This window comes from Setaria italica, chromosome VII, assembly GCF_000263155.2.
Source record: "Setaria italica strain Yugu1 chromosome VII, Setaria_italica_v2.0, whole genome shotgun sequence".
NCBI classification, from domain to species: Eukaryota; Viridiplantae; Streptophyta; class Magnoliopsida; order Poales; family Poaceae; genus Setaria; species Setaria italica.
The window spans coordinates 32,489,697-32,543,615 of record NC_028456.1 but is presented as its reverse complement, the minus strand read 5'-3'; the positions used below and the strand labels follow the sequence as shown (position 1 = coordinate 32,543,615).

Below are 53,919 nucleotides of genomic sequence, written 5' to 3'. Positions count from 1 at the left end.
AGATTAGTAGTCCATCCAAACAACCCTGTACTAAACTTTAGGACTAGCAATTTGAGGCTTCTAAAAATTCGGAGTATGCGCCAAGTCCGAGCAGTTGAGGATCCCTGTAAAATTCTTAATCTGACTTCCCTTTTTTTCCCTAGAAGTACTCTCACCCACTTTATCATTGTAGTTGTCATGCATATGTACACGAGTAATATCTGGGAAAGTTGTTGGGTACTCTTATCTTTATTGAAGCAACCATTGATAGAAAAGCCTAAAGATGGTTGGTAAACGACAAACCGACTATAGCTAGAGGATATTATAAAGCAAAGATGCTTGAAATGCATCAAGTGTGAACTGATGCTTGAATGTGCTGCCACACTGAATTATTTGCTTGAAAAATATATGGGATGGATGGTTCAACAATGTGAGGCCTAAACCCTTTTTGAGAAGACGGTGGAAAAGGCGCATATATAGCTAAAAATAATAGCAAAAAGCCATAAGAAATCAATCAGCAAGCAACAACCTCAACAAAATCTGACCTCTTGGGTCCCTTTAAAAACCCCTCCATCGTACAGTATATTCCCATCCTCATCGATCACCATTTGTGTTTTAAGAGTTCTAGCTATTTAGTTCTTCCAGAGTTCTACTCAGTTAAGGTACAACCTCTATCTTACTTCTCTCACAACTAGTTTGTGTAGAAAATTGGTTTCAGTATCTTATATCATCTACTTCAAGAATAAATGTTGTCTTGCAAAGTTGTCTCATGTTCCATGTATCAAGAGTAAGCAGTAACTCTAGTGTGTCCCATACATTTAGGTACAAAAGAAATGGATCATGCTATTGACATTCATGCATCCTCAAAGAAGCCCGCGCTAGAGTCTAAGCAACAGATGATACGTGAGTTTTGGAGAAAGAAACAAGAAGAAATTGAGGCAATCGAGGACTTCAGCAAGCATGCAATCCCCATGAGACGTCTCAAGAAAGTTATTAGTGCTAACAAGGGTAAAATTATGATGAGATTTGACACTCCATCCTTCCTAACAAAGGTGTGTGAGATCTTTGTGCAAGAACTTTCATTCCGTGCTTGGATGTGTGCCCATTCCCAAGACCGTGGCGTCATACTGGACTCTGATATTGCTGATGCTGTTGCCTCCATTGAGCCCTATGATTTTTTTAATAATGTTCTACCCACTGATCTAGAGGAGTACAACTCTTCTCTTCGTTCAAAGCCTATTAAGAAGCACCATCATTTGTTGATAGATAAACCATCAACACCCACCCACCTTCCTTCCGATCAGTACCAAATGCCACAATTTATTCCTCAATCTGTAGGACATTCCACCTGTGTTCACATTTCTCCTCCTTTGTCACCAAAAACAGGTTGTCGTGTGCCTTTATCCTTGACATGTGTACCACAGGAACCATATCCCTTGATGCCAACAACAATCACACCTGCACCCATTGTGAGTGGAAGAATGGTGTTCCTTAGGAATAACATCAGCAACAATGTTGATATTTTAGGTGTGACGACCCCTCTACCAGTACCTCCAAGTGCACAGCCAAATATTCCAAATAACCGCTACATAAGCACAATTGCTTCTACTTCTTCAGATTGTGTTGGTTATGCTAACACTAGCAATGTTGTTACTCAAGATGGAGGTTCATCTGCTTTGCAATGCTCATCCCCTTCACCAATTGCTAATAACAGTGGCCCCATTGCTACTTGTTTAAATCATATGAAACCAGAGGTTGCACAGATAAAAAATGACATACATGCTCATGGTACTGATGGCATTGACCCTGAAGCTACAACTGGTGTCAATGATGGTCAAAATCAACATGGAAGCTTAGATGCGGAAGTTTCTACTATAGCTAATGTAAGTGGGTATAGCAGCAATATCAACTGGGATGAAGTTGACATGGCCGATGACTCCTTGCTGATTGAGTTTTGGGAGGATATCTTTATGAACAAAGACCCAGCACCTTCTCCTACCGCTACTTCTACTACAGATCATGTTCCATTTCCTTGTGATATGCCGAAACTTGAGGGATTTGGTCATGAGTTGTATCTTCTTGATGACATCGTCTCTAGTGCAAGCACCAGCAGAAGGCTTAGCTAGATGGGATCAAGGGCGGGAGAAGGAAGAACAAATATTTAGTAACTAGTTTCTCTCTCTCTCTCTCTCTGTGTGTGTGTATGATGTGGTGTACCATGCTTGGTTCCATATATGTAAAAACGAAATGCTATACTAATGCAATGCAAAAGAGGCCTCCTATCATGGCTTACCTAGCAAGCTAGCACACACAAAAAATCAGTGGGCTGCCCTGCAGCCGGACAGCAGCTGCTACAGTAAAACGCACAGCTGCTGCTAGATGCCCAGACTGAATGGGGAAAGAAAGATGCTTGGCTGCAGCCGATCGACTGGCATGTACCAGCTGCTGCAGCCGCAGCTGTCCAAATAGCAGAAGCGAGGAGTGCTCAAGTACCAATGCGTCATAGGAACCTCCCTAGATAGCATGAGTGCTTGACGGCATGGAATTGAAGCCTAATAAGGCACCCATAGTTGGGCAAAGGAAGATGGAAAGGCCAAACACAGGACCAGATTGCATTACTCAAGGCCAGGCTTGGGCTCAGGTCCCAAGCCTAACCCCCAGGCAACCCATACCTGATCCTGGAAACATCATTCTCAAAGAGGGAAAAAGGGTGGTAGCCGCGGTACAAATCTGTGGGCAAACGAAATGCAAGAACTCATGATCTTATTTCTCAGGTAGCAATACATCTTAACATCAATTTCTGCAACATGCTAAAAATGAGAGGGTGAGGGAGGGAGGGAGAATCCTCCCTGCAAAGTACTTTCAGCATGTTGCACATATTGGCTTATTTATTAAAAACCAATGGGCGATATATGTGTTTGACCTTAAAATCAACACATATGCACTTCTCTTATTAGGTGATATATGTTTGATTTTAAAATCGATCCTGCATTAATTAGGAGGCTATCACTTCCATAATGTAGTTCTCAATCAACTTCTTATAGTCGACGAAAGACCAGACAAGCTGCATAATTACAGCAGTATCAATCCACTATGTTCTAGTGTTCTTGGGTGAGTTCCTGGTGTGTACCTCCCTGAGGTGAAGCTGACAAGTATGAACTCGAGCACTTATTTCTCAGTAAAATTACATCACATCATTTTCTCCGTACAAATATCAGCATCAATTTGTGCAACATGCCACACATGAAAAGGGCAGAAAGAGAGCACTAAATACAAAATGATTTTCAACGCCTCGGCCCGCAGAAGTTCATGACAAAAAAAACACATTATATGACAAGCAAGTGCCATTGAAGCATTCAAGTGAAACAACTCAACCTTGATAAGAGCATTTAAACTACTTGATAGTTAGCAGTGAGCAAACGAGCCCGCTGTGAAAACTTCGGAGGGTTGCCTTCCTTTAAAGGAAGGATTCCAGCAACCTGAAAAGTTTCAAGGGAAGACAATTAACAAGGTACGAAAAGGGAGATACCAAACTTGAGTGGGCTCAATCGATCAGTATGTGGGAACTGGGAACCGACCTTCAAATCACTGAAAGTACTTGATGCAGAAAACCCAACAGAGATGGGGAAAAATGATGATGGGTCAGCTGGGGGAACAACAAATTCCATGGAACCACTGCAAACGGTACAGAAAGCAATAGTTAAGACGCAAGAAGCTACAAAATAGAATTATAACCATGATCGTCAATATTCAAATATTTCAGACCTGCGGTTTGACTGATCGATAAGGAGAATAGACCATTCCAACACAGAGTTCCTAGAATCAAATCTGCTTGCACAAGGAAAAGTGAAACAATAAAAAAGTTGCTGAGACAACAAACACATGCTCAGTTCTATAAAACAAAGAAAGGTGCATAATGTAATGCCATGCCAAAATGGAATGATGCAGTAAACATCATAGTTTTATATAGACTTAAATAGTGTCCAACCATCTAGGATGCAAAACTTGAGCTATATACATAAAAGAAAAAAGTCCAAATTACTCCCTCCAACTATGACAAAAGTCCACATAACCCCCTAAACTGTAAAACCGTTTACTTAACCCCCTGATTTCTCAAAACCAGTTTATTTTTCACCCTTGCTATTCAACTAAAACCAGTTTTGACCAAGCGGATAGTGGACTGCTTGTTTTGATGACCGAGATGTCCACATCATCAACCATTATCCACGTCAGCTGTCAGCTGTCTCCCCTACATGGTTGTCGTCGCCACCCCTCTCTCGTGCTCTCTTCTTCATGGACTCTGGCACCTTGGCTAACGCCACTACCCTCTGTTATTTCTTCTCCATGACCAAAGCAGCAGCAGGGGCTCCACATCTCCAACGAGCAAGCACCAGGAGCTCTGTTCCCTCTGTTCCTTCTCTACGCTAGCAAGCACGAGCTCAAATGCCAAGCAATAGGAGCAGAGTAGCAGACACATCTGCATCTCCCTCTTCTGATTCCCTCCAACGAGCAAGCAAAATCCATGGAGCTCAAGCACACCAGCACCTTACTCCCATCCGCCACACAACTGCTCTACATCCAGGTCCAAATCCAGCAGCCACTTGGAATATGGTGGGCCATCAGCAGCTGCTTGGATTGTGAGGGAGTGCATGATGACCAGGATCTGCAGGATTGAAGGCTTTGGAGGTGTGGAGCCGTGGAGGGCAGTGGTTGCTGCGTTGAAGGCACTGGAACAGCGACACAAGGACGCACAGGAGCAGCGACACAGAAAGATAATATGCCTCAATCAGATGTGGATTTTTGAGGATGTGGCCAAAACTGGCTTGACTTAGATGCCAAGGTGAAAAATGAGCTTGTTTTGTAAACACAAGGGGTTAAATAAACGGTTTCATAGTTTAGGGGGTTACATGGACTTGGACCATAGTTGGAGGTAGTAATTTGGACTTTTTCCTACATAAAAAGTCCATTGTAACAGCTTGATATATCAGTTATAACAGCGAAACAGCAGGTGTTATCACAGTTGAACTTAAGATTAGCAATAAAAGGCCTCACAAAAAAAGACCAAACCAAGCGGCGTATGGTCATGCACTAGTCACAAAGAATTTATGCAATATACTATAGTAAAGCATAACATATGACTATGCTGAAAAGGAAAGGAAACATTACTTCCACTCTCCATCTATCTGTTTAACACTTGGAGCCTCCCGAAGTGCTGGCAGAGGTATAGATATGACAACATTGTGCAGATCAAACATCTCAGAAGCTTCATATTCAATATTGACATAGGTTTCATTTCCAGATACTGACGGCCAGCAGTTGACTACATCGAGCAAAAACATGTTACTGAAAGTTCAAATCAGCAAAAAAATCTCACACAAGAAAACAAAGTGATTTTGCACCTGACAGAGGTAAAGATGACTCATCCATCCCCTGGATTCTCCATTTCACCAGAGGAGTTTCGTTCTGACCACTCGGGAAGGGCCTATTGGGATCTTTTGCTCCCAAAATTTGCTGACTGTTAAACAACTCCTTGTTGATATTTGGGTGTGTTTTAAAGCTAAGTCCGGGAATATCTTGGCTTTCAATCTACAACACACCATATATTAGAAAATTCAGTTCATAAACTAATTCATATGATTATACACTGCTGTGCAATAAAGTTGCTTACGCCAATAAAAAAAGACAACAAAAGACACATAAATGAAGGTGAAAGTTACAGTATAGAATGGTGTTGTCTTTGGGGGAGCAGTACAGGAAAGACCACAACAGTGAATAGAATACAATATCAATGTAGGTTCACATAACAAGGGAAATATAAAGTTATATTCTATTTTGTACTATTTCACAGTTATAGCTTTCCATACACACATAAGCAAAAAGGGTAAAAAGAACAAGTAAAATGCTGGAATTTAAGAAAGGCATTACCTGCAATTGGATGAAACCATCAGCATCATTAAGAACCTGAAGAGCAAGGGTTCCTTGAACATCAAAGTTATTAATACCGCCATCTCTTTTAGCAACAACATTGAGCTTCTCTTCTATAGTCACCATGACAGGGTCAGTTGGTGGAAGAGAAGGTGATCTTGTAGGAACCGAACTTGTCTGTACATCCTCCAAAATGACTTCTCCTTCAGCTTTCAATGACTCAAGGATCTGATTTGTCTTCTGTGTCTTGCCTAATTTCATACCAAGACCTTTGCCAGGTGCAGTAGCAGTTGTAGATGGACGACCTGTAGAATTGCTGCTTGCAGTTAGATCAAATACAGGTCGTGTGCTAGCCTGTACTGTCTCTAGCATTTTGACTGGGAATCAGGTATTGTACTCATGAAAACCTGTTTCCCTAATACTGAGTCATGAAAAATCTGATAAAACTTAAGTAGAGGATGAACAAAAGAAACCCAAGATTTGTTTTGCTATACGACAGCCAGTTTCTATTTAACTTGAATCCAACCATTGTATGATTAAGTTAGATAGATTAACGCAATAAGACTAGAAATGCATCATGAAAGTGAGACAGAATACAGTGGTATGTAAGATTCTTCATTTCTTATTAAAACAGTATTGACAACCAAGCTACATTCGGTAGGTAAGAGGCTCCAGGTGTGAGGCTCCCTGCCCATATTGAAACCCAGGCGCTTGCAGATAGGGCATGCGACCATCTCCTGTGAGCTGCACTGGTTACGCATCACTGCAGACCCCAGGTTCAGTGGTTCCCTACCTTAGGGACCACATCAGGGGACATCTCTCCCCCTCATTTTCCTTTTCTTTATTAAAACCATATTGCTATTGAATGATCTTTAACTTGTTTTGCAAAAATATAATACAGATTGCAAAGTTTTTTTTTGAAAGCTATACAGCGGGGGAGACCCCCCTGTGAGGGATTGATAAGCCTCAGAAGCTAGGAGTATATGCATGCACCCTAGATATGACACCAGCACAAAATGTTGTTGCAGGGTCATAACAAAATGAAGAGGGAAGAGCATGTACTACATGGTTCAAACTTCATGTATACAAGAACTCCTGGGAACAATAAAAATATATTAATACATTGACATGATACAAGAAAAAAAACCATGGTATACTACACGCAAACTATGGTAAATATACGTCCTAGATATGTGGAGATTATCAGAATGGATGGAACTGCAAACACATAAACAACAACGAAAAAAACTATCAACGTGAAATGATGCAATAAGCTTGGCTGTTACCTCTTAAAAAAACATTTACCGAGAAATGCAAGACAAGACTTACCGCCTTTGGGTTTGCTAGCAAATGAGTCCATGTCAGTGCTCAGTCCACCAAATCCAGAACCACTGATGCTCATGTCACTGAAAGTTTTTTCAATCACACGTGGACCAGATATTGATGAGTATCCGCCTTTGTCAAGTTTACCTCTTTCCATCTGCAGTGAACACCACCCACAAAATATAACCACTTATACATTAACAAATAATACCCAAAAATACCATTATAGTACAATACTAACTAGTAAAATGCATATAGCTTGACATGATATTTCAATTTAGAAATCTTGGTGATGGAACCCAACAACTTTTTAATTAGATAGTTTGGGTTCCAATCTCCTTTGGTAAAACTATCATTCCATAAATCCTATCCAAAAAAATTTTGGAAAAAGATTCAATGATGCATCGTTTATGTTCACGTATAAGTCACACTTGACAAGTTATTTTATGGGAAACTAAAGTTGCCATAATATCTTCTAAATGGAACCTTTAACTTAATTAGTCGCAGTGCACGAAGTTATGCCAAATGAAACAGAGATAAATAAGACTAAATTCACAGACAAATACACACATAACCCAAAACACTTAAAATGAATGACAATGTATTTTAAATCTGGTGAAGTGCAGACCCTCATTTTGTCAAGCTCATTAGCCTTCTTCTTCATGATATCCTTGGTTTCATTGATTTTGGCTTGCATCATCAGTTTGTGTGCCTTCTCTTCATGGCTCTCCATCTCACAATATTGTTTGACTTGTTGCACTGTTACATTTTCCTTATTTCCAAGAGAGATGGCTTCATCGAAAGCAAATATAAGCTCAAATGCTGTTTTGCAGATGCCCTCCTCATTGAGGGAAGGGGAGTATTCAGGCACCTTTCCATAAGTTAAGGAGACCACAGTATTTGACTATTGCTGTGAAAGCACACACCACATAATAGCAGCATAAAAAGAGTAGATATATGCACAGCTCTCAAAACGAGATTCATATTGGTAAAAGTTCTGCATAGATACCCAAGTAACTAGTGCTTGCTGCTTTTCAGGTTTTTCCCTCAGTAACACGTAAAACCCCAATTAGCTTGGATGCAACGTAAACTTATAGCTTCCATTCTCTCCACAAGAATATCCAGTATGGTTACCTTGTATGTATCATTATGAACCCCCCTCCCACACACACACACCCACCCAAAAAAAACAAGGTTCAATTTAAAGTCATAGATTAAATAGGATCATATAAATAAGGTAAAACCAAAAAAAAACAGAAGATTAATATAGTTGAAATTAGGATACGAGCTTGGAGAGCAGCCTCAAAGTGTCCAAATCTTCAAGAATATTGCTCTGCTTATTTGTGATGAGCAGAAGATATAAACCTTCAATAGGTTGGTAAACGTAACGCACGTTTTCAGTTTCAACATAAGTGTGTTGTTTCCCAGTTCCAACCAGTTTCGGGAATGCAGCCAGTAATCCTTCAATTCTTATGCGAGACATGTCAACAAACTGCCTTGAAACAAGTGCTGCAATTGCAAACAGGAAAAAGGAACAGCTTCAACAATGTCCCACTTATTTTAATGAATAACTAATGACTAAGGGGAAAGGTACACATAGTAGTTTCATATTATGTGAACCCATACATAGACTTAAATAAGTAATGGACCAACTAGTTCGCAATATGATAACTAGTGAACCAAATTTGTGATAGGATGCTATCATTCCCATGTGGAGCATGGTGACTGGAGAATTAACAGAATAGATAAATACGAAGGTACAAAATCAATTCTTTGGGAATTGGCAATAACAAGGGATCTGATTAACTGAAGCACCACACCTTTTCCCGACTTTGAAACGATGGAAGCTGCGAGAACCACCTGGGGGTACAAATTATTAAAAAAAACTATCAGCCCTTCCAGAAACAAGGTACAATAACTCAATAGTAGCAAAGGAAAAATGTCAGAATGTTCCTTGATATCAGAAGATTAAATCAGTTTATTAGTACTAATTAATGTGAGCATTTACACTAAAAAGGACAATGAAACCAACTATCCTTACCATTTTTAATCGCCTTGGTTGATCACTGGAATTGTAAAAAAACAAGCCCACAAATTATGCACCTGCCACAGGAAAACAATTACCCAATCAGAAAAGTAACCACAAAAGAATATAAAATGTGATGAGAAAAAAATAAGAAGGGGCAATTGCAGCCGTTTAAAACTATTTATTTTGATCCTGTGATGCAATCTCAGTCAAATATGCCACTTATACTATAATATGTTTCGCAAAAAACATCAACAACAAACAGGGTGTGGATCAAAGGTCTCACATGATATACAGAGTAAAATATATAGAGGACCATAAGGATTTTAAGTTTTGACGCCTAACAACATGGACAAACAAACAAACAACAGAGGTGCTCAGCCAACCATTCTTTGCAGGCTATTCGGCTCAAATGCATTATTAAAACATAATCACAGGCTTATTTATTACCACTGTACGCAATAGGCATACCGATACCAGTATAGAATAGACATCACATCGTTCAAGATCAGGTAGAGAGAAAAAAAGAGCAAAAAAGGGACTAGAGTCACCCGAACCAACAATAGCCTGAGATAGCATTCACGGTAGCACATTGCAAATAGGCCGGAACATCAAGTGGAAGCATCGCATCCGAGCCTACGAGAAAATTGCCAGAGGCAGCCCGGATCTAGAAGAGTACACGGAGAAATGGCAGAGGCAGCCCGGATCTAGAAGAGTACACGGAGAAAATTGGCAGAGGCAGCCCGGATCTAGAAGAGTACACGGAGAAAATTGGCAGAGGAGCCCGGATCTAGAAGATTGCAACTACTCATGACGCGCGGGCGGTCGCCAGCAACGAAAGAGAACAAAAGGAAAAGAGGATTTTTCATGGCCGAAGGACGCCTGGATCTGGCCTGGTTTGGGGTGATCGGTTTCGCACAGCAGGAAGGAAAGGGAAGGGAAGGGAAAGGCATACCCGTTGGATGCTGCTCGTCGAAGAAGGGCTCCACGGAGACTCGGCGTCGGCGAAGGGCGGACGGAACTTGGGGAAGGGCGGCGCCGCTGGCAGGGAAGAGGGGGCGCGCCGGGAGACCGAGTGAGCGAGAGGGAGGAGCAGAGCTGGTGTGTTTCGTTTGTAAAACACGTTATAGCGGTTGGGTCACAATGTCACGTCTCACAACGTCCGGTTTTACTTTGCGAGATGAGCATAAACCACACGAGATCCGAGATTAAAGGGTGATCATATTTTTATTCGAGATCTATCGCAGACATTATATTAAGATTTTTCTGATTTATTTATAAAATAATATAAATATATTTTTGTTGGAATTTGCATGCATCTTCGGGTTGTGGATATGGGATAGTCTGACTTTTTTTCACGACGTTCGTTTCAATTTAATTTGATTGATTTTCATGATATTTTGGTCCAGTAGCCTTCTATTCTATTGTATTCCGACGTCGATTTCTTCGTAAGGGTTACAGATTTGACAAATTATGCTTTTTGCCTCTATTGTGCTCGAGGTGTTTTTAGGTGTTGGCTGCACTCCAATTCGATTGAGTTTGTTTGCTGTCTTTTCATATTTTAAAATGGATTGTTCTGCATAGCATCTTTGTGTTTTGATGTCAATTTAATGTTCGAAAGGTTTTTATTAGCTGGTGATCTAAATGATATACTCAGCGGTAATAACCATATCTTCTTAAAGCAGTTTTCAGTGCAAATACTAATAAAAGGGATGGATAGATGGATGTACAGCGGGAGAAAGAAGCTGGAATAAAAACAAATTGTTTGCTTTTCTATATGTGCGTGTGAAATATAGTTTTGTGACGTCCTTGTTTCCATATATATGAGAAAGATGTATGTAATATTGCGTTTTTATTTGAAATAAGTACGTACACTTTCTCAAAATTGAGCGATCATGTTCTTATTTTTTTTAAAAACCGAAGCATATTTGTTTATGTGAAGCAAGTAAAAGTTGAATTTTTTTGTTGCTGGGCGTTAATATCTGATCCCATCCGCTCTATCCAAATCAACCTCCTTCCCTCCATAAACCTCCACGCCCCGGCGACGCCATCCATGGCGTCCTCCGCCGCCGCCTCCTCCTCGTCCATTCGCCACCCCCATTTTCTCCCTGCCAAGCCCGTCTCCCCTCCCAAACCACCCACTCATCCACTCCCCCCGCGGCGGCCACCCCGCGCACAGCTGGTCGGTGCCGCCTCCACTCCCCGCACGTCGCAGGCAGAGCTCCGTCCTGACTCCAAGAACGCCTCCGCGCTGTCCGCCGAGCTCCGCCGCCTCGCGCGCGCGGGGCGGCTGCCGTCAGCGCTCTCCCTCCTCGACCACCTCTCCCACCGTGGCGTGCCCGCCACCGCCTCCGCCTTCGCCGCGCTCCTCTCGGCCTGCCACTCCCTCCCGCACGCGCGCCAGGTCCATGCGCACCTCCGCGTCCACGGTCTGGACACCAACGAGTTCCTACTCGCCAGGCTCGTCGAGCTGTACCTCGCGCTCGGCGCCGCCGACGATGCGCGCGGGGTGCTCGACACGATGCCGCAGCGTGGGGCGACCGCCTACTCTTGGAACGCGCTCCTGCACGGGCACGTTCGCCGTGGCCGCGGCGAGGCAGCGGGCCCTGTCGCGGAAGCGTTCGCGGAGATGCGCGCCGCGGGGGCCGACGCCAACGAGTACACCTACGGCTGTATGCTCAAGTCCATCTCCGGGAGCGCCAGGCCGTCAATGGCCATGGCCACCGCCACGCACGCGATGCTCATCAAGAACGCGTTCGCGGGCGCGCCGGGGATGCTGATGACTGGGCTCATGGACGTCTACTTCAAGTGCGGGAAGGTGAAGCTCGCTGTTAGGGTGCTCGAGGAAATGCCCGAAAGGGATGTCGTCGCGTGGGGCGCCGCCATTGCTGGATTTGCGCACAAGGGGATGAAGAGAGAGGCGCTAGAGCATTTCCGGTGGATGGTGGAGGATGGGGTCAAGGTTAACTGCGTGGTGCTCACGTCAATTGTGCCGGTCATCGGAGAGCTGCGGGCACGCAACTTGGGTAGAGAAATTCATGGATTTGTGGTGAAGAAGTTTGGAGATCGTAAAGATGTTGCAAAGGTCCAAGCAGGGTTGGTTGACATGTACTGCAAGTGTGGCGATATGATCTCAGGTAGGCGAGTGTTCTATAGCAGCAAGAAGAGGAATGCTGTGTCGTGGACAGCTTTGATGTCTGGGTATGCATCCAATGGCAGGCCAGACCAGGCGCTGCGGTGCATAGCTTGGATGCAGCAAGAAGGAATCAGGCCAGACCTCATTGCAGTGGGTACTGTCCTTCCAGTTTGCACAAAGTTGAAAGCATTGAGGGAGGGGAAGCAGCTCCATGCATACGCTTTAAGGAGGTGGTTCCTGCCCAATGTCTCCTTGTGCACATCACTGATCACTATGTACGGTTCATGTGATTGCTTGGAATACTCTCACCGGGTGTTCCATGATATGGACAAGAAGACTGTACAAGCTTGGACTGCATTGGTTGATGCCTATCTCAAGAATGGAGACCCATTGACTGCTGTTGATTTGTTCAGATCAATGCTGCTGACAAACCGTAGGCCGGATGCTGTTGCCATCACCAGGATGCTGAGTGCCTGCCATGATATTGGGGCGTTGAAACTCGGCAAGGAAGTGCATGGTCAGGTGCTAAAGTTGCGGATGGAACCTCTCCCTTTAGTGGCAGCGGAACTAGTAAACATGTACGGAACATGTGGAGATCTCAAAGCAGCACAGATGGTGTTTAATCGAACTGAGTCCAAGGGATCCCTGACTTGCACCTCAATAATAGAAGCTTATGCAATCAATCAGAAGCATAAGGAGGCACTGGATCTCTTTGCTTGGATGCTGTCAAACAAATTTGTTCCTACCAAGGCCACTTTCGACGTGGTTCTGAGAATCTGCGATGCTGCAGGATTGCATGATGAAGCCCTTGAAATTTTTAGCTTCATGGTGCAAGAATACAAACTAGAAGCATCTCAAGAGAATTTTGACTGCATCATCCGCCTTCTCATGGGTGCTGGTAGGATTTCAGAAGCACAGCGGTTTGCTGACCTGAAATCTACTCTATTTAATTTACCAGCTCCAGTTTTGGACTCTGAACACCAATGATTTTGTACATGTCCTTTGCTTTTTACCTCCTACCAATATGTGTTGTATGATTTTTCAAAGGATGCTGACAACCTTTTTATAGTTGTAAACCTGCTGCGAAGCAACATTGTTTCTGACCAACTAGCAAGTCCATCACTTGTTGCCTTGTTGTGTGTGTAATTTAACATTCATCATACTGTACTAACAATTTTTGAAGAAGAAATAATGTTATCATCATTATTCCCTCAGCAACAACATGATTTGCATTGCAATGAAATATGAATTTTATTTTAGTTTGTTGTTGTTATTATCATTATGAATGTTTGCTTATGTTACACTGTTTTCAGTCTTATTTAGTATGCTACAAGCAACTAAGTTCCCCTCTGCAGCACTCAGTGAGCGATAAAGATTTATAAAAAGTACTTCTTTTTTTCTCAAGTACTGTAGTTTTTTTATTGGAAAGATATCACTACCCTCAGCCAAATTGTTGGAAGCTAGGATATAGACAGAGTTTAGCCAATGACCCTGGCAAAGCATGGGAACAAGTGATGCACCAGGCAGGAGAGTCCTTTCATCACTTGCTGGAATAATCAGAACTGTTTCAGCATCACGCTTACAAAAAATAACCTACATCACTTGTTGGAACAGTCAGGACCATTTCAGCATCACCCTTACGGGGAAAAAAAACCTTCACAAAGGGCTCATCCCACTGATTTGTATTTGGGTCAATTAACTCAGATCCCTTCTGAACAAGCACTTGACCTCGAAAAGAAACGGGCCACCTCCGTATATCTATGGATAGGGCCAATATTATGAGATATCTCTGCAATGTGGAAATAAATAACTAACTATGCATGCTTCTATTTTTCTGTCCACAATAGTGGTTCGGAAGAAAAGAAACATGCATAACTGATAACTATTTTTAGATACTAAATATAACCGTTAACCAATTTTAGCCCTCAGAAACCATCTCATCCATTCCTTTCCCAATGCCTGGTCGTTAGTAACTTCTAATGGTTTGCTTCTTTTCTCTTTGATTTTTTCCCCCATTTTGAATCATGTATTTTTCTAGAAAAAGGAAAGAAGAGAAATGAAAGAATTTTACAAATTATCTTACTTGGAACCTGTCTTCTATCTTGAATTCAATTTTATTATCTGTTGTTATTTCTTGCACTCACCCCTCTCTGTCCAAGTTCTGAAATGGGGAGTGAATGCTGTATTGTTTTCTTGAAGGGGAAGGACATATCGATACCAGTTTCTTGGTTCTTATTGCTGGCATGTTTCCTCACACCAAGCTGAATTTTCTATCATACACGGCTTATTGTCTTCTTCTAATGATGATATGTTCAACAACCTGTCCATAGTGTCAGAGCTCTGGTTTTTCCCAAAGGTAAGATTTGTATAACGTTTACTGCTTCATATTTACTCAAGTAAATTTTAAAGGATGTATGTGCAATCAGTTTTGGTATATTGGTCGGATTCATACAATTTTATGTAGAGGAAAAAAATTGACTGGCTGACATCCTTGAAACTGTTTTAAGGTTCAGTTTGTTTTTTTCATGCATTTCAGTTTCTCTTCAATCTAGGTCAATTCATCTTTTCCCCATAAAAAAGGCTTCCGTGTTCTTTCTGTCAAAAAATGCTTAAGGAACATTTAGTTTGTTTCTCAATACTAAGCATAAAAAACTCACTTATGTTGTTTCAATCATCATTTGGAAGTTCAGGCAATGGTCATTTCTTATCAAGTGCAGAGATTAGCAAGAAAAACTGCAAAAATTGGTTTCAGCGCAATTAACTCGTTCAAGAAGAAGGCATTGCATCTTATGGGCTGCCTTTGCTCCAAAGGCGCCAAAGATGATAATGCCGCTTCTGGACACAGAACACCATCAAGGAGAGATGAATCTACAGTTGCAACAAGTGCCAAGACTAGCGCGGTGCTGAATGCAAAGTTCAAAGGAAATACATTAAACTCCAGCACATTAGATTCATATGGTGGAGGGAAGGTGGTAGCTTTAGATGCTAGGATCAGCAGTGGTAACAATACTGACCTGAAAGGGCTCTCAGGTGAGCATATAGTTGCCGGTTGGCCATCTTGGCTCGTAAATGTGGCACCTAAAGCTGTAGAAGGATGGTTGCCTCGGCGAGCAGATTCATTTGAGAAATTGGCCAAGGTAAATTACTGAGTGAATGATTTCCTCAATGCAAAATACTTGAATAATTGCATAGATTCTATTATGTTGCAGATTGGACAAGGAACTTACAGTATCGTGTATAAAGCTCGGGATCTCGAGTCAGGGAAATTTGTCGCACTAAAAAAGGTGCGGTTTGTCAACATGGACCCCGAAAGTGTGCGCTTCATGGCTAGAGAAATCCATATTCTTCGGAGACTGGATCATCCTAATGTCATAAAGCTTGAAGGAATTGTAACATCTCGTGTTTCACAGAGCCTCTATCTTGTCTTCGAGTATATGGAACATGACCTTGCTGGTCTTGTTGCAACTCCAGGCCTCAAGCTCACTGAGCCGCAGGTGGTTATCCCACTACTCTTCCATTGATGATCGATCACTTAGAAAACATACATGAACTAAAATTATAGCACAACTATCAGATAAAGTGCTTCGTACAGCAACTGCTGCTTGGCCTCGATCATTGCCATAAAAATGGAGTTCTGCACCGAGATATCAAAGGCTCAAACCTGTTAATTGATGGCAATGGAACGCTGAAGATTGGAGACTTTGGCCTGGCCATATCCTATGATCCCAACAACCCGCAACCGTTGACAAGCCGTGTTGTGACATTATGGTACAGACCACCAGAGCTTTTGCTTGGTGCCACGGAGTACGGTGTTGCTGTGGATATGTGGAGTACAGGGTGCATTGTGGCAGAATTGTTTGCTGGCAAACCTATCATGCCAGGAAGAACTGAGGTTTGTTATTTTGCTTTTGGACAGAAAGGATAAACCATATAAGTTTCTTTCAGATTTTGCTGGTTGAGTTCTCATGAGTCCTGTTGCGACGATATTATGCTAGGTGGAGCAAATTCACAAGATATTTAAGCTATGTGGGTCACCACTTGACTGCTATTGCAAGAAATCGAAGGTGCCAGAAACAGCAATGTTCAAGCCTCATCAGCAATATAGGCGGTGTGTTGCTGAGACTTTCAAAGATTTTCCCCCTTCAGCTGTGGTTCTCATAGACTCCTTGCTTTCACTAGAACCAGAAGTTCGTGGAACAGCTGCTTCAGCTCTTCAAAGTGATGTAAGTTTTGCACTAGATGCCCTGGCTCGCAGAACTTGGATTTGTAGCACTTAAGCTATGTATCAAACTTCTTCCAGTTTTTCAGAACCAAACCACTTGCTTGCGACCGTTCAAGCCTACCGAAACTTCCGCCAAGCAAAGAGTATGATGTTAGACTCAGGCAAGAAGAGGCGAGGAGGTACAAGTTGTGGACCTTATTTTTTCCCCCTTGCATCTTTGGATTCCATGACTACTTTGTTGGGGTTCATTGTGATGCTGACATTCAGTCTTCTTAATTCATGTTCCTCCAGGCAAAGAAATGCAGGGCCTGGCGGACGAGGAGCTGAATCTGTCAGACCTGGAAATGAGAATCATGTAACCAGTCGCGCCATTGATATTGCTGCTCAAGTGAAGGTGAGTATGATAGATGGACATTCCAAATGGCTTCAATACTCAATTTAGTAGACTTTGTTATAATTTTCAGAAAATTTTGGATGGTTTATAAGCCATATATTCCTAACGTTAGAAAAATTTCAATGTCTAAAAAACTTTAACAAGCTTCAAGAACAGTTACTCAAGGAATAGCATCTTAAACTGTATCATTGCATCATCTCTTGAGGACTTGCACATTCTACAGGGCATCACCAACTCTGACTGCCTTTATCACCTTGCAGCAACCCACACATACTACTTCAAAGAGCACCTGTGAGAAGTTTAATACAGAGGACAGTGTGCCAGGGTTCCGGGTGGAACCACGGGCATTGCCAACCTCAGTGCAAGTTCCTGAATATGGATCCACATGGAACAACATGGGGGGTTACACTGATCACCATGCCGTTCCTGGTCGTGTATGCAGCTCTGTTCGTGTCGCAAGAAAGAAAGGATCAACTCATTCAAATATACCACAGTATGACACAACAGATTTGAGGAATGGTATTGAGGTTGCTGATCACAACCAGCCAGCTGCTAGGCCTGCTTGTTCTCAAAACAAGGACCTGCAGGAGGTTAGTATGGAAAATTACACCAGGTTTCTTTCATTTCACATGGATTTACCTTATGTCTGTGACTTGCTGTGATCAGAACCAGGGAAGGAAGTACAAGAGGATCCACTACTCCGGGCCGTTGATGCCGCCAGGAGGGAACATCGAAGACATGCTCAAGGAGCACGAGAGGCACATCCAAGAAGCGGTGCGCAAGGCACGCCTTGGCAAGGGGAACAGATAGCTAGGAGAACATAGAGCAGCTGAAGGTCATAGGAGAAATGAACCATGGTTCAATGGTGCTACTGACCCTTTCAACACTAGGAATAGGAATTCAAGCAGAGCACTCTTCAGCAAAGCTGCCATGTTAAAAAGCTGCTTCAAGAGTTCTTGCATGTAACATGGTAAGACAACTCAATACAACAAAGAATGAGTAGATTACATCGCAAAGATCAGTAAGTTCACAGGTAGGATATCACGTTTAAAATTGAAGAGCGCAGAGAAATGAGGAAGGGGAATTACAGAGCCTGGGTGAATATAGAGGGGTTTTTTTTCTTTACTTTGTTAAGAGGAACACAAGAATTTAGGCCTTTTCTGTAAGTTTTGATGCAGTTATAATGCTGTCATTGTAAAGTTGTTCATCCTTTTTATGACAAAACTCTGGACTATGAAAACTGTGAGCTGGATTTGAATCTTTAGACGAACAGTTTTATGGCTCTTCAAGACCTGGCTGCTGGCTGAGGATGATGCGGCTAGAATAGCTTGATGTGTTATCGCCTAGTTTGGGTTCTTAACGAATGAGTCAATGCTAACTATGGTGAACATAGGATAGTTATAAGTCTGTAAGTGGAATATCCTACACTATCTAAAAGGGCGGAATCAGCATTTGGAATCAGAATGTTTGGTAGAAAAGAACTATTACGGCCCCTCAAAAAATATCGCTATTTCACATGCACATTAGAGTATTGTTGGGTTCTGAATTCTGTGGGTCGTTGCAGTTTATGCAAAAGGAAACTTTTTTTTTTTTGCGGAAAGGGCTGGATTATATTAGAAATTCAAGTACAGTGCCACCCCTTGTACATCAAGGACCCTGAAACAAAAGATAAAAACAACCCAGCACAAGCCGGTTGGTACTGCCAAATATGCAAAAGGAAACTTGAGCACGTTCTTTTTGTTGGTACACAGATATATCACAACAGTAGTGGTCATGTCCTGTAACACTGTAGCAAGCTAGGCCATGGACATGGCAGATGGAATAACACAACACAACAGACGAAGTTCAAGTTCTGGATTCCATCAAACTCAGTATCAACCTTTCATACAACAGGCAGCATCGGTTGTACATGCGCTGACTATTCACAGCAGAATCATGGCCAATACAGATTAAGCGGATTCCCACATCACATTGACACAACCAACGGAAGCGCACCTGCTTTCCGCAAATGTGAACCCTCAAAAATATGAAGCTTTGGGGTGGAACTGTTGGAGGATTTCTTTTCTTTCCTCATGTGTTGTTGTTTTTTATTTTAGATCAAGGGGTTAGGGAACACTGGTAACAGAAAATTAAGAGTTAGCAGAGAGAACAGCTGCAAGAGATAGTGAAAAATAACAAAAATGAACTTAATGCCAGCATTAACCTACCATCTTGAAGCAGCAAAGCTCAGTTCTCACTGGGACTAAATTGTTTCTGTATGTCACTGAATGATATGGTCGCGGAACCCCTTCTCTTAGCCTTTTGCTGTGATGGATGCTCCCTCCAGCCAGTCATGTAAATTACCTGTACAAAAAAAATTGCTAATCAGCGATCCAGTTTGCATATCATATGGGAATTAATTATTTCTAGCCCAGATTAATTCAGCTTTGCGGAGAAAAAAGGATGTTGCTGAATCAATTCAGGTTCAGATAAAGGTAAAGTTTGATTTGCTTTATTCCAACAAGACAAATACAGAACTTGAAAGGTTGCTGGAATAGATCCGTCCTCTAACCCAAACATTGACTGGTAAATTGCTGCAGTCGCCAAGGCTGTATCCCTTTTTAACACCTGACAACACAAAACGGATTCAAGTTCAGTTACTACGGTATGTAGCCATTTTTCAAGAAACAAGTATGGTATGTAAGATACTCACAGGATTTCTTTGAAACAGAGCATTTGTTTCCCCCATTGCTCTCAGATGTTCAACAAGTTCCAAAGCTAGTTGACAAAAGCAGCAAAACCACAGCACATTTAAGTAACCCATAAATCTCCATAGCCAAAATCATCATATTTCTGTGATTTAGAAGGAACTTTTATATTATATTATTTCTAAATGCAGTATATGCAGATCTCGAACTACGCAGGAGAACTGAGTACAGTATATGCAGATCACAAGACTGAATACATGAAGTGACTATTGCTATATGATGGATGTAACAGTAACCACACAGAAACCAAGCACAAAAGTTCAAATACGCGTTTATTCTACCATCACATAATATTGTAACGAAAAGAGAAATGGAACAATACACAGTACTCATCAGAAATTTTAAGTTTTCTTTTTGTACAAACCACTGTTGTATTTGACAGTATAGGAATCAACATCAACTCCTGGAAGGGTGAAGCCTGCCCTTGTCAAAAGGTTTCCTGCATCACGGACCTTGAAAGGAGCAAAACATAAAGCCGCAGTCAAGAAAAATAGACACATAAAGGCCAAGATAGAGTAGTTGTGTGCATGTAAGATCCAATCCAATTACTAGTATACTTTACTAAAAAATATCTAACTAGAGTAGAATTTTACTATTTAGTCATACAAACCAATATGCAAAGGAAGCACAAAGAAATTCCCATTAAGCAAAATTTCACAAAGAAATGTCTATTAAGCAAAATTTCGGAACATAAAGTAGCCATACTTGTGCTAAAGGTGACATTCGAGGACTGATGCCCCCCTCTCGTTCCATTTGTGCAACTGTGCATGCAATTCTAAGCTCCCTAGTATTAGAAACCAGTTAAAACAGGTCAGACAGGGAAATTAAAAACTGAAAGAAAATAGAATTTTAAATTTTCTCTTCAATTCGACAGGTCATCACTTCAGTGTTTCTCCACCAAGAATTGCAGCAAGAAAAAGGCCATCAGGTTTCAATGCCAGCCTACACTGCAAGCGTGATAACAATGAGTTATCGGTAGTTAAGGTATATCTCTACTAATCAACTGACTCTTTGAAACCAAGCATAGTAATACAAATGGGTTCAGATTAAGAAATTTACCTGTATCATTGCTCCAGGAAGATCATTTGTCCAATGAAGTCCAAGACAGCTTATTATCAAATCCTGTGAGCTTCAGAAACCATGAACCACATTAATGAGTAAATGTAGTAAGATTAGCCTGGGTATTGTTGCTTATACTTCTGAAACTGCAACCGACTCACTCAAGCATGAGAAATCACCCAAGAATGAAGAAATCACATTGTTTCTCATGTATGCTTTAATTTATAAGCAAGATAGGAGAGGAGTGGGAAACTGAACTGCTGAAGGAAACAATACTATTTTTGTGCAAAAGAATTGGAAAGATAAACATATGGTTTTTCATATTTAATTCTACGATAGAAAAAGGTCACATTTTTTAAGTCATGGTGAATCAGCTAGCCAAAGTCACCAGTGTAGAATTGGCAGTTGATTGCCGGACACCCAAAGGTACAGGAGGTGATTGCAATCTCAGCGAAGTTATTCTGGGTTATGTACATTTTACTATCAATATACATTACATACATGAAACCAACCAAGAAATTGAAGGTAACCATGTCTGGCATTGACACTTACCTTTCTTTGATCGGAAGGAACTCCTCGTCACAAACAACAAAGTGCGTCTCCGGTCCGTCGTCGGTAGCATTCTCTGACTCTCGCCACTTCCTCACCATGTCGGCTGACATGTCCATCATGATCAGCTTCTCGATTCCACCTGACACGCAAACATTCAGTTCATTTCCGGAGTAAATTGATGGAACCTTGACGGAGCAACGTGGCATTAGCACACAGGGAGAGCAGAGGGGGCGTGACGGAAGGCTCACCGCGACCGCGGAGCAAGCGGCGGACGGCACCGGCAGAACCCCCGAGGCAGAGCGCGGAGGGGAACGCCTTCCTGCAGTCCTCGAGGCGGTCGAGGAGGTTATCCGCGACGGCGTCCACGAACCCGTCGGCCTCCCGCATCGCCCACGCCGCGCGGTCCCGGTGCCGGCGCTTCAGGTCGCGGTCGAAGATCTTGACGCGGCCGCCGCCTCCGCCGCCATCGTCAAGGCTGTCGGCTGCGGACGAGGAAGAGAGGTGGCGTTTGGGGAGCAGGTGGCCGTGGCGGTGGCGGAGGAGTAGGAGGCGGCGAGCGGCGGCGGCGGCGGCCGAGGAAGCCATCGCGAGCACCGGCGAGCGGCGGAGGAGATGGGGCCACCACGGTTGCTACAAGGAAGCTTTTTGGGCCTCGTGATTGGGCTTTACTGGAGCACAAAGTTTAACTGGGCTGCGGAATTTGGTTTGATCAGGACTAAGGGGTAAGTTTGGCAGACCTACTGATTCTCTGAATCCAGCCAGAGTTCTGTCAAAACAGTTTTTTTAGAAAGAAATATTATCTGTTGATTCCGTGAAGTGATTATCTGAAACGAACTAAGATGTTGGGAGCTGAAAAGTAGCTTCTTTGATTTTGTGAAGTGATTCTCCATCTTGATTTTAAGAGTTTATACTAGAGAATCAAAAAGAATTACTTTTAACAAAAAATACTTCTTTCAGAGAATCAGAGAATCGGGAAGCTAACAACTGTACCACCCCATCCAACACAACTCGCAGCATGGCTCTCTTCGCCACAGGTAGTACAGGGAGGGGAGTAAAGCATTTCCTACCTGTACCAGCCTCTGCAAAGGGCCAACATGGTTCTCTTCTCCACTGACACTCGTACCACATAGGATTACTTTCATGAATGGACTAGCTACCAGCATAAGACTCCCCAGTCCCCGAGGTGATTTCCTCTTGGCCCATCATGCCATGGGAATCAAGTACCTGCTGGAGTACAACAGATTGCCCAACTCGAGCACGTCACATGCTCTGTTGTTCAGCGTAAGTTTTGATGGATGCACTGCAGAAACATTCCAAAAGATATCAAATTCAGGTCACGCTCGCCAGTTGGCCAAAGGGGTCGAGGACAACAACACAACTACCGCACAAGTAAAGGTGTGCCGGCAGTAATGTGCATGATTGAACTTTCATCACAGTTGGCAGTACCTTGGAATGTTCCCTTCATTCCAACTCATGTTCAATTTTTTGTTTTTTGAAACGAAGATGTTCATCTTTTGTAACCTGATGAATATATCATTCCTCTATGCAATTTTCACATTATTCGTCTTAGCATTATTGCAGCCGGAAAAGAAATATCTTAGAAGGGCATCTTACTATCTTAGGTGTGACACTTTCACCACGATGGCTGTCATATTCATACCGAAATTCTTATCTTAGATGGGCTCCAGACGATAACACATCTCCTCATAAGTCACACATACTCTGAAGAAATTGGAAACAAAATCTATGAGAAACATGAGTAAAAGAAGAATTACTTGTGATCGGACAGCACACGCAAACTCACCATAAGATCATATCGCCTCCCAATTCCAATGGGGGTCTGAGTTGACACCCCAAAGCTGTTGTAGAGTAATGGCAGCCGTACAGGAAGAATCAAGACCCAAGTCCAGATGGCTGGTGGAGCATTGTTCTCTTGTATAAATTGTAAAGAAAAGCAACACACAAAAGGCAAAGCCCCGGATTAGATGCGGCACGTCAGTTGCGATGAAACTACTGCGGAAACACTCCAAAAGCATCAAACTCAGGTCACCAGCAACAATTGAACTCTGCCATGCCTTCAGTCCAGCCAACAATGGTTCTCTGCCCTGAATTTTCCATCCAGGTATGCAAGTTAACATTATTCATCTTAGCATACTATTGCTCTCTAATAAAGTATCTTTGTGATTGACAAAAAAGTATGAAACTTTGACAAGAGTGTCCTAACCCCTGGCCAGCTCTCAGGCACTCACTCGAGACCATGAGATACCCTTAGCAATCGCACAAACTCTAAAATAATTTTAAAAAAAATTCCTGATAAATGATATTTTCTTTTCACTGGTTATAAACAGCGGAGATTTGATACAGTTAACATTAAAAAAACTTTACCATAACACTAGTAAGATGATATAGACTGATGATCGAGTCTTTAGATGACCATGTTTTCCTTAAAGCTATAGTTTTCTTTAAGCACGTTTTCACTTGAGTTGCTGTAAATAAAAACGAAACTCCTATGTTGCTTTTCGGCTAGCGCCTGGCGTTACATTTTTTTCTTCTTAAAACCGGTTTTTGGCTTTGCTTTACTGTTGGGGTGGTTGGTAAAGCAGTACTAATGCACTTTCTAGTTTGCCGCTGGGGTCTGGCTTTGAGGGCCAAAGATGGTTTTCTTCTCTGCTGATGTGATACTTCTACTGTTGTCCAACATAGGACGGCTTGGCATGAATCATGAATGAACTAGGTACGAGTCACACGGTGATTTCCTCATTGGCCACCGTGCCATGGAAATCAAAGCCCTGCTCACAAAATGCCCAACGGGGCATGTCGCCACTTGTTCGGCTAAAAGGCCATGCCCAATGCCCATGCCCTGCAGGAACGTTCCAAGCTGCTGGGTCCCAGTCGAGCTACAGACAACACAGGGTCACAGGAGGCAGGGTACCAGCAGGAATTGCACTGCAGGTAACCCTGAATTTTCATCCGAGCTTGCAGGTTAACAGTATTCCTTTTGTAGTACTGTCGTGTGTTCAAAAAGATGATAATACTCTGTTAACATCCACATCTTAGGTGTGACACTTCCATCAGGAGTGTCTTTTTCCAGCCCAACTCTCATCCACTCACTGTAGATGACATCTCCTTGGTAGCAACTAGCAACGGCACAAATTCTGAAACAAATTTGCAAGCACAATCCATCATGAATATCCAATAATAGTAGCTTGCCCACGCCCACATACATAAGTTCCAGCTCTTAATCTGCCACCACCATCAATCAAAATTCTACTATCATGGGATATGCTTTTAGTTGTAGCAGTAGCAGTAAGTACACTAGTAGCAGTAGTACAGAAAGAAAGAATGAAGAATGGGTTCCGGGTGGGTGGTGGTGTGTTATCCTCATGTAAAGCAAAGGCGATTAAGCAGCAAAGCAAAAAAGGCAACGCCACAAAGCAGAGAGCTACTCACTCAAGGGCAGAAGGGCGTGCCCTCCTTCTCCCTGTGGGACGGGATGACGAAGTGCCTGATCCGGCCGACCTGCTCGGCGAGGTATCCCTCGCAGAGGAAGGCCTTGGAGAAGGCGTCCTCGACGGGGCGGTCGACGTCGTGCACGAACACGTCGGTGGCGCCTTCGCCGGGCCGCCGCGCGCGCGCCGCCATGCCGGCGGTGTAGATGGCGCCCATCCGCCCCGGGGCCTCCGGCGTCCACCCCGTCGGCGCGTCCACCATGATGAGGTCCCACTGGAGGTCGTGGAACACCGGCGGCAGGCCCTTGAGGGCGAGGCGGCAGGACGCCTCGGCGGCGGAGGCGAGGTCCGGCTGCGCGACGCAGGCCGGGTGGTCGCGGAGCTCGAGGAGCGCGTCGGACTCGGTGAGGACGGTGTCGTAGGTGACGTGGTAGGACTCGAGCGCCGGGTGCTTGGAGCGGACGTTGGCGATCCACGACGCGTCCTCCTCGAGGAACACGGTGCGGCCGCCGTGGTTGAGCGCCGCCCACATGGGGCTGTCGAACCCGAGCCCGAAGACGAGGAAGTTGCAGGGCGCCCGACGCTGCAGCACGCGGAGCGACACCCCGATCTCGTCCGCGGTCTGCTGCGGCGTCACGTTCGAGGTCGTATAGTGCACCAGAGCCTCCGCCACCGGCAGCGGCAGCCCCTTGCCCTCACCGCCGCATTCCGCCGCCTCCTGCCGCCGGGACGTCGACGGGGAAGGCGAGGAGAGGGAGCGCGCGGCGAAGACGAGGAGGAAGCCGGCCAGCGCCGCGGCGAGGAGGAGGCGCAGCGCGAGGCCGCCCTTCCCCTGCGCGAACCTGGCGCGCAGGGACGCGAAGTGGATCGCCTTGCGGACGTGCATGGGGCTCGACATGGACGGACGCCTCCTCCTCGCTGCCGCTAGCTTCTTGCTGCTCGTCTCTCCCCCAAGGCCTGCCAATCCAGCTACTTGCACCCTGCAGCTAGGGCTATATGGCAGCTGCCAGATTTGGTTCTTGTGATGGCGTTCGGTGAGGCGATGATGATGGCGATGGATGGTGCAAGTGAAGTGAAGGAGGGGCAAAGCAAAGATGGGCAGAGGATTGGATGGGGTGATGGCGAATTGTAGTGAGCACTCAGCAGGAGGAGGGACGACGGACCTGACCTGCTATAAGTTTGGTGACATGCTCTGGGGGTTGCTTTCAGTTCAGCTTGGAGGGTGTGGGGGCATTCATGGAGGGTGTGGATGCATTTGGACAGATGCTGTGATTAGTAGATTTTTCATGATTTTTTATGGATTCGGTATTTTATTTTTGATGCCCTGAATGTATATGTTGGACGAAGAGATATAGCTGTGGAAATTAGTGAGTGCTACCCATTTGGATTGGTATGGGAAAGGTGTATATAACGTGGCCTGTGGGATAAGCAAGGGTTGCAGTTTGTAATCTGCTTGTGAAACGCTTAACTAATCGGTACCCTTTTCACTTATTTTTGTAAGGCGTGTTAGGATATGAGAAACTCTTTTCATATTATTTTGGCTGTTAATTTCTCATATGATATACTATATTGTCAATTCGTATGAAACCGGATCTTATTCAAAGATATTTGAAACACAAATCTAGTTATAAATCTTTTTTATACTAAGCATCTTCACAATTTGATTAAGTTTTTGTGAAAATTTATCATGGTTCACCTTTGCGAATTCTTATACTTTAAAATGGAAAGAGTACCACTACTATCTAACCATACGAAAATGACAATGCTCCAGAATAACGAACCTCAGATTAGGCGACGCAAACACACGCTACTTCCATCTAAAAGTTAATTCTAAAAGAAGAAAAAATTTCATCACCAAACTTAAAAAGAAAATGGTTGGGCAACAACACATCAGGAAAAAGCTGACGTTGCTCAAGCTCACTTCTCCAATGTCCTAGGAAAACCACAGGGACATTGATTTCAACTAGGATCTTTTCTCTTGGCCATCGCACGACCTCCCTTGATGTTGAATTCACAGAAGATGAAGTGAAACGTGCTCTCAAACTTATGCCCAAAGATAAAGCTCTGGGACCATACGGTTTTACAATCAACTTCTTTCACAAGGGTTGGGAGACAATTAAAGCAGAGCTGATGAGCCTAATCAATGCATTCCACAGCCAACGTTATGACTTTTTCGACATTCTAAACTCAGCCAACATAGTCCTTATCCCAAAAAGGAGGAAGGCGACTCCATCACAGATTTCCGCCCCATAAGCCTCATCCATGCAATCACAAAAATCATAATGAGGATGATGGCCCTAAGACTGCAACCATTCATGAACACGTTGATTTCAGAAAGCCAGAGCGCATTCATTAAAACAAGAGCAATACATGACAACTTCATGCATGTGAGAAGCCTTGCTTGGTGGTTTCACTCGTCCAGAACCCCATCTCTCATGCTAAAGCTAAACATATCTAAGGCTTTTGACTCAGTGCGCTGGGATTACCTGTTAGACCTCCTCCATTGCCGGGGTTTCCCACTGAAATGAAGAAGCTGGGTCACAACTCTACTAAGCACTGCGACTTCCAAGATCCTCATGAACGGTGCCCCGAGAGAGGACATTCAACACGGCCGAGGGCTCCGACAGGGAGACCCGTTGTCCCCTCTTCTATTCGTTCTAGCAATTGACCCCCTACAGAAACTACTCCATCTTGTGACCGAAAAGAAGGCACTATCGAAACTAAGAGGCAAAAGTGCATGGCTCCGCCTCTCTTTATACGCGGATGGCGCAGCAATTTTCATCAACCCGACGGCCGCAGATGTTCATAACATCAAAGATCTACTGGACAAATTTGGTCGCATCACAGGCTTAAGCACAAACATTCAGAAAAGCTCAATAGCGCCAATCCGATGCAACGGAATCGACCTAGACTCTATCCTAGCACCCTTCCCGATGGCCAGAACATCCTTCCCAGTAAAATACCTAGATTTACCTCTCTCACTGGGCAGATCAAAAAAGTTTCACTTCCTACCTTTCTCCGACAAAGCGAATGCTAGACTAGCTAACTAGGTCGGCAAACTTCTCACCCCAACAGGTAGAAGAACACTAGCCAGAGCGGTCCTCTCCTCACAACAAATTTACTACCTATCCGCCCTTAATGCCCCAGCGACGGTTCTCGAAGAAATCAACAGACGACGGAAGTGTTTCCTATGGATGAGCACAGACTAGATTGTGGGAGGGAAATGTAAGGTTGCGTGGCCCAAAGCCTGCAAACCAACTCAATTAGGTGGCCTTGGAATTCTACATCTTAAGAAGTTTGCACGAGCCCTGCGAATCTGTTGGCTATGGCAGGAATGGAAGGAGCCACACAAACCGTGGGTAGGTATGCCAATACCGTGCAACAAGAAAGACTGAAGCTTGTTTGCTTCCGCTACGACCATCACATTAGAAGATGGGGAAACGGTCAAATTCTGGGATTTGGCATGGCTTCAGGGAGAGGCGCCAAAAACTATTGTGCCATTGGTATACAAAATATCAAAACACAAGAAAAGATCGGTCAAGGATGCTTTAACAACGATAGGTGGATTTCAGACATAAACATAGCGATCATTTCATCAAGCACACGACTATCAGAATTTACTCAACTATGGGCCAGAACCAGATCGATTCAGCTCACCCAAGGCACACCCGATTCTATTGCTTGGAATCTGACCAAGCATGGGGAGTACACAACAGCTTCGGCGTGCAAGGTGCAATTCGTAGGATCAGCTCCCTCTAACATGGAGCACCTCATTTGGTGGACTTGGGCATCGCCCAAGTGTAAATTCTTCTCCTAGCTAGCCTATCAAAACTGGCTGTGGACAGCGGATCATCTTATTACCCGAGGATGGCCGAATCAAAAGGTGTGCATGTTATGTCATTCACATGATGAGAACCTTCTACACCTGCTAACGCAATGCCGCTATACCTTACGAGTCTGGGACAAAATCTTTGAGTGGGTGGCCGCGCATGTCCCAACTAGAGGAGACTGGACTACCTTCTCATCCGTCAATGACTGGTGGTCAGATTTAGGATCTATGAATGGAGCTCCCCTAAAAGGGTTGCGGTCTCTAATCATCCTCGTGTGCTAGTAAATTTAGAAGGAACGTAACACAAGAGTAGAGTATTCCAGCGCAAGTTTAAAAGTCTAGACCAACTGCTTTGCAAAATCAAAGAGGAAGCGCGATGCTGGATCTTAGCGGGAGCCAGACACCTAGGCACTATCGTCGAAATGGAGGAGTGATCCCTTTTCTTTCGTGTTTGTACAGCTATAGCTTTTCCTTTTTTACTTGGGCCTAGGCCTTGTCAGTCTCTCCTCTTTTAATTGCACACTCAGCCAGGTCTAAGTTTCAAAAAAAACCCATGTTACCGAGGTCAAGAAACTGTACCCTCAGTTTCATAAAAAAAAGGTCCAACTATCGAAGTCCTCCCAAAATATATACTGTAGGTGTTAAATTGACTAGAGATGGGTATAATAGTATAAACTTGTGCTAGGTCGTAGAGACATTGAATTCCTTAGCTTAGGGTGGACGGTGTTTAATATCCTGAAAATCCATAGGATACGTGTACCCACACCGGTGAATATGGACTATGCATCTATATGTATTCATTAGTCATATGCAGAGAGTTTGGCTTCATGTTGGGTGGTCAAGGCCGACCATGGGTGTTGAGCGGCGCTAGGTGCACCAATTTGTGGCAACAAACTATTTAGATGCATGGGGATTTAATCCCTCCCCATTGTTAACCCTCGTTGGTTTCCCTTGATGCTTAATGTTTCATTTTCTTGTGGAGGTCCTCTTGTGTAGCTAGGGTTGTATGGTGGTGGTGCCAAACCGACAATCGGTGGCATGGTTATGGTTGTGATCGGCGTCCCTCAAACTAGATAATGTTCCTCGGTGTTGTCTTTATTTATGGCTTTCTATCATTTTTCCTAAATTCGTATTTCTAATCACTTTCCTCCAAAGTCATGGGCATCTACCTAATCTTGTAATCCCACTTTTAATGGAACAGAAATGTCCAGATGGCCTTTGTTTCGATTCCGAATGGGCAAACGGCCGGCCATGACAGCCTAACAATCAAGCCAAACCCAATGCATGTTGCAATAAAAACTGGAATCGGTCGATGGATGTGATGGCCCTTTCGAGAGAGAGAAAGATGAATGTGATAGGGTACAATCACAAAATGCATGATTGCACCATCAGTTCATCAGGCACACAACGCATACCACCAGGATGTGGTGGGGACGAAGTTCTATTGCTGGCAACTGTTGGGGAAAATTTGCCACGGATGAACAAAGTTGCCGTGCTGCTCTCTGAGGCTGAGGGAGATTAACCACCTGCTGGTGAGGCTACCTTCCACTGGAAGCGAATTTCCGTCGCTTTGATGCTACTCGATCGATCAGCTCCCAAACCAAAGGGTGATCTGATCCGAGCAAGCTGATGGGAGTAGTATAATACTGCTCCTTTAGGTTGGGATTGGGGTTGCTTTCAGTTGGGATTCTGAATGGCGCGGATACCTGCATTGGGGGCCAGATGGGATGAGTTGTATAGTTCTCTGCATTCATTCGTTTGCATATCTGGTGGGGGATGATACTATATATCGCACTGCCAATTAATTCTTTTCTTTGTGCTAAATATGGAGTATTACTGTGGCATGGCAGTTGGAGCTACCCTCTGCTTCAAAGCGTGCAATCAGAGCAGGTTTATCTCGTCCTATGACCTATAGGTCGAAAAGGAGTGTCCTCTGCTTCGGAAACCAAGTTTTTTTGTTATGGCATCTTCAACGATCCATATGAGCCATTACAGATTTTACGTTAGATTTTATCTGTGGACTGACAGAGGGATTTTATCTGTGGAGAGACAGAGAAAGAGGGAAGATAGTAACAGTTAGCCTCTATGTGGACCTACATTAAATTTGGAGAGCGTGCGCTATAGCTACTTTATTATATTTTTTTTGTCATTTCTATGTGATATTTGCAATTTTTATAGCCACGAGTTTTTGTCTGGATATATATTAGAGATACCTTGTTGTAGAATTACAAATGCATGCGTTTTTATCTAATTTTTTCTGCACTTACTACAAATTCTTCTTCCATAAAAGGGTTAAAAACAATTTTAAACCTAGAACGTGGGCCACATTGCCAAAGAGAATGATTCTCAATTGAAACGTACTCCCTCTGTCATGAAATAAGTCATTTTGGTTTGTCCTGATTAAGTTGTCAAACTGTTATAAGTTTGGTCAAGTCTATAGAAAAAAGCAATAATATCTGGGATGTCAAATGAGCATATTTAGAGTAACTTCCTTTGAGTCTACAAAAGAGTATTATTTTAGGTTATATGTAGTCTACAAAAGAGTTTCTCCCGGTCCTCCTGCGAAACAAGGTAATTTATAAGAAACCGAACCCTAGCGGAACCCAGAGTTGCAATAATGAAACCATGCAAGTGATGAACAACTAACAATGCAAGCTGATGGGAGGTACAAATCACGCATGCAGCTTAGTAAATAAATGCGTGATTGCACAATCAGTTGGGGCATCCGGAGCGTGAGAACTGATGAATCTTTCGTGCCACAAGGCCAGGATAGATGTAGGGTCGAGATCTGAAAAGCTCTGTCCTCGGCTTCTACTGTTTTTGGGAAACCTCCGCTACGGATGAACAAAAAAGGTTGTTCTTCTGTCCTCTGACTGACCGCGATCGGCTAACCGCCTGCAGATCTGCTAGGTAGTGAATCTCTGACTGTGCACATCACTGTGTTGTGTTCGTGTTGGCCTCTGCCAACGTGTCCTGTGTACAGCCCGGTTGGTAGGAGCTAGATAGCTTTCCAAGCTGATGGGCGTTCATTGATCCTAGACTATGAGGCGACCTGAGCTTGACGACGTTGGGGTCAGATCAAAGTGGCCGGGCACCTTTACCCCACAAGGTAGGTAGCTGGGTGATGATGAGGTGTTACGACTCATCACTTTCATTAGACTAGCGATTTTGAGGTTTAGCTAGTAGAATATGTGGAGGATGCGTCTCTCTTTGGAGTGAAGGAGCGAGACTAGGAACAAAAAGGACAATGGTTCGGTTAGAGAAGAAGAGTGGTTGAGAAACAAAGCAGCAGCAGTAGGAATAGATCTGTGGAGAGGGCGCAGGGCATGTTGGAAAAGTGGTTCTCTTCGCACATGCCGTACGAAAACTGGCATATGCTCGCACGTTACACTGCAATATTCCAATCCAACTGTTGTAGGTAAGGGCGGCGTCCGGTACGGCTACTATTTCTACGCCGCCGCCAATTCGATCGTCGCCGGTGACGTGAGGTCATCAGTAATCACATCACATGGTAGTAGCTCAACTAACACGGCCAGCTTTTTACTTGCAAAGTGCGCGGAGTCGTATTAACCATTAGCGACTAGTAATAGTTGACCAATCGTTTCGGTTGATCATGGCTGCAACGCAACTGCAATGATCACCGGCGCCGGTCATCGATGCACGCACAGCACATCCACCGCTACCTGCTTGGCACGCCGCCGCACGCTGGTCATCACCAACTCCGGCGACGCGCGGCGGGCACAGCCATGATTGGCCGCGCCGGGGGTTGGTCGGCACCGCTCTGTGCTAGATCGAACCAAGCTGATGGCTGCCAGCGCGATAGATCACTATCCAGTATCCAATCCAATCCAATCCAATGTGGGTACGACGACGCAACACGATGTGATCTAGAGGGGACTAAGATATAGCTAGCGTTGAGCATCTCTTTATCGGACTGGACGGCGGCTCGACAGAAAAAAGCATGCCGTCTGCAGCTCGTTGCTTCTCCCCTAACGACCGCCACGACTATACGTCGCATATACAGCAGGTGTTGCATCTACAGGACCCACTTGTCAGTTCTATCTTTCTCCTCTCTCCCGCCTTCCTCCTCTCCCTCCGTCCGACAGCCTCCCGCCTTCCTCCTCTCCTATTAGGGTTCCGGGCCACTGCCGCCGTCAGAGTTAGAGCTTCGGGTTTGGGGCTACCGAGGAGCCATAATTGCCGCCGACCATAGAAAGAGGGGTGGGGGCTGCAGGTAGGTCTGGCGGTGGAGGCGGGGTTGCGGGACGGTGCGGCGCGGCGGCGGAGGGTGCCGCCGGCTAGGGTTGGCGGCTAGACAACTGGTGGGCTAGTGACGGGCGGGGGCACAAGGGTTGGAAGTGAACTCATCGATGGAGCTAGGTTAAGGCGGCGGAGGGTGGCGGTGGCGGAGTCGTTGTGGAGCCGGGTTAGCGCGCGGGGGAGGGGGAGGGTCGCCGGCGACGGGAGTCGTCGGAGACGATGCAGGAGGGCAGCGCGGGGGCGTGCAGGGAGAAAGGTGGTGGCAGCATGGTCATGGGCCGGCAGCGGTCTTGGGCCGCGCGCTCGCTAAAGGTGACACTGTCACCATTAGTGGCGCGTCTGCGACACATGGACGTGTCCCGTAACTTTTTTCTCGTAGAAGAGAAAAGGAGGAACTTTATATTAAATTAATATGGAAATTGGGGTACTAATTAATCCAGGCAGATTCGAAACCTGCCAAATTTTGTGCGTCCTTCTCCGACGAGCCTCCATTAGTTTCTTCTCCGGCGTGCGTTGATTTCTTCTTCTCCATCTCCGACGACCTCCGTTAGTTAGAGCAGGTAATGTCTTGAATACTCTGGTTGTACTCAGGTCAGAGGCATTGTGGTTAGCGGCCTTGGCAACGATGATGCGATGCCACGGTGGTGCCCGCCGTCGGAGCTGAGGAAAGGCGAGCGGAGTAGCGGACAGACTTTCTGGAAAGCTATGGAAAATCAGCTTCAATTTCTGCTAAGTAAGATTTTGGCCCATTTTGTAACCCTATTCGAATTGTGCAGGCCCAGGCCTAATAGTACTTACAATCAGCATCCGGAGATGCAGAACGAGTCTGAAATGACTACTCGCAGTCTATAACCCAAACCCCATCCTGAGATCCACTTGTAACAGTCGTAAGCGCCTTGATGATCATCTCCTCCACTCCACCGGCAGGCAGGGCAACACTGACACGCCACACATGCATATCGTGCAAGGATGAACGTACATTTCCCGAGTGCACCACCGTTCTTCCATTGCAAACAAACAAATCACATCCAGGGGTATGTATTTAGCTTTGCTCACCCCTGGGCAACCTAACAGCCGTCCGATCGGTACTGTGCGACCTGGATCGGCGCATCGCAGGAGGCTCTCGTCCTGGTCAGGCTCACTTTGCCAGCGACGGCGACGGTGGCCAGCCGTGGGGCGAGCGCGACCGCGACCAGACGTCCCGGTGCCGCGCGCTGGACGCGCCGCCGGGAACGGAGGAGGCCACCGGAAGCGCCCGCGCGTGGAACTGCGGCGCGCACCAGGCAAGCTCGCAAGGACCGAATAGCGGTGCAGCGCGGCGGCGGCGGCTCCCCGGCGGACGAGATGGGCGCGGCGACACTTTTGGGCCCTGCCGTACTGGGGGAGCCAGTCGCAGGCGTGCAGGTGGGCACCCTCGGTCGTCCTCGTTCCTCACAGCGCGACGCAGCATCAGCAGCCGGAGGCCATGCATGCTTGTGGAGACCGGAGAGATGAGATGGTGCGGCTGCACCGACGCCACCCACGCCGTGCCTGGGCACCGTCCCGTCCCGTTCAGAGCGGCTCTTATGGCAGGGCGGGTGTTCGGAACTTCAGATTCATCTCCTGGCGTCGGAGCTCTGGAATTTTTCGCTTGACCAACATCGAGTCTCCGTTAAATAGCTGCATCGGCTCATCCTGCAGATTCTGCTCTGTTTCACAGAGCCAGACAGCAAGTCAAGAACGATGGCGTCCCCAATGTGCTAGGTGCAAGTTCACCGCGAGGCATCTTGATCTGAATCTGAACTGTTTTTTCGTCTCCTCTGTCTTTCCATCTGAAATTCCTGACAGCAATAGCACATTGTTTGTTCAAGAATTTAGTACTGCTGCGATGCATCCTGAAGCTTAAGATTATATTTCAGTCAGCAGGAGAGCAGAATCCCTTGCCATGGCAGCTGGCAGGTTAAGTTCAGTCCAGTTCTAATCTTCCTATGTTCGGTTCATCTATGACTGAATTGTTGATTGGATTGGCCTCTGATGGTTTGTCCAGCGAACTTCAGAGTTCAGAGGTAGAACCAACCAACCAATCCACCAGGCCAACGAAAAATCAGTCCAGTGAACGCATGCGACGAAGGATACAGGGTCCGGCGGGAGCGGACGGCCGGAACGCGGCGGGTCTCCGGCGAGCCGCAGCGTGACGGTGACGAGGTGCCACCGCGCGGGAGCAGCTGGTGCCGTTCACTACCGGAAACAGTAACTTTGCCGAGTATAAAAAATTTGCCGAGTGCTTTCTCTCGGGCACTCGGCAAACCGCCTATTTGCCGAGTGTATACAGGCAGACACTCGGCAAATATTTTACACTCGGCAAACCACCTGTTTACCGAGTGCAAAAAATAAGGCACTCGACAAACGACCACACGGCACTCGGCAAATACACGACACTCGGTAAATCAACAGCACGTGCTTCGCACGTGCGCCGTCCGTTACCGGAGTGGACCGGCCGTTAGTGCTTTGCCGAGTGTCGTCCACAGACACTCGGCAAACAATAAAGTTTGCCGAGTGCTGGTTTGCCGAGTGTTTCTATTGGCACTCGGCAAAGAAAAAAAAATTCCCACCTTTACCCTTCACACTTTTTCTATTCCCCACATAGAACACCTTTCCTACTCCCCGCATAGGACATTTCTGTTTTTTTCAGGAGGTGGATGGATACTTTGCCGAGTGTTAGTGTTTCTGTTAGTGTTCGACGACTTTGCCGAGTGCATTATCAAAACACTTGGCAAAGGCGTCATAAAATTTTTGCGGGAGGGGCCTGTTTGCCGAGTGCCAAGGGGCAGGCACTCGGCAAACTATGTATCTTCACCGAGTGCCACTCGAAAAACACTCGGCAAACACCACAAAAAAATCTGGCGGATAGGGCCGGTTCGCCGAGTGCCACGAGGCAGGCACTCGGCAAACCATGTACCTTCACCGAGTGCCATTTAAAAATACACTCGACAAAGATTTTCTTTTCGCCGAGTGTCATTTAAAAATACACTCAGTATTCGCCGAGTGTCGGCTGTCTGGCACTCGGCAAAGGAGCCGTTACCAGATCGTTATCACCTTTGTGCCGAGTGTTTTATTTTGCCGAGTGTTTTCCGTTGCCGAGTGTTTTCCGTTGCCGAGTGCCCGACGATCGACACCCGACAAACAGTATGTTTGCCGGGAAAGTTTGCCGAGTATAGTTCACTGAGTGTTACACTCGGCAAATCCTTTGCCGAGTGTATTTGGGTCTTCGTCGAGTGCCTGGGGCACTCGGCAAAGTTACTGTTTCCGGTAGTGGTTGGTACGGATGGGCGGGGGACCAGAGCCGCGGCTGGACGCCTGGACGTGTGAGTTGAAGGAAGCTTGCGTGGGATGGCTGGCGGCGCCGCTGGCTGCTTTGCCGGCGCCGGCGCCGGCGCGAGCTCACCGGCTTCCATTTTGGCCGGACCTAAACTTTGTAAGACGACCCATAATCGCGATCCATTTTATTTACATCCATACCCCTATATTTTACATTTAAGCCCCTAACTAATATTTTTCACATAGACCCCGGTTTTACAAATAGAACTGTAATTTGGATCGCGATCCGATTATTTGCATATACCGGGAGCTCCCCTCCCGGCCGTCCGCCGCCGCCGCCGCCCGCCGGCGTCTTCCCCGCCATCGGACTAATCTGCTCCAGCAGCCGTGAGCGAACTCCGGAGGTGCGCGCCGTTTGCCGTCGTCCCGCGCTGTGCGACTGAGCTCGGCTCTCACGGCCGGGCATGCCGGCGAGGTCGACACTCCGCGTCCCGCTTCCGTCTCCTCCCGGCGTCGTCCTCACCCTTGGCCTGATTATCTGCTCCAGCTGCGAGCGGACTCCGGAGGCACCCGCCGTTTGACGTCGTCCCGCACGGCGTGACTGAGCTCGGCTCGCATGGCTGGGCATGTCATGCTTCCATGCTTCTATTAAAAGAGTTACAATATATATAATTTCTAATGCCATGCTTCCATGCAGCAGAATTGGGGTAAACCTAGACATATTAAAAGAGTTACAATATATATAATTTCTACACCATGGGGTAGAATGATATTCAATATCCAACTTATTAAAGAACTTTGAATTATCAAAATATTAAACTGCTTAATACGACTAAACGACCTTTAGTAATAGGTCCTGTAATTGGACATTTCGACTGAATTACTTAAGCAAAATCCTAAAATTCAGTGGTCCAATTACCGATCGTGACTAAGACCTATTATTGAACAACTTTCACTGGAAAACATGCTTTCAGTTCAGTAAATAGCTGCTAGGTGTAGCTACTAGCGCTACCTCATCTACAATGTGATTACCAGAAGAGAACTGAGGTATACCTCATCTACAACTAAACCATCAAATTTGATGTCACCAGAGAGATCATCCAGAACCTCCACATTCCTAAAGCTCATACCGAGCAAGGGACGTGCAATTCGTCTGCAATAAGTTGGATCAAGCCTTTTTAGCGCTGAAAATTGAACTCCAGAACATTTTCAATATAATCGAAAGAATCAGCTCCATAAGACATGATAATTCAAAGGCACATTGATTTAAGGGTGCATTTAGTTAGTCATGTAATTCAATTAGTATTTGTATCAAATAAATTTCTACTGACTCAAAAAGTACAGTCTAAAGCTTCACTGTATTGGATACTTGAATTTTGAAAAGATCCATCCAGGGGATGTATTGTAAACCTACCAAGCCTTAGCAAACATACTTGAATACCAGTTTTATGCCTTAAAAACTAGTACTTATAACATCACATGTTCAAGCTTTTGCCATATAGTTATCAAATCTAGTAAACAAAGGAATGATAAGACACCTCGAGTTTGCTGTATCTGTAATAGGTAACAAGTGCGCCCCGGTTTTCTGATTCATACAAAGTTGACTAAATTACCTAGTGTCATGTGCAAGCTTTTGAGTAAACATGGCATAGAGTGCAACAAATTGTTTGTGCATAACATCAGAACTGGGCATTGCTGTGCCCAACACGACATATGGAGAAATACCACGACTGGTTGAAAAGATTGGAAGTGCTGTCAATGAGGCCAGGGAGAATCTGCTGGATAACTGGTGCATCTTGATGGCTGATTTGAGCATCTGATGGGGTTGCAGGGGCTACTGGTGCTGGTGGCTCCAAGCTGCTACCAGGTCTGACCCCGGAGTAGATGCGAAAATCAACAGAGCTTCTGTTTTTTGGGGGTTGGAGTATAGTGAGATGCTTAGATGTGCATGTGATCCTTTGAGTTTGATGTGAGTGATAAGTCTCTGTGCTTATGTCTGAACCTTTATGCATTTGAGCAGGGGCGATGCTCCCTGCTGATGAACCTATAATGCTGCAAGACAATGTGGAACCGGTTGGTCCTGTTGCAATAAAGCATACAGACAGGGGAGATGATCCCTGTAAATCTAAAGATGTCTTAAACTTTAAAACTGGAAAGCCCAAAGTGAACCTACCCAGAAAATGGGAAACAAACCCAAACTAAATCCACATAGCAATACATAAGAAGGTGGTAAAGATAGAAAGAGACTGGCACAAGAGGGGAAACAAACCCGAATTCAGTCCACATATTAAGACATGAGAGGGCAGTAGAGATAGGAAGAATAACCGAAATTCCTTCATCACAAGGTATTGACAGCCCTACCACGTTGCCATCATGATCAACCATTGGTCCTCCTGTGTTACACTGCACCAAAGAAATGGTTCCAAATTATATGAATAATTAAGCAATAATGCATCAAGAGAACTCTAAGATGATTATTACCTCAGGTAGTTCATAGTCCACAAAGAGGTAACCTTGGCGCAATGCATGAAGAGGCCGTCCTTGCGAAATTGTCCCACGACGGACCACCAGTGACAAATCTTTGTCCCTGCCCAATGCAAATACCTCATCACCATGTTCTGGGAGGCTCAAACCAAAAGGAGGGATCTGTGTTGGTAAATCCAGCAGCGTCCCCTGAAAAGCAACCTCCAGCAAAGAAAGTTGATAGAACTTGCTGAAGAAGAGCAATTTTGCCTCAATTAAGCCATCATCTTCCTTGTATGGCCAATGAACAAATATCTGCAAGGGCAAGACATGCTTAGATACAGTTCAACTGTGTGAAAGGATTAAGAATAGAAGAAAGTTAATGATGAACCAAAGAAGGCACGACTAGAAGAAGCACAGATGAAATCAAAGATAAAATCTGGACAAACAGAGCTAATGATGGAAATATCACATAAATGTGTTGAAGCAACATCTGGCGGCGTTAAAATAGCAAATAAGGGTCACAGAAATATTGAAGATGGGAGAGCTTGAGCTGGCGACAAGAACTGAGCAAATAATTCAAAGCAGAGACAAGCACTTGTTAACTTGTGGGTTCAACATTGTTTTGAACTGACACTGCACTAGCTGCTGGTTACTTCTAGAGACCTTTGGACTTGATGCAGGTAGCTCTAAGTAAACACCACAGGGGCAGGAACATAATCGCTATAACTTGGAACAGCGCAAGAACACAACACAGTGTTACTCTAGCACTACGGTTTGGCGTGATATGTGTGGATAGTCCCAATGCGACAAACATGTGAAGGGTTTCCTCATCTGAAGGACAAGGAATCATTAACCAATCAGCACGTCGTGATGCAATGAAAAGGTAGCCGATCATGAAAAGCAATAAACCGACAACACACGGTAACATATATTTAGCACAGCAGAAGTTTTGTTAGCACCTTCCCCTTGGAGTCATCATCAAGGTCGTGGCCAAAACAAAACCACAAGTGAGGATCCTTGCTGTGTTCTTGTCCATGTCCCAACCAACGATGATGCCAGTACAGACCCCATCCAAATCTTCCAGATCTGCAAAACCAACGATGATTCACGACGGCGTCGGCAATCGGAGAGGGGAGCATCAGGGGAGATCATGACCAGGACTCGTGTGCGTATCGATGTATTTCTTTGTTTCTTTAGGGTCCTGTTTGTAATATGGGTGTGACTTTTTTTGTGTGTTACTGGGGGCGCTCCGACGTTCGCCACGCCGTCCGATCGTTGCCTTCCGCCCAAAAAACAACGGGCGGGCGTCCAATTCCCATCCGCGCCGCAAAACTATCGCGCGCATGGACGGGCGGCCCGCACGCTACCAAAAAACGCTCGAGGCCGTCGGATCCTCCGCGCCTCCCCACGCTCTTATTTGTGCTGATAGTTCCCAGATTTTACTTCTACAATCCAAGCAGGCCCGTCAGATACTGATAAGGGAAGGTAGAAATCCAGAAGCAGTATAGAATGATCTGTTGCGAACTATTAAGAAGGATGTTGGTCCAAGCATTGCTTCTCGTGGTGGAGAGAATATCTTGCACCACGTACAATGTGGTGAACTCTTGGTTCAGTCATCCATCAGTTCCCAATAGAGAGCTTGCATTTCAGCTATTTACAACTTGAATACTCTCTTGGAACAGTGCAATAGGATGGATGAATATTAAACTCATTTTTATCTTTTCCTTTGTGCATCAGGCTGCTCTCCATCTACAGTCAAAGTAGAGAAAACTCTTGGAGCAATGATCCTTATGACTTATTATGGATGTTGAGATGTTCTAATTATTCCAAAATGAACCCCATGAAGTGTACTGAAATGCAAACTTTTGGCCTATCTGCATGCATGCATTCTGGTAATTGGTAAAGAAGAAAAATAATGGATAAATTTTGACAAGAGGAGACACCTCTCACATCCTGAGAAGAGATTACCATACGTGGTACGTGTTAAGGAGAAGCAGCTAATACTCAATGAGGGTTGAGATAATGGCACAAGACACTGATAAGGGTTGACAAGCAGAAGATCGATCCCCAGCCCAAAAGATAGCAGCAGGAAGGTGATGGTTTGTCCCAAGAAGAGGCCCTTGGAAGGTACAAATCTTTCTGACCACAATGCCGTTTTCAGCTATGCACTCTTGAGCAGTTTAGGTTAGGTGATCTGGACTAGACATCCATGCTTCGAATACAAACTTATTGGCTGCAGCAATCCAATGCTAGCTGAAATGCTTCTTCGATTTGTGATCATTTCTTCTTTGGTGATGGGGATTCTGCTGGTCAATTAGATTCCAAGTGGTTCCATGGATTTCTATTTGAACAATCCGTATCCTAGGATTAATTATGTCTGGTTGAACAGGTATTGCTTTTCCTTTGTTCCAAGCAGTTTCAAACTGATAAATGCTTGTCTGCCATCGTTACCTAGCTGAAATTTTCAGTGTGCAGATACACATATATGTAGTATGAGGATCCCAATAATTTGTTGTGCTCCAGGACAATGATATTGTTAGTTTTGGAATATTGATTGTATTTCCAAGTATGTGTACAGGGATACATATATACACGCTTGGGTGGCATGCAAGCATGCAAGCCTACCACAATACGATTGAATTAGTCTAACACTCCCCCGCAGTCTAATCAGGGGCATCGCTAATGGTCAGACTGGACCGGAACTCCTGGAACAGCGAGGTAGGAAGACCCTTGGTGAAGACGTTAGCGTACTGTGATGTCGTGGGAACATGAAGGACCCGAGCATGACCAAGTGCAACCTTCTCTCGAACAAAGTGGAGGTCGATCTCCACATGTTTCGTCCGCTGATGCTGTACTGGATTGCTGGAGAGATACACTGCACTGACGTTATCACAATAGACCAAAGTGGCTCGACGAAGAGGGCGGTGAAGCTCGAACAGTAGCTGTCGTAGCCAGGTGGCTTCAGCTACGCCATTCGCCACAGCACGATACTCAGCCTCAGCGCTGGATCGCGAGACCGTGTGCTGACGCTTGGAGGACCAGGACACCAAGTTGTCACCTAAGTTGTCACCTAGGAACACTGCGTAGCCAGAAGTGGAGCGTCGAGTGTCCGGGCATCCAGCCCAGTCTGCATCCGTGTAGACAACAAGCTCTGTAGGTGACGAGCGGCGCATGGTCAGACCAAGTGAGAGAGTGCCTCGTAAGTACCGTAAAATCCGCTTGAAAGCCGCGAGATGAGGCTCCCTGGGTTCATGCATGTAGAGGCACACTTGCTGAACGGCAAAAGCAATATCCGGATGGGTGAAGGTCAGATACTGCAAGGCGCCAGCGAGACTGCGGTACTGCTTGGAATCAGCGACAGGAGGTCCATCTGCGGATAATTTGGAGTGTACATCAACAGGGGTGCTGCAAGGCTTGCACTCACTCATCCCGGCTCGCTCCAAAATCTCCTGAGAGTACTGTCGCTGAGAGAGAAATAAACCACCAGTAGAGCGTGTCACTGAAATACCCAGAAAGTGGTGAAGAGGACCCATATCTGTCATAGCAAACTCATGCTGGAGAGCCCCAATAATCTGCTTCAAAAGGCTGTCAGAAGAAGCAGTGAGAACAATGTCATCCACATATAGCAACAACAAAGCTGTGTCTGGCCCCCGTCGATATATAAATAATGAAGTGTCTGACTTTGCTTCAACAAAACCAAGTGAAATAAGGTGAGAGGCAAACCGATGATGCCAAGCACGCGGAGCCTGCTTCAGACCATATAAGGACTTGTTGAGCCGACAGACGAAATCTGGACAAGAGGAATCCACAAAGCCTGCAGGCTGAATGCAGTACACTGTCTCAGTGAGGGTGCCATGCAAGAACGCATTCTTCACATCCAGCTGGTGAATAGGCCAGTCCTGAGAGAGAGCCAGAGAGAGAACCACTCGAACTGTCGCGGGCTTGACCACGGGGCTGAACGTCTCATCATAATCAATACCAGGCCGTTGTGTGAAACCCCGAAGAACCCAACGAGCCTTGTAGCGATCCAAAGAACCATCTGCAAGGAGCTTGTGATGAAAAATCCACTTGCCGGTGACAAGATTGACACCAGGAGGCCGTGGCACAAGACTCCAGGTGTCATTGGCAAGCAAGGCGTCATACTCAGCTTGCATTGCGGAGCGCCAAGAGCCCCACGGACAGAGGATGACAATGGCGACATGGGCACAGCGTGGAGGTTGAGGCGATCCACAGGTTGTGCGATGCCGGTCTTGCCGCGCGTGCGCATGGGATGCGCGTTGTCGACGGGGGCGATGGAGACCGGCCGCGTGGCCATCGTGCGGCCAGTGGTCGTGCTGCTGGTCGACCGGCTTGCCGTGGCCGCGGTGCTGCTGGCAGCAGCCTGCACGCGAGGTGCAGGGGCAGCAGCACCGGCCGGTTGGATCGACGCGGCACACGGCGCCGACTGAGCACTACTGGCAGCAACCCGTGCGTGAGCTACGGGGGCAGCAGGGCTTGTCGGGGCATGTCCGGCCGTGCCTGGGCCGTGGTGGCCAGGCGTCCCTGCTCCAGGGGACAGGGCGTCGTGCGGCGCCGTGACTGGTGTACCTGCAAGCACAGACCGAACTCTAGGGACTGGAGTTGTGAGATCTTGTTCGTCAACAAGAAAGTCCAAGGCGGAGGATGCCATGGGCGTGGTGGACATGTCGGCGAAAGGGAAGAAGGATTCGTCAAAAATGACATGTCGAGAGGTGAGGATGCGATTTGACTCTAGTTCGAGACACCGATAGCCTTTGTGTTCCGAGGAGTAGCCGAGAAAAACGCATAGGGATGAACGGGGTGCAAGTTTGTGGGGTGCTGTGGATGACATATTGGGATAACAGGCACACCCAAAGACTTTGAGGTGTTCATAGGAGGGCTGGGTGGAGAGGAGGTGGAAGAAAGGGGTGGAGAAAGCGAGGGTTTTGGTGGGTAGCCGGTTGATGAGGTATGTGGCAGTGTGAAGTGCCTCAACCCAGTAGACCGGAGGAAGGCTCGCCTGAAACAAGAGAGAACGCAGAATGTTATTAATAGTACGAATAGAGCGTTCGGCCTTGCCATTTTGCTGGGATGTGTAGGGACACGACATGCGAAGGGCAACACCGTGGGAGAGAAAGAACGTGCGGGCCAGGGAATTATCGAATTCGCAGCCGTTGTCGCACTGGACACTCTTGATGGTGATGCCAAACTGCGTGTGAACATATGCAAAAAAGTTTGAAAGAGTGGAGAACGTGTCGGATTTTAGGCGGAGCGGAAAGGTCCAAATGTAGTGTGAGCAATCATCTAAAATGACAAGATAATATTTATAGCCAGACACACTAACAATGGGAGATGTCTAGAGATCACAGTGTATCAAATCAAATTTATTTGCAGCTCTAGAGTTGGATGAACCAAAAGGAAGTCTAGTGTGACGCCCGAGCTGGCAAGCATGACATAAATGTAGAAGATCATCTTTATTACAAGAGATGCTAAACAAAGCTTCGCGCCCAAGATGTCTGAGACGACGGTGCCATAGCGAAGTGGGTGCAGCGAGGAATGCGGAGGTGCTGGTGGCTGGTGGAAAGAACGGGTAGAGGTCGCCAGAGCTATTGCACCTGGCGATCACGTTCCTGGTTTGTAAATCCTTCACAGAAAGACCAAACGGATCAAATTCGATGGAACAATTGTTGTCGGTGGTAAAACGACGAATGGAAATCAAGTTCTTAATGATATGTGGAGAAACTAAAACATTGTTAAGAACTAGATTGCGACGTGGAAAAGAAAAGGTATGTGATCCGATGGCAGTGATAGGAAGTAAAGCACCATTGCCCACAATAATAGATGAAGGTGTAGAGGATGTGGGCGAGGAGATGGTGGAAAGTTTACCAGCGTCCGCAGTCATGTGCGAGCCGGCACCAGAGTCGGCATACCACTCCGATGATGCCGGGGGGTTGAGGGTCATGGTGTTGAAAGACTGCACCAGAGAGTCCTGGTTCCATGCACCTCCATGGACGGGGTTCCAGGGCGTCGATGGCATCGGATATGACGTCCCCTGGAACGCCGGTGTCGAATGGGCACCTCCCCCTAGGGGTATGGGTAGCCGGAGCCGTAGACGCCGCTGCCGGGGGCACCGCCAAACGGTGCGCCGTACTGAGGAACGGCGACGAAGGCCAGTGGAGGCGGTGGTGGGCGGCCGTACGGCCACATCTGGAGCGTCCCAGCCCAGGGATGGGCGAAGGACGGGTGCTGCCCCAGGAACGGCGCTGCCTGGGAGCCGTGGCCACCTGCTGGTGCGCCATAGCTACGGGCTGGTGCGCCGTAGGCAGTAGTGGGCGGCTGCTGGCCGCCCTGCTGACCGCCCTGCTGGCTGCGGCCGCCTTTGCCGCGGCGGCGGCCGTTGCGCTGGCCGCCTGGCTGGCCGTTGCGGGCAGGGGCAGCAGGCGCGGACACGCCTTGACGGGCATGTGTGGCAGCCGGTGGTGCGGGCGTCGTGGCGACGAGGGTCGAGGGTGGGGATGGTGGCCGAGCATCGATGTCGATCTCCTCGAGCAGCAGGTGCGTACGGGCCTCAGCGAACGTCGGGAACGGGCGATGCATCTTCAAGATGGACACCATGTGGCGGTATTTGCCACTGAGGCCACGGAGAAGGGTGAGCACCATCTGGCGATCTCCGATGGGGTCGCCGAACTCGGCGAGGGACGCATCCATGGTCTCCAACTTGCGGCAGAAGTCGGTGATCATCATGGAGTCCTGGCGGAGGTTGCGGAATTGCGTCTCCAGGAGAAGGGCACGGGACTCCTTCTGGCCGAGGAACTCGTTCTCGAGGTAGCACCACGCCTCGCGTGCGGGGCGTGGCCGGATCATGAGCGACTGCTGCAAGTCGCTGGAGACGGTGTTGTAGATCCACGTCAAGACGACGCAGTCCACCTGGGTCCATACCGGGCGCTCGGGGAACGCCTCGTCCTCGAGAACATGGCGGGTGAGGGCGTACTTGCCGAGCACGGTGAGGAACATCCCGCGCCACTTGGTGTAGGTGTTCGTGGCCGTGTCGAGGATGATGGGGATGAGCACCTTCACATTGACGACGGCAGTGGCCTGCGCCCAGATAGCTTCGTGGGCGGCCTCATACTCGGCGAGAGCCACGTTGCGGAGGCGAAGTTCCTCGTCACGGCGTGCCTTGTCGGCGCGTGCAGCAGCCTCGGCGGCCAGGCGACGTTCCTCGGCGGCCGTGGTGGCAGCCACGGCGGCAGCAGCCTCGTCCGTGGCATCTGCATCTGCCATGGCGAGTTAGGGCCGGCGGCGGCGCCCGGCTGAAGAAGCGGCGGGGCAGGCAGGCGGAGGGTGGATCGGCGACCGTGCTGGTGAGGCAGGGCGGGCGATCGGGCGCGGCGATCAGCTCGGCGGCGCTCCAGGAGAGTGGATCGGCGACGGAAGCGGCGAGCAAGGACCGGCGGCGCGCTAGGGTTGCGGAAGCGGATCGTAACCGCGTGATACCATGTTAGTTTTGGAATATTGATTGTATTTCCAAGTATGTGTACAGGGATACATATATACACGCTTGGGTGGCATGCAAGCCTACCACAATACGATTGAATTAGTCTAACAGATATAATTTGGGTGATCCATTCTGATTCTTTTCCATTTGAATTTCTTAACTTTTTTGCGTTGTGGGTTCAGACCAAGCGCAGATATTGTTGGTGGGTGCATATCAAGCGCAGAAATTGTTGGTGTGGGCGTCCAAGAGGTTGGCATGAGACCTTCAGTAGCGTTGCCCTCTTTGATCCTTTGGTTGAAGCTCAGATGCACTTAGCAGCCCATTCATGATGAATAATACCTAAATGCTGTAAACTGTTTAAAATATGTTTCTTTGCTCTCCTGTACTACAGGGGCGAAGCTAGCACTGAATTGACCGTGGTGCACTGCTTAAGAGACTTGTAAATTTTACTAGGATTATATGGTAATTTTGAGTCTAATTAGTAGTAAATAAAAATTTTACATGCACCAGGGAGATACAACGTGGCTTCACCCTGCTATAATAGTAAGCTCTCGTAATGTATAGTATACTATGGTGGTGAGCATTTTTTTAAAAATTTTAAGACAGCTTTTAGTTGACAACAATGATCTGTACTTAAGGTAAAATATATGCCTCCATTGATACTTGCTAATCGCAAGTTGATGATATATACAAAAGAAAAAAAAAAGAATAATCGTCGACAGCAGGGTTCGAACCTGCGCGGGCGTAGCCCAACAGATTTCAAGTCTGTCTCCTTAACCACTCGGACATATCGACGGCTCTGGTTTTGCTATCCGTCTAATTTACTATTATCAGGTAATGGTCTTCCGAAGTGCCATGTTCATCTAGTAGGGTGCGGTTGCCATTGGGAGCCTCAGGACGAAGAACTTGCATGACCGAACTGGTACGCACTGCACACACACATCTCACCTCTACTGCCCGTCAAAATCGCTGCAGAAAGTCTTTCCAATCTGCCCTGAAAATTGCGATATCTAGTGTGTTCTTTTGTGTGTGCATCACCTTTTAGCCTCTTACAGATCGCGAGCTGCTTTCTAAAACATAACTTTGACGCTGAAAAACAAAAGAAAGTGGGCTGTAAAGTTGCTACAGATTTTTCCTTGCGTTCAAACTTTCAGAAATAGTGCCTCCTTCGTGCAATCGTGCTTCTTCCTCACCGTTTCGGCGTTTCTCCTCTCCGGCTGTTCCTTAGAGAAACGGAGGGAAGCCCTCTCCAAAAACTAGAGTGAAACTGGACAGAATAAAATGCAAACATCTCGCGAAATTGTAACCAAATCTCGAAGAACATACGGGCACCATCCTAATAGTGAAAGAAATTGATAATTCAATAATACACAGTATGAATAGAACCACACTTCAACCAAACAAAGCAAACTTGCCTAAAAATTAAATTAAACCATTTTTCTATTTAACACACTGCGTACGTTCTGCTCGCCTCTTTCCATGTCAACCTACTGTTCGTATGGCTAGCTACTTTCTTTTTATCGGCCCCTGCCTAGCTTTTTCCTTTTTGCATGTGCTCGAGATTTCAAGTAAAAGCAGAGTACAACAGCAACAATACGCTGATTGTACCAGGCGGCACTGGCTCAGCACGTACGAGAGTGGTCAGGACTTTGGAACACAGAACGGACGGTTGATGCGCTCAAAAATCCAAGGACACACGACTTATTAGCGTTATCCACTTATTATCGTTAGGGGTGTTCACGTCAGTGCCGTTGCTTGCGATTGATGAGGCTTAGGTTAACGGGCTATTAGCGTTAACTGGCTTAGCGTCAACTATTGAGAATCTAACCAACCGACCTATATGCCAATTTTGCTATAGATGAAACTAGAGTGGTGAGTATATATTCAATAATTTTTTAAAAAAAGAATGTCTACATAGCAAATAATTTGGTGGACACTAATTACTAGTAAATGATAACATAATCATCTACACGGAAAATAAATACACATGAGCTATGGCTTGCGAGGGCCAAGGAATCTATGTACTCTGGTCAATCCAGTTAGGCCTAGTACAGTCATATAACTCATATCTACTCTCTACTCGGAGAATGCATGAGGCTGCAGAGGAGGGTGGGGGGATGTGATGAACCGCTGGAGCTCATGGCGGAGCGTTACGTCAATAACAAATAATTACATAAATTAAATGTATAATACGAGCTTGTCAGAAATAGGGTCATGTGCGGTTGCCCACTCTGCACATGCCCATCGACAGCCCTGCACAAACGCGCGGGCAGAGGTAGTAGGGAAGCTAAGGGGGCCATATGGCCCCCCTCATGCTTTTCACGTTAATTCTTATTGAACATTTGTAATTATTGCTACTTAAATTGGTTTAGATTACTAGCTAACTCCCTTTTTGTATGATTCGTGATTCCATCTTATCAGTAGAGAAATTGAAAGCTCCTGGATTCATGTCAATTGGATCATTGCGAGGAAGAACCACATCACATATTGTAAAAGAAAATTTCAGGAATGTGCATCGGAGTGGTAATAAGATCATGTGGTCATAAAACACTTTGACAGTCCAACTCAGATGTCAATTAGTTTTGTATTTCACATAGCCCGGCTTGATTCTTAAATTTTGTGGCTGAATTTCCAAATCCTTTGCTAGGTTTGATGTACATGTAAAATTATACCTCTCGAAAAGTTAAGAGGTACACATGGTACATACACGTACATACGTCATACGTGTATCTAGAATCCTGGATGCCTGGATGGACGACCATGCATGCATGTGGCGGATCGGCCATCTCTCTCGCCTGGTAGCCACGCACGCACCAATAACTCCCAACGATCCAGTGATCGAGTCCACCACCTTCCCAACCTCTCCCGTCCCCCAGCCCAACTACTCCATTCATCCATGTCGCAGAGCTAGCTCGAGGCGTGCCCTCGTGTAACGTTCGGGCTCATCGGCATGGCACGCGCGCCACACACACACGCGTACGCGTACACCCGCACACACGTCAGTGAAGCTGATGATGAGACCGGCGCGCCACGTGGCAGGAAGGCCGCCTGTTAACCAATATATTATATCTACATACATGATTTTAGTTATACATCTAGTTATATACCTATATATTATGTCTATAATTCTATATACATAGCAAAACGTCTGGAAAGACTAAAATGACCTACAATTTGGAATCGTAAGAGTACCTACCAATTAGCTAGTGGATCCAAACAGATCTAAGCCACCTGCATGAGAGACGACGCATAATCTAATGTCTCATGAATAAATGAACTTCAAAATAAATGACTTCGAAGAAATTAAAGATGGAAGAGCAATAATTATAAAATTTAAAGAAATAAGTATATGCATCATCCAAGACGTTGTCGACCCAAAACATTACAAACAAGCACCACTTGCTAATCAATAACTGCAGTTGATCTCCTCTCCTTAACATGCATGGATATGCATCGTCGGGGGTGGGCCCTGATAGCTTTATTTGCTGGCTTGCTGCATTCCAGCTGTTGGTGGGCCGGAGGTTTTGCCATGCACGCTCTGGTGATGTACAGATCCGTAGATCCGGGTGTACGTACGCGGACGCTGTCGGCGGCGACAACGAATTCACAAGGGCCGGGTTGCGCGGCCATCGCCGTTCAAGACAAAGATTAAACCCTCGCCGCGCCTGCAGATCAGTGGTCGTCGGCGGCACACGCCTGCCTCTCGACCGGCGTCGCGTTCCGCGTTAGCGTCAGGACTCAGGAAAACGGGAGCTCGATCGAGCGTTACCCGCAGGAACACCGGGGCAAATGTTCCCGAGCCTTGGCGACACGCGCCGCTACTGTTGCTTGCTTGTCACCTTCTCCTCCGATCCGTACGTGTAGGAAAAGTGCTTTGTCATCTACTAGCTAGCTCCCACGTCGTCGTTGGCACAAACCTTTTCCTCCTCTTAAAAATCATGCACACATGTTTTTGATACATGTACCCGGTCGCTACACAATTAACCACGAGGAGGGAGATCGCACGTCCGATAATGATTCAAGCGTAGCAATTAACCGGTGAATTCAGTTTTAACTCTTGAAAGTGGATTCGCAATTGTGGGCTGAAGCGACGTGGCTCAATCTCAGCTCTTCACCGCCCCCTTATTAGTCACAATCAGAGGGGCCCGTCCATGGTATTGAGCGCTAAACATGGTTTAGGGTCTATACTAAGCTCCGCCGACACATTGGGCAAGAGTATCAAACACCTCACAGATCAGGAATATCTAGACGTTTTTGTTGTTGGGATCAGCCGATCCTGATGTTTCTTTTTTATTTTTATTTTTTTTGCAAAACTAGTGGGTATAATCTCTGTTGTGCACTGTTTGTTCTACAATGGTGAAGACCCCAGTTACAACGGTAACGACCCGGGCACCCGGCACTATTGCCGGCTAGATTCGCCCCTGCCCCGAGTTCGTAATAACTTGCTGCGGCATGTAAAGCCGGTGTCCGCGGTATAAAACGCAAAATTCAGTTGGCTATGCTGCTGTAATTTTTTACATACAAATATAAACTTAGATTAACAAAACCATCAACATGAATAAGTAATATAAGTTGCCGTATTGACGTCACGCGGCCAGCGAGGAATTAAGGAAGCGGCGGGAGGGTTTCTGGGTGTGGTCAGGTCGTTTTCAGGTGGCGGCAACGATAACTATCACCGTATCATCCATCATTGAAAACCATATCCAGACGAAACACATGATGTTAGCTTTGCATTGCATAGGGTGATTCTGTGGCGACATTAATTTACCAAATTATTGCCTCATCTTAGAACAACTCCAACAGTCTTACCATCTTCCTCTCCAAGCTAAAATTTAGCAAGTCTGCTGAAAAATCACAATCCAACAGAGTTGCTATCCGGCCATCCCATCTAGCTTGCTAAATACTCTCCCACACTCTTCAAACTTGGCAAGCGGGTTTAGTTTGCCAAATGTGCAAAATGGAGAGTGTGAAATGGAGAGGTTGTTGGAGTGGATGAAGAGTGTAAATTTTTAGAGAGTAAACTAGTTATTAGGATTTGGAGAGAGGGAAATGGATAGTCTGTTGGAGGGAGCAAGAGAGAATCTTTTTACCAAGAGAGTCAAATGAAAAGATAAAAATAGATAGTCTGTTTTAGTTCCTTTGTTTCGTGGCCAAATTGGCCACATAGACACGTATGACCCTAGTGTCCTGTCTTGCGCTCATAGCCAACTGCTATTTTCTCCGGTCACAATAAGTATGTGATGTCTCGGACAGTGACATAGTCTAACATAATACATCTTTATTGGTACCTTTTTTGTAAAAATAATAAAATGTTATGTTTACGAAACTATGTTTTGAAACAGACCTACACGTATCATTTTCACCTATCAAAATTCGTAATCAAAGTTTCAAATATAGTGACTGGCTATATGCAACAACGTCGCAACCAAATACATCATTGATTCGTTATAGACTTATAGGAGGGAGTATGTGTATTATTAACATTGCACCACCAATTTGTGGCTCTTGTTGGAAGCAAATACGCACACTGACACCAAAACTGAAAAGAAAAAAACATGTCTTGCATGGGAACGAATACTTTTTTTAAAAAAAAAAGATATTGGTCAATCAGTCATTGAATATGAGAATTGAAGAACGGCATATCCAACTCAAAGGACTTACAGTTACATGACGAAATGGACAAATAAAATTTTGATGTCCAAAATGCTATAGTCGTAGGACTTCGCACTTTTCAACTACTATTCAGACTATGGCAGTAAATTAAACGGCGTGACACAAACCATTACGTACACAATTTGACAGGAACACATTATTCAGTGTTTGTTTACTTTGGCGATCAAGTTGACAAACCAAGAGAGATAATATCTCAGTTCTCCTTTAGAAAACACAGGGGTCAGGGGGCAATCTCAGTGGCAATTTTTCTACCACCACTGCATATGCTTACACCAGCAAGCCGCAATCTGGGTCTCACGCTCTCATCATCTTCTGACAAATATCCTTTGATTATCTCCACTAACGATGCCGTGTCACGTGCTCGTTGGTCGGCAGCAAAAGTCAGCTGAGAGAGAGAGAGAGAGAGAGAGAGAGAGAGAGAGAGAGAGAGAGAGAGAGAGAGAGAGAGAGAGAGCTACTGGTAGTAAAAGGCCTTCTTCTCCAGTGCAATTGAGCAAACAGGTGATCCATCGATATATAAAAATCACTTTGCTATAGTTGCCACACACCACCTCGTTCTGAAGCGGCACCTACTTCACGCCCAGAGCACAGTGTCAGTGAGTGTACAGAGGGCATGTACGCCATGGCAAGCGCCGGCGGCACGGAGGAGCCTGCTCTGTTCGTGAAGCAGGGGAGCAAGCTCCACTCCAAGATGCTCTCCAAGGAGGCGGCGGCGCAGCTCGCCGTGCCGTCTTTCCGGGTGTACTACTCCGTGGCGTCGGCCGGCGCGGTGCCGTTCCTGTGGGAGTCCCAGCCGGGCACGCCCAAGAACGACTCGCCCTCCGCGTCCGCGCTCCCGCCGCTCACCCCGCCGCCGTCCTACTACTCCGCGGACCGGGGCGGCGCCGGCGGCCGGTCCAGGAAGCGCCGCCCGGGCCTCATCGGCGCCATCCTCCCCAGGATCGCCTTCCTCCGGAGGCCCGGCCGGACGGCGCCCTGCTCCTCCTGGTCCTCCTCCTCCTGGTCATCGTCGAGCTCCAACACGTCGTCGATGTCGCCCGTGTTCACCGTGCAGTCCTCGCCGGCCGCGAGGGGCTCCCGCGGCCACCGGCGCGCGTTCTCGGCCGGCGGCGCTGGCGACGACGCCGAAGCCGCGCCGCCGCGGTGCTTCTGGACGGAGCGCGACTGCTGCGAGAAGGGGGTCGTCAGGGGGTGCGGCGTCGCGGTGGCCGTCAGGAACGCGCTGGCCACGGTCGTCGGCGGCAAGCCCGGCCATCGAGCCACCGCAGCGTAGAGGGAGGCCTGATAATATGGCTAAAGTTGAGGGTGTGCTTTGCATTTTGCTGCAGCATGTTACTCTATGTGCTTTGTAGTAACCTAACGTGCCATGCCAAAATTGTTCGTGCATGATATGGAACATATGACAGTATGTACGTCATGTATGCGTATGTATGTGTGTATGTAACCGTATATATGTATGTATATACGGTCATGTGTAGTCTGGTCCTGCAAATACGTGTGATTTTTCCCAAAGTTGTTGAGTGTATCACTACATAAACGGTAGGGATAGTGGTTGTAGATCTAAAAGATGGTACTCAATATTCTCTTTGAATTTCTCTTCTCAGTGTCATGGAAGATTGGAACTTATATATTTTGAGAATTTTCCTTTGGTTCCTCGTAAATTTGTATTCACCTTAGAAGAGTAGTTTTAAATTTATAGGCCTCATCTGGGATTTGGATTGTTTTCGCCAACAATCATTTATTCATATTTTAGACATTGATATGTCAGCTAGTTGAATGTGCCCTCTTTGGAGCTGCAAAAGCAAAACTTTACTAAAATTATGCACCCCTATATATATATGAAAAAGTAATCTAGTAGCGCAGCAAACACGAACTGCCTAACACTTCTGGACAAATAACCTCCCTGAATTTCATCCAGTATGTCATTTGGATCATCTAGCTAGCTTGTCCCAAGTAGTAATTTCTTACAGTATTAGCTAGTAGTTGTAGATAGTTTATGGGGCCCAATGGAGTCAGTCATTAATGAAGCTTAAGAGAAAATTAAGCACAAATCTAGGGGTTGAACCCCTGTCTTGCCCCCCGCCCCCCCC

The 53,919-nt window shown here is 46.1% G+C and overlaps 7 protein-coding genes, 1 long non-coding RNA gene and 1 other non-coding gene across 15 annotated transcripts; 4 read left to right on the top strand and 5 right to left on the bottom strand.

Annotated features, from left to right (window-relative positions):
* Positions 1-812: 812 nt before the first annotated feature.
* On the top strand, positions 813-2,105 carry LOC111257969. Its single transcript, XM_022828565.1, has one exon. It carries the CDS (start codon positions 813-815, stop codon positions 2,103-2,105), a length of 1,293 nt encoding a protein of 430 aa, XP_022684300.1.
* Positions 2,106-3,104: 999 nt separating this feature from the next.
* Positions 3,105-10,391, bottom strand: LOC101780755 (coatomer subunit delta-1). Of its 2 annotated transcripts, none has more exons than XM_022828256.1 (12): positions 10,209-10,391; positions 9,269-9,330; positions 9,048-9,087; positions 8,513-8,736; positions 7,856-8,098; positions 7,237-7,384; positions 5,905-6,209; positions 5,379-5,565; positions 5,146-5,299; positions 3,745-3,807; positions 3,558-3,654; positions 3,105-3,458 (listed from the first exon to the last, which is right to left on the bottom strand). In XM_022828256.1, the coding sequence occupies exons 2-12, from the start codon at positions 9,269-9,271 to the stop codon at positions 3,369-3,371; spliced, it is 1,554 nt and encodes a 517-aa protein (XP_022683991.1). In that variant the 5' UTR covers positions 9,272-9,330; positions 10,209-10,391; the 3' UTR covers positions 3,105-3,368. The 2 variants fall into 2 exon arrangements, with proteins under 2 accessions (XP_022683991.1, XP_004977144.1); XM_004977087.4 differs by having other exon boundaries at positions 7,234-7,384; positions 10,209-10,390.
* An 867-nt stretch (positions 10,392-11,258) lies between these two features.
* LOC101769834 (pentatricopeptide repeat-containing protein At1g71460, chloroplastic) lies at positions 11,259-13,607 on the top strand. The gene has a single exon (XM_022828034.1). It carries the CDS (start codon positions 11,307-11,309, stop codon positions 13,374-13,376), a length of 2,070 nt encoding a protein of 689 aa, XP_022683769.1. The 5' UTR covers positions 11,259-11,306; the 3' UTR covers positions 13,377-13,607.
* Positions 13,608-15,082: 1,475 nt separating this feature from the next.
* Positions 15,083-18,209, top strand: LOC101780354 (probable serine/threonine-protein kinase At1g54610). The gene is made up of 8 exons (XM_022828564.1): positions 15,083-15,526; positions 15,599-15,883; positions 15,964-16,281; positions 16,385-16,612; positions 16,690-16,790; positions 16,903-17,005; positions 17,266-17,595; positions 17,672-18,209. The coding sequence occupies exons 1-8, from the start codon at positions 15,083-15,085 to the stop codon at positions 17,813-17,815; spliced, it is 1,953 nt and encodes a 650-aa protein (XP_022684299.1). The 3' UTR covers positions 17,816-18,209.
* A 467-nt stretch (positions 18,210-18,676) lies between these two features.
* LOC101778734 (putative methyltransferase At1g22800, mitochondrial) lies at positions 18,677-23,077 on the bottom strand. Of its 4 annotated transcripts, none has more exons than XM_022827895.1 (11): positions 22,978-23,077; positions 21,612-22,663; positions 21,364-21,502; positions 20,812-20,881; positions 20,635-20,699; positions 20,458-20,536; positions 20,117-20,204; positions 19,698-19,762; positions 19,523-19,612; positions 19,213-19,348; positions 18,677-19,120 (listed from the first exon to the last, which is right to left on the bottom strand). In XM_022827895.1, exons 2-10 carry the CDS (start codon positions 21,946-21,948, stop codon positions 19,232-19,234), a joined length of 1,050 nt encoding a protein of 349 aa, XP_022683630.1. In that variant the 5' UTR covers positions 21,949-22,663; positions 22,978-23,077; the 3' UTR covers positions 18,677-19,120; positions 19,213-19,231. The 4 variants fall into 4 exon arrangements, with proteins under 4 accessions (XP_022683630.1, XP_022683628.1, XP_022683629.1 ...); XM_022827893.1 differs by lacking the exon at positions 22,978-23,077 and adding an exon at positions 22,810-22,940; XM_022827894.1 differs by lacking the exon at positions 22,978-23,077 and having other exon boundaries at positions 21,612-22,129; positions 22,431-22,722.
* On the bottom strand, positions 22,870-26,286 carry LOC101779945 (glucuronoxylan 4-O-methyltransferase 1). Of its 3 annotated transcripts, XM_014805556.2 has the most exons (3): positions 24,814-26,285; positions 23,168-23,295; positions 22,870-23,085 (listed from the first exon to the last, which is right to left on the bottom strand). In XM_014805556.2, exon 1 carries the CDS (start codon positions 25,708-25,710, stop codon positions 24,814-24,816), a length of 897 nt encoding a protein of 298 aa, XP_014661042.1. In that variant the 5' UTR covers positions 25,711-26,285; the 3' UTR covers positions 22,870-23,085; positions 23,168-23,295. The 3 variants fall into 3 exon arrangements, with proteins under 3 accessions (XP_014661042.1, XP_012703159.1, XP_004977142.1); XM_012847705.3 differs by lacking the exons at positions 22,870-23,085; positions 23,168-23,295 and adding an exon at positions 23,314-23,468 and having other exon boundaries at positions 24,814-26,286; XM_004977085.4 differs by lacking the exons at positions 22,870-23,085; positions 23,168-23,295 and adding an exon at positions 24,278-24,518 and having other exon boundaries at positions 24,814-26,279.
* Positions 26,287-36,404: 10,118 nt separating this feature from the next.
* Positions 36,405-39,369, bottom strand: LOC111258035. Its single transcript, XR_002678662.1, has 4 exons — positions 38,680-39,369; positions 38,468-38,601; positions 37,252-37,351; positions 36,405-36,843 (listed from the first exon to the last, which is right to left on the bottom strand). It is a non-coding gene; the product is annotated as an uncharacterized LOC111258035 (long non-coding RNA).
* Positions 39,370-46,869: 7,500 nt separating this feature from the next.
* On the bottom strand, positions 46,870-46,951 carry TRNAS-UGA. The gene has a single exon. It is a non-coding gene; the product is annotated as a tRNA-Ser (tRNA).
* A 5,337-nt stretch (positions 46,952-52,288) lies between these two features.
* Positions 52,289-53,459, top strand: LOC101778331. Its single transcript, XM_004977080.3, has one exon. The coding sequence runs from the start codon at positions 52,443-52,445 to the stop codon at positions 53,100-53,102; it is 660 nt and encodes a 219-aa protein (XP_004977137.1). The 5' UTR covers positions 52,289-52,442; the 3' UTR covers positions 53,103-53,459.
* The last annotated feature ends 460 nt before the right edge of the window (positions 53,460-53,919 follow it).

Coding starts and splice junctions, on each gene's coding strand:
- LOC111257969 (XM_022828565.1), top strand. CDS start 813: ATGGATCATGCTATTGACATTCATGCATCCTCAAAGAAGCCCGCGCTA.
- LOC101780755 (XM_004977087.4), bottom strand. Junction 3,655..3,744: donor ATCGATCAGTCAAACCGCAG/GTCTGAAATATT, acceptor TACCGTTTGCAG/TGGTTCCATGGAATTTGTTG. Junction 3,459..3,557: donor GTACTTTCAGTGATTTGAAG/GTCGGTTCCCAG, acceptor GAAACTTTTCAG/GTTGCTGGAATCCTTCCTTT.
- LOC101769834 (XM_022828034.1), top strand. CDS start 11,307: ATGGCGTCCTCCGCCGCCGCCTCCTCCTCGTCCATTCGCCACCCCCAT.
- LOC101780354 (XM_022828564.1), top strand. CDS start 15,083: ATGGTCATTTCTTATCAAGTGCAGAGATTAGCAAGAAAAACTGCAAAA. Junction 17,006..17,265: donor ATATTGCTGCTCAAGTGAAG/GTGAGTATGATA, acceptor ATCACCTTGCAG/CAACCCACACATACTACTTC. Junction 17,596..17,671: donor AAAACAAGGACCTGCAGGAG/GTTAGTATGGAA, acceptor TGCTGTGATCAG/AACCAGGGAAGGAAGTACAA.
- LOC101778734 (XM_022827895.1), bottom strand. CDS start 21,948: ATGGCTTCCTCGGCCGCCGCCGCCGCCGCTCGCCGCCTCCTACTCCTC. Junction 20,882..21,363: donor TTCCTTCCGATCAAAGAAAG/GTAAGTGTCAAT, acceptor TGGTTTCTGAAG/CTCACAGGATTTGATAATAA. Junction 19,349..19,522: donor CTATTCCAGCAACCTTTCAA/GTTCTGTATTTG, acceptor TTTTTTGTACAG/GTAATTTACATGACTGGCTG.
- LOC101779945 (XM_012847705.3), bottom strand. CDS start 25,710: ATGTCGAGCCCCATGCACGTCCGCAAGGCGATCCACTTCGCGTCCCTG.
- LOC101778331 (XM_004977080.3), top strand. CDS start 52,443: ATGTACGCCATGGCAAGCGCCGGCGGCACGGAGGAGCCTGCTCTGTTC.